Here is a 72089-nt window from a genome sequence, read left to right as displayed (position 1 = left end):
AGAAAGTTAGAATGTCAGTCCCCTTGTACTTAAGTCGGCATTGTGCCTTTGTATTAAATTCGGATGCAAATTCTGTGTTTAATTGTCAATAAGAAGGTGCAAGATATACAGTAAACCTGAAGTGAAGCATCGGAATCAAAAACTGGACTCACAGGAGAGGTTCAAATCATAGAAAGTGAGAGAGTCAGTCCTCTTGTACTTGAGTCGGCATTGTGCCTTTTGTATTAAATTCGGATGTAATTTCTGTGATTCATCGTCAATAAGAAGGTGCAAGTTATACAGTAAACCTGAAATGAAGCATCGGAATCTAAAACTCGACTCACAGGAGAGGTTCGAATCATAGAAAGTGAGAGTGTCAGTTCTCTATTACTTAAATCGGCATTGTGGCTTTTGTATTAAATTCGGATGCAATTTCTGTGTCATCGTCAATAAGAAGGTCCAAGGGATACCGTAAAGCTGAAGTGAAGCATCGGAATCTAAAACTGGACTCACAGGAGAGGTTCTAATCGTGGAGAGTGAGAGTGTCTGTCCTCTTGTACTTAAGTCGTCATTGTGCCTTTTGCATTAAATTCAGATGCAATTTCTGTATTTCATCGTCAATAAGAAGGTGCAAGGGATACAGTAAACCTGAAGTGAAGCATCGGATTCTAATACTGGACTCACAGGAGAGGTTCAAATCATAGAGAGTGAGAGTGTCAGTCCTCTTTTACTTAAGTCGGCATTGTGCCATTTGTATTAAATTCCGATGCAATTTCTATGTCTCATCGTCAACAAGAAGGTGCAAGGTATACAGTAAACATGAAGTGAAGCGTCGGAATCTAAGACTGGACTCACAGGAGATGTTCAAATCATAGAAAGTTAGAAAGTCAGTCCTCTTGTACATAAGTCGGCATTGTGGCTTTTGTATTAAATTCGGATGCAATTTCTGTGTTTCATCGTCAATAAGAAGGTCCAAGGGATACAGTAAAGCTGAAGTGAAGCATCGGAATCTAAAACTGGACTCACAGGAGAGGTTCAAATCGTAGAAAGTAAGAGTGTCTGTCCTCTTGTACTTAAGTCGGCATTGTGCCTTTTGTATTCATTTCAGATGCAATTTCTGTTATTCATCGTCAATAAGAAGGTGCAAGGTATACAGTAAACCTGAAGTGAAGCATCGGAATCTAAAACTGGACTCACAGGAGTGGTTCAAATGATACAAAGTGAGTGTTAGTCTTATTTTACTTACGTCCTCATTGTGCCTCTTGTATTAAATTCGGATGCAATTTCTGCGTTTCATCGTCAATAAGATGGGGCAAGGTATACAGTAAACCAGAAGTGAAGCATCGGAATCTAAAACTGGACTCACAGGCGAGGTTAAAATTGTAGAAATTGAGAGTGTCTATCCTCTTGTACTTATGTCGCCATTGTGCCTTTTGTATTGAATTCGGAGGCAATTTCTGTGTTTCATCGTCAATAAGGAGGTGCAAGGAATACAGTAAACCTCAAGTGAAGCATCGGAATCTAAGACTGGACTCACAGGAGAAGTTCAAATCATAGGAAGTGAGAGTGTTAGTCTTCTTGTACTTAAGTCGGCATTGTGCCTTTTGTACTAAATTCGTTTGCAATTTCTGTGTTTCATCGTCGATAATAATGTCCAAGCGATACAGTAAACCTGAAGTGAAGCATCGGAATCTAAAACTGGACTCACAGGAGATGTTCAAATCATAGAAAGTGAGAGTGTCAGTCCTCTTTTACTTAAGTCGGCATTGTGCCTTTTGTATTAAATTCAGATGCCATTTCTGTGTTTCATCGTCAATAAGAAGGTGCAAGGTATACAGTAAACCTGAAGTGAAGCATCGGAATCTAAGACTGGTGCCACAGGAGAGGTTCAAATCACAGAAAGTGAGAGTGTCAGTCCTCTTGTACTTAAGTCGGCATTGTGCCTTTTGTATTAAATTCGGATGCCATTTCTGTGTTTCATCGTCAATAAGAAGGTCCAAGGGATACAGTAAACCTGAAGTGAGCATCGGAATCTAAAACTGCAATCACAGGAGAGGTTCAAATCACAGAATGTTAGAGTGTCAGTCCTCTTGTACTTAAGACGGCATTGTGCTTTTTGAATTTAATTCCGATGCAATTTCTGTGTTTCATCGTCAATAAGAAGGTCCAAGGGATTCAGTAAACCTAAAGTGAAGCAACGGAAACTAAAACTGGACTCACAGGAGAGGTTCGAATCATAGAAAGTGAGAGTGTCAGTCCTCTTTTACTTAAGTAAGCGTTGTGCCTTTTGAATTTAATTCCGATGCAATTTCTGTGGGTCTTCATCAATAAGAAGGTCCAAGGGATACAGTAAACCTGAAGCGAAGCATCGGAAAAAAAAATTGGACTCACAGGAGAGATTCAAATCATAGATACATAGAGTGTCACTCCTCTTGTACTTATGTCGGTATTGTGCCTTTTGTATTAATTTCCGATGCAATTTTTGTGTTTCATCGTCAATAAGAAGGTCCAAGGGATACAGTAAACCTTTAGTGTAGCATCGGAATCTAAAACTGGACTCACAGGAGAGGTTCAAATCATAGAATGTTAGAGTGTCAGTCCTCTTTTACTTAAGTCGGCATTGTGCCTTTTCTATTACATTCGGATGCAATTTCTGTGTTTCATCGTCAATAAGAAGGTCCAAGGGATTTAGTAAACCTGAAGTGAAGCATCGGAATCTAAAACTGGACTCACAGGAGAGGTTCAAATAATATTAAGTTAGTGTCAGTCCTCTTGTACTTAAGTCGGCATTGTGCCATTTGTATTAAATTCCGATGCAATTTCTGTGTTTCATCGTCAATAAGAAGGTCCAAGGGATACAGTAAACCTGAAGTGATGCATCGGAATCTAAAACTGGACTCACAGGAGAGGTACCAATCTTTGAAAGTGTGTGGGTCAGTCCTCTTGTACTTAAGTCGGCATTGTGCCATTTGTATTAAATTCGGATGCAATTTCTGTGTTTCATCGTCAATAAGAAGGTCCAAGGGATACAGTAAACATTTAGGGAAGCATCGGAATCTAATACTGTACTCACAGGAGAGGTTCAAATCATAGAGAGTGAGAGTGTCAGTCCTCTTGTACTTAAGTCGGCATTGTGCCATTTGTATTAAATTCGGATGCTATTTCTGTGTTTCATCGTCAATAAGAAGGTCCAAGGGGTACAGTAAACCTGAAGTGAAGCATCGTAATCTAAAACTGGACTCACAGGAGAGGTTCAAATCATAGAAAGTGAGAGTGTCAGTCCTCTTGTAATTACGTCGGCATAATGCTATTTGTATTAAATTCGGATGCAATTTCTGTGTTTCATCGTCAATATGAAGGTCCAAGGGATACAGTAAACCTGAAGTGAAGCATCGGAATCTAAAACTGGACTCACAGGAGAAGTTCAAATCATAGAAAGTTAGAGACTCACTCCGCTTGTACTTAAGTCGGTATTGTGCCTTTTGTATTAATTTCGGATGCAATTTCTTTGTTTCATCGTCAGTATGATGGTCCAAGGGATACAGTAAACCTAAAGCGAAGCATCGGAATCTAAAAATGGACTCACAGGAGAGGTTCAAATCATAGAAAGTTAGAAAGTCAGTCCTCTTGTACTTAAGCGGCATTGTGCCATTTGTATTAAATTCGGATGCCATTTCTGTGTTTTTCGTCAATAAGAAGGTCCAAGGGATACAGTAAACCTGAAGTAAAGCATCGGAATCTAAAACTGGACTCACAGCAGCGGTTCAATTCAGAGAAAGTTAGAATGTCAGTCCCCTTGTACTTAAGTCGGCATTGTGCCTTTTGTACTAAATTCGGATGCAAATTCTGTGTTTAATTGTCAATAAGAAGGTGCAAGGTATACAGTAAACCTGAAGTGAAGCATTGGAATCAAAAACTGGACTCACAGGAGAGGTTCAAATCATAGAAACTGAGAGAGTCAGTTCTCTTGTACTTGAGTCGGCATTGTGCCTTTTGTATTAAATTCGGATGCTATTTCTGTGATTCATCGTCAATAAGAAGGTGCAAGGTATACAGTAAACCTGAAATGAAGCATCGGAATCTAAAACTGGACTCACAGGAGAGGTTCAAATCGTAGAAAGTGAGAGTGTCTGTCCTCTTGTACTTAAGTCGGCATTGTGCCTTTTGTATTCATTTCAGATGCAATTTCTGTTAATCATCGTCAATAAGAAGGTGCAAGGTATACAGTAAACCTGAAGTGAAGCATCGGAATCTAAAACTGGACTCACAGGAGTGGTTCAAATGATACAAAGTGAGTGTTAGTCTTATTTTACTTAAGTCGGCATTGTGCCTTTTGTATTAAATTCCGATGCAATTTCTATGTCTCATCGTCAATAAGAAGGTGCAAGGTATACAGTAAACCTGAAGTGAAGCGTCGGAATCCAAGACTGGACTCACAGGAGAGGTTCAAATCATAGAAAGTTAGAAAGTCAGTCCTCTTGTACATAAGTCGGCATTGTGGCTTTTGTATTAAATTCGGATGCAATTTCTGTGTTTCATCGTCAATAAGGAGGTCCAAGGGATACAGTAAAGCTGAAGTGAAGCATCGGAATCTAAAACTGGACTCACAGGAGAGGTTCAAATCGTAGAAAGTGAGAGTGTCTGTCCTATTGTACTTAAGTCGGCATTGTGCCTTTTGTATTCATTTCAGATGCAATTTCTGTTAATCATCGTCAATAAGAAGGTGCAAGGTATACAGTAAACCTGAAGTGAAGCATCGGAATCTAAAACTGGACTCACAGGAGTGGTTCAAATGATACAAAGTGAGTGTTAGTCTTATTTTACTTAAGTCGGCATTGTGCCTTTTGTATTAAATTCGGATGCATTTTCTGCGTTTCATCGTCAATAAGAAGGGGCAAGGTATACAGTAAACCAGAAGTGAAGCATCGGTATCTAAAACTGGACTCACAGGCGAGTATAAAATTGTAGAAATTGAGAGTGTCTATCCTCTTGTACTTATGTCGCCATTGTGCCTTTTGTATTGAATTCGGAGGCAATTTCTGTGATTCATCGTCAATAAGGAGGTCCAAGGGATACAGTAAACCTGAAGTGAAGGATCGGAATATAATACTGGACTCACACGAGAGGTTCAAAACATACAAAGTTAGAGAGTCAGTCCTCTTTTACTTAAGTCTGCATTGTGCCATTTGTATTAAATTCCGACGCAATTTCTATGTCTCATCGTCAATAAGAAGGTTTAAGGTATACAGTAAACCTGAAGTGAAGCATCGGAATCTAAAACTGGATTCACAGGGAGGTTCAAATCATAGAAAGTGACAGTGTCAGTCCTATTGTACTTAAGTCTGCATTGTGCCATTTGTATTAAATTCCGATGCAATTTCTATGTCTCATCGTCAATAAGAAGGTTCAAGGTATACAGTAAACCTGAAGTGAAGCATCGGAGTCTAAAACTGGACTCACAGGAGAGGTTCAAATCATAGAATGTGAGAGTGTCAGTCCTCTTGTAATTAAGTCGGCATTATGCCATTTGTATTAAATTCGGATGCAATTTCTGTGTTTCATCGTCAATAAGAAGGTCCAAGGGATACAGTAAACCTGAAGTGAAGCATCGGAATCTAATAGTGGACTCACGGGAGAGGTTCAAATCATAGAAAATTAGAGTGTCAGTCGTCTTTTACTTAAGTCGGCATTGTGCCATTTGTATTAAGTTTCGATGCAATTTCTGTGTCTCGTCGTCAATAAGAAGGTGCAAGGTATACAGTAAACCTGCAGTGAAGCATCGGAATCTAAAACTGGACTCACAGGAGAGGTTCAAATCATTGAAAGTGAGAGTGTCAGTTTTCTTTTACTTAAATCGGCATTGTGGCTTTTGTATTAAATTCGGATGCAATTTCTGTGTTTTATCGTCAATAAGAAGGTCCAAGGGATACAGTAAAGCTGAAGCGAAGCATCGGAATCTAAAACTGGACTCACAGGAGAGGTTCAAATCGTAGAGAGTGAGAGTGGATGTCCTCTTGTACTTAAGTCGTCATTGTGCCTTTTGCAATAAATTCAGACGCAATTTCTGTATTTCATCGTCAATAAGAAGGTGCAAGGTATACATTAAACCTGAAGTGAAGCATCGGAATCTAAGACTGGACTCACAGGAGAGGTTCAAATCATAGAGAGTGAGAGTGTCAGTCCTATTTTACTTAAGTCGGCATTGTGCCTTTAGTATTAAATTCGGATGCAATTTCTGTGTTTCATCGTCAATAAGAAGGGGCAAGGTATACATTAAACCTGAAGTGAAGCATCGGAATCCAAAACTGGACTCACAGGGGAGGTTAAAATTGTAGAATTTGAGAGTGTCTGTCCTCTTGTACTTAAGTCGCCATTGTGCCTTTTGTATTGAATTCGGATGCAATTTCTGTGTTTCATCGTCATTAAGGAGGTCCAAGGGATACAGTAAACCTGAAGTGAAGGATCGGAATCTAATACTGGACTCACAGGAGAGGTTCAAAACATAGAAAGGTAGAGTGTCAGTCCTCTTTTACTTAAGTCGGCATTGTGCCATTTGTATTAAATTCCGTTGCAATTTCTATGTCTCATCGTCAATAAGAAGGTGCAAGGTATACAGTAAACCTGAAGTGAAGCATCGGAATCTAAAACTGGACTCACAGGAGAGGTTCAAATCATAGAAAGTGACAGTGTCAGTCCTCTTGTACTTAAGTCGGCATTGTGCCATTTGTATTAAATTCGGATGCAATTTCTGTGTTTTTCGTCAATAAGAAGGTCCAAGGAATACAGTAAACCTGAAGAGAAGCATCGGAGTCTAAAACGGGACTCACAGGAGTGGTTCAAATCATAGAAAGTTAGAGTGTCAGTCCTTTGTACTAAGGTCGGCATTGTGCCTTTTGTTTTATATTCGGATGCAAACTCTGTGTTTCATCGTCAATAAGAAGGTCCAAGGGATACAGTAAACCTGAAGTGAAGCATCGGAATCTAAAATTGGACTCACAGTAGAGGTTCAAATCATAGAAAGTGAGAGTGTCAGTCCACTTGTACTTAAGTCGGCATTGTGCCTCTTGTATTAAATTCAGATGCCATTTCTGTGTTTCATCGTCAATAAGAAGGTGCAAGGAATACAGTAAACCTCAAGTGAAGCATCGGAATCTAAGACTGGACTCACAGGAGAGGTTCAAATCATAGGAAGTGAGAGTGTTAGTCTTCTTGTACTTAAGTCGGCATTGTACCTTTTGTACTAAATTCGGATGCCATTTCTGTGTTTCATCGTCGATAATAATGTCCAAGGGATACAGTAAACCTGAAGTGAAGCATCGGAATCTAAAACTGGACTCACAGGAGATGTTCAAATCATAGAAAGTGAGAGTGTCAGTCCTCTTTTACTTAAGTCGGCATTGTGCGTTTGGAATTTAATTCCGATGCAATTTTTGGGTTTCATTGTCAATAAGAAGGTCCAAGGGATACAGTAAATCTGAAGTGATGCATCGGAATCTAAAACTGGACTCACAGGAGAGGTACAAATCATAGAAAGTTAGAGTGTCAGTCCTTTGTACTAAGGTCGGCATTGTGCCTTTTGTTTTAAATTCGTATGCAAACTCTGTGTTTCATCGTCAATAAGAAGGTCCAAGGGATACAGTAAACCTGAAGTGAAGCATCGGAATCTAAAACTGGACTCACAGTAGAGGTTCAATTCATAGAAAGTGAGAGTGTCAGTCCACTTGTACTTAAGTCGGCATTGTGCCTTTTGTATTAAATTCAGATGCCATTTCTGTGTTTCATCGTCAATTGGAAGGTGCAAGGTATACGGTAAACCTGAAGTGAAGCATCGGAATCTAAGACTGGTGCCACAGGAGAGGTTCAAATCACAGAAAGTGAGAGTGTCAGTCCTCTTGTACTTAAGTCGGCATTGTGCCTTTTGTATTAAATTCGGATGCCATTTCTGTGTTTCATCGTCAATAAGAAGGCCAATGGGATTCAGTAAACCTAAAGTGAAGCAACGGAATCTAAAACTGGACTCACAGGAGAGGTTCGAATCATAGAAAGTGAGAGTGTCAGTCCTCTTTTACTTAAGTAAGCGTTGTGCCTTTTGAATTTAATTCCGATGCAATTTCTGTGTGTCATCGTCAATAAGAAGGTTTAAGGGATACAGTAAACCTGAAGCGAAGCATCGGAATAAAAAATTGGACTCACAGGAGGGATTCAAATCATAGATACATAGAGTGTCACTCCTCTTGTACTTATGTCGGTATTGTGCCTTTTGTATTAAATTCCAATGCAATTTTTGTGTTTCATCGTCAATAAGAAGGTCCAAGGGATACAGTAAACCTTAAGTGTAGCATCGGAATCTAAAACTGGACTCACAGGAGAGGTTCAAATCATAGAATGTTAGAGTGTCAGTCCTCTTTTACTTAAGTCGGCATTGTGCATTTTCTATTACATTCGGATGCAATTTCTGTGTTTCATCGTCAATAAGAAGGTCCAAGGGATTTAGTAAACCTGAAGTGAAGCATCGGAATCTAAAACTGGACTCACAGGAGAGGTTCAAATCATAGAAAGTTAGTGTCAGTCCTCTTGTACTTAAGTGGGCATTGTGCCATTTGTATTAAATTCCGATGCTATTTCTGTGTTTCATCGTCAATAAGAAGGTCCAGGGGATACAGTAAACCTGAAGTGATGCATCGGAATCTAAAACTGGACTCACAGGAGAGATTCAAATCATAGAATGTTAGAGTGTCAGTCCTCTTGTACTTAAGTCGGCATTGTGCCATTTGTATTAAATTCGGATGCTATTTCTGTGTTTCATCGTCAATAAGAAGGTCCAAGGGGTACAGTAAACCTGAAGTGAAGCATTGGAATCTAAAACTGGACTCACAGGAGAGGTTCAAATCATAGAAAGTGAGAGTGTCAGTCATCTTGTAATTACGTCGGCATAATGCCATTTGTATTAAATTCGGATGCAATTTCTGTGTTTCATCGACAATATGAAGGTCCAAGGGATACAGTAAACCTGAAGTGAAGCATCGGAATCTAAAACTGGACTCACAGGAGAAGTTCAAATCATAGAAAGTTAGGACTCACTCCGCTTGTACTTAAGTCGGTATTGTGCCTTTTGTATTAAATTCGGATGCAATTTCTGTGTTTCATCGTCAATAAGAAGGTCCAAGTGATACAGTAAACCTGATGTGCAGCATCGGAATGTAAAACTGTACTCACAGGACAGGTTCTAACCATAGAAAATTAGAATGTCAGTCCTCTTGTACTTAAGTCGGCATAGTGCCTTTTCTATTAAATTCGGATGCAATTTCTGTGTTTCATCGTCGATAGGATGGTGCAAGGAATACAGTAATCCTGAAGTGAAGCATCGGAATCTAAAACTGGACGCACAGGAGAGGTTCAAATCATAGAAAGTTTGAGTGTCACTCCTCTTGTACTTAAGTCGGTATTGTGCCTTTTGTATTAAATTCGGATGCTATTTCTTTGTTTCATCGTCAGTATGATGGTTCAAGGGATACAGTAAACCTAAAGTGAAGCATCGGAATCTAAAAATGGACTCACAGGAGAGGTTCAAATTATAGAAAGTTAGAAAGTCAGTCCTCTTGTACTAAAGTTGGCATTGTGCCTTTTGTATTAAATTCGGATGCAATTTCTGTGTTTCATCGTCAATAAGAAGGTGCAAGTTATACAGTAAACCTGAAGTGAAGCATCGGAATCGAAAACTGGACTCACAGGAGAGATTCAAATCATAGGAAGTGGGTGTCTGTCTTATTTTACTTAAGTCGGCATTGTGCCATTTGTATTAAATTCGGATGCAATTTCTGTGTTTCATCGTCAATAAGACGGACCAAGGGATACAGTAAACCTGAAGTGAAGCATCGAAATCTAAAACCGGACTCACAGGAGTAGTTCAAATCATAGAAAGTCAAAGACTCACTCCTCTTGTGCTTAAATCGGTATTGTGCCTTTGTATTAATTTCGGATGCAATTTCAATGTTTCATCGTCAATAAGAAGGACCAAGGGATACAGTAAACCTGAAGTGAAGCATCGGAATCTAGTACTGGACTCACAGGAGAGGTTCAAATCATAGAAAGGTAGAGTGTCTGTCGTCTTTTACTTAAGTCGGTATTGTGCCATTTGTATTAAGTTTCGATGCAATTTCTGGTTCTCATCGTCAATAAGAAGGTGCAAGGTATACAGTGATCCTGAAGTGAAGCATCGGAATCTAAAACTGGACTCACAGGAGAGGTTCAAATCATAGAGAGTGAAAGTGTCAGTCCTCTTGTACTTAAGTGGGCATTGTGCCATTTGTATTAAATTCGGATGCAATTTCTGTGTTTTTCGTCAATAAGAAGGTCCAAGGGATACAGTAAAACTGAAGTAAAGCATCGGAATCTAAAACTGGACTCACAGCAGCGGTTCAATTCAAAGAAAGTTAGAATGTCAGTCCCCTTGTACTTAAGTCGGCATTGTGCCTTTTGTATTAAATTCGGATGCAAATTCTGTGTTTAATTGTCAATAAGAAGGTGCAAGGTATACAGTAAACCTGAAGTGAAGCATTGGAATCAAAAACTGGACTCACAGGAGAGGTTCAAATCATAGAAAGTGAGAGAGTCAGTCCTCTTGCAGTTGAGTCGGCATTGTGCCTTTTGTATTAAATTCGGATGCAATTTCTGTGATTCATCGTCAATAAGAAGGTGCAAGGTATACAGTAAACCTGAAATGAAGCATCGGAATCTAAAACTCGACTCACAGGAGAGGTTCATATCATAGAAAGTGAGAGTGTCAGTTCTCTATTACTTAAATCGGCATTGTGGCTTTTGTATTAAATTCGGATGCAATTTCTGTGTCATCGTCAATAAGAAGGTCCAAGGGATACAGTAAAGCTGAAGTGAAGCATCGGAATCTAAAACTGGACTCACAGGAGAGGTTCAAATCGTGGAGAGTGAGAGTGTCTGTCCTCTTGTACTTAAGTCGTCATTGTGCCTTTTGCATTAAATTCAGATGCAATTTCTGTATTTCATCGTCAATAAGAAGGTGCAAGGTCTACAGTAAACCTGAAGTGAAGCATCGGAATCTAATACTGGACTCACAGGAGAGGTTCAAATCATAGAGAGTGAGAGTGTCAGTCCTCTTTTACTTAACTCGGCATTGTGCCATTTGTATTAAAATCCGATGCAATTTCTATGTCTCATCGTCAATAAGAAGGTGCAAGGTATACAGTAAACCTGAAGTGAAGCGTCGGAATCTAGGACTGGACTCACAGGAGAGGTTCAAATCATAGAAAGTTAGAAAGTCAGTCCTCTTGTACATAAGTCGGCATTGTGGCTTTTGTATTAAATTCGGATGCAATTTCTGTGTTTCATCGTCAATAAGAAGGTCCAAGGGATACAGTAAAGCTGAAGTGAAGCATCGGAATCTAAAACTGGACTCACAGGAGAGGTTCAAATAGTAGAAAGTGAGAGTGTCTGTCCTCTTGTACCTAAGTCGGCATTGTGCCTTTTGTATTCATTTCAGATGCAATTTCTGATACTCATCGTCAATAAGAAGGTGCAAGGTATACAGTAAACCTGAAGTGAAGCATCGGAATCTAAAACTGGACTCACAGGAGAGGTTCAAAACATAGAAAGTTAGAGAGTCAGTCCTCTTTCACTTAAGTCTGCATTGTGCCATTTGTATTAAATTCCGAAGCAATTTCTATGTCTCACCGTCAATAAGAAGGTTCAAAGTATACAGTACACCTGAAGTGAAGCATCGGAATCTAAAACTGGACTCACAGGAGAGGTTCAAATCATAGAAAGTGACAGTGTCAGTCCTCTTGTACTTAAAACGGCATTGTGCCATTTGTATTAAATTCGGATGCAATTTCTGTGTTTTTCGTCAATAAGAAGGTCCAAGGAATACAGTAAACCTGAAGAGAAGCATCGGAGTCTAAAACTGGACTCACAGGAGAGGTTCAAATCATAGAAAGTGACAGTGTCAGTCCTCTTGTAATTAAGTCGGCATTATGTCATTTGTATTAAATTCGGATGCAATTTCTGTGTTTCAACGTCAATAAGGAGGTCCAAGGGATACAGTAAAGCTGAAGTGAAGCATCGGAATGTATAACTGGACTCACAGGACAGGTTCAAATAATAGAAAGTTAGGGTGTCAGTCCTCTTGTACTTATGACGGCATTGTGCCTTTTGTTTTAAATTCGGATGAAATTTCTGTGCTTCATCGTCAATAAGAAGGTCCAAGGGATACAGTAAACCTGAAGTGAAGGATCGGAATCTAATACTGACCTCACAGGAGAGGTTCAAAACATAGAAAGATAGAGAGTCAGCCCTCTTTTACTTAAGTCGTCATTGTGCCTTTTGCATTAAATTTAGATGCAATTTCTGTATTTCATCGTCAATAAGAAGGTGCAAGGTATATAGTAAACCTGAAGTGAAGCATCGGAATCTATAACTGGACTCACAGGAGAGGTTCAAATCATAGAGAGTGAGAGTGTCAGTCCTATTTTACTTAAGTCGTCATTGTGCCTTTAGTATTAAATTCGGATGCAATTTCTGTGTTTCATCGTCAATAAGAAGGGGCAAGGTATACATTAAACCTGAAGTGAAGCATCGGAATCCAAAACTGGACTCACAGGGGAGGTTAAAATTGTAGAAACTGAGAGTGTCAGTCCTCTTGTACTTAAGTCGCCATTGTGCCTTTTGTATTGAATTCGGATGCAATTTCTGTGTTTCATCGTCATTAAGGAGGTCCAAGGGATACAGTAAACCTGAAGTGAAGGATCGGAATCTAATACTGGACTCACAGGAGAGGTTCAAAACATAGAAAATTTGAGTGTCAGTAATCTTTTACTTAGGTCGGCATTGTGCCATTTGTATTAAATTCTGATGCAATTTCTATGTCTCATCGTCAATAAGAAGGTGCAAGGTATACAGTAAACCTGAAGTGAAGCATCGGAATCTAAAACTGGACTCACAGGAGAGGTTAAAATCATAGAAAGTTAGAAAGTCAGTCCTCTTGTACTTATGACGGCATTGTGGCTTTTGTATTGAATTCGGATGCAATTTCTGTGTTTCTTCGTCAATAAGAAGGTCCAAGGGTTACAGTAAAGCTGAAGTGAAGCATCGGATTCTAAAACTGGACTCACAGGAGAGGTTCAAATCGTAGAAAGTGAGAGTGTCTGTCCTCTTGTACTTATGTCGGCATTGTGCCTTTTGTATTCATTTCAAATGCAATTTCTGTTACTCATCGTCAATACCAAGGTGCAAGGTATACAGTAAACCTGAAGTGAAGCATCGGAATCTAAAACTGGACTCACAGGAGTGGTTCAAATGATAGAAAGTGAGTGTCAGTCTTATTTTACATAAGTCGGCATTGTGCCTTTTGTATTAAATTCGGATGCAATTTCTGCGTTTCATCGTCAATAAGAAGGGGCAAGGTATACAGTAAACCAGAATCGAAGCATCGGAATCTAAAACTGGACTCACAGGAGAGGTTAAAATTGTAGAAATTGAGAGTGTCTGTCCTCTTGTACTTATGTCGGCATTGTGCCTTTTGTATTCATTTCAAATGCAATTTCTGTTACTCATCGTCAATACCAAGGTGCAAGGTATACAGTAAACCTGAAGTGAAGCATCGGAATCTAAAACTGGACTCACAGGAGTGGTTCAAATGATAGAAAGTGAGTGTCAGTCTTATTTTACTTAAGTCGGCATTGTGCCTTTTGTATTAAATTCGGATGCAATTTCTGTGTTTCATCGTCAATAAGGAGGTCCAAGGGATACAGTAAACCTGAAGTGAAGGATCGGAATCTAATACTGGACTCACAGGAGAGGTTCAAAGCATAGAAAGTTGGAGAGTCAGTCCTCTTTTACTTAAGTCTGCATTGTGCCATTTGTATTAAAATCCGATGCAATTTCTATGTCTTATCGTCAATAAGAAGGTTCAAGGTATACAGTAAACCTGAAGTGAAGCATCGGATTCTGAAACTGGACTCACAGGAGAGGTTCAAATCAGAGAAAGTGATAGTGTCAGTCCTCTTGTACTTAAGTCGGCATTGTGGCATTTGTATTAAATTCGAATGCAATTTCTATGTTTTTCGTCAATAAGAAGGTCCAAGGAATACAGTAAACCTGAAGAGAAGCATCGGAATCTAAAACTGGACTCACAGGACAGGTTCAAATAATAGAAAGTTAGGGTGTCAGTCCTCTTGTACTTATGACGGCATTGTGCCTTTTGTATTAAATTCGGATGCAATTTCTGTGCTTCATCGTCAATAAGAAGGTCCAAGGGATACAGTAAACCTGAAGTGAGGCATCGGAATCTAAAACTGGACTCACAGGAGAGGTTCAAATCATAGAAAGTGAGAGTGTCAGTTCTCTTTTACTTAAATCGGCATTGTGGCTTTAGTATTAAATTCGGATGCAATTTCTGTGCTTCATCGTCAATAAGAAGGTCCAAGGGATACAGTAAACCTGAAGTGAAGGATCGGAATCTAATACTGACCTCACAGGAGAGGTTCAAAACATAGAAAGATAGAGAGTCAGCCCTCTTTTACTTAAGTCGTCATTGTGCCTTTTGCATTAAATTTAGATGCAATTTCTGTATTTCATCGTCAATAAGAAGGTGCAAGGTATATAGTAAACCTGAAGTGAAGCATCGGAATCTATAACTGGACTCACAGGAGAGGTTCAAATCATAGGGAGTGAGAGTGTCAGTCCTATTTTACTTAAGTCGGCATTGTGCCTTTAGTATTAAATTCGGATGCAATTTCTGTGTTTCATCGTCAATAAGAAGGGGCAAGGTATACATTAAACCTGAAGTGAAGCATCGGAATCCAAAACTGGACTCACAGGGGAGGTTAAAATTGTAGAAACTGAGAGTGTCAGTCCTCTTGTACTTAAGTCGCCATTGTGCCTTTTGTATTGAATTCGGATGCAATTTCTGTGTTTCATCGTCATTAAGGAGGTCCAAGGGATACAGTAAACCTGAAGTGAAGGATCGGAATCTAATACTGGACTCACAGGAGAGGTTCAAAACATAAAAAGGTTGAGTGTCAGTCCTCTTTTACTTAGGTCGGCATTGTGCCATTTGTATTAAATTCCGATGCAATTTCTATGTCTCATCGTCAATAAGAAGGTGCAAGGTATACAGTAAAACTGAAGTGAAGCATCGGAATCTAAAACTGGACTCACAGGAGAGGTTAAAATCATAGAAAGTTAGAAAGTCAGTCCTCTTGTACTTAAGTCGGCATTGTGGCTTTTGTATTGAATTCGGATGCAATTTCTGTGTTTCATCGTCAATAAGAAGGTCCAAGGGATACAGTAAAGCTGAAGTGAGGCATCGGATTCTAAAACTGGACTCACAGGAGAGGTTCAAATCGTAGAAATTGAGAGTGTCTGTCCTCTTGTACTTATGTCGGCATTGTGCCTTTTGTATTCATTTCAAATGCAATTTCTGTTACACATCGTCAATACCAAGGTGCAAGGTATACAGTAAACCTGAAGTGAAGCATCGGAATCTAAAACTGGACTCACAGGAGTGGTTCAAATGATAGAAAGTGAGTGTCAGTCTTATTTTACTTAAGTCGGCATTGTGCCTTTGTATTAAATTCGGATGCAATTTCTGCGTTTCATCGTCAATAAGAAGGGGCAAGGTATACAGTAAACCAGAATCGAAGCATCGGAATCTAAAACTGGACTCACAGGAGAGGTTAAAATTGTAGAAATTGAGAGTGTCTGTCCTCTTGTACTTATGTCGGCATTGTGCCTTTTGTATTCATTTCAAATGCAATTTCTGTTACTCATCGTCAATACCAAGGTGCAAGGTATACAGTAAACCTGAAGTGAAGCATCGGAATCTAAAACTGGACTCACAGGAGTGGTTCAAATGATAGAAAGTGAGTGTCAGTCTTATTTTACTTAAGTCGGCATTGTGCCTTTTGTATTAAATTCGGATGCAATTTCTGTGTATCATCGTCAATAAGGAGGTCCAAGGGATACAGTAAACCTGAAGTGAAGGATCGGAATCTAATACTGGACTCACAGGAGAGGTTCAAAACATAGAAAGTTGGAGAGTCAGTCCTCTTTTACTTAAGTCAGCATTGTGCCATTTGTATTAAAATCCGATGCAATTTCTATGTCTTATCGACAATAAGAAGGTTCAAGGTATACAGTAAACCTGAAGTGAAGCATCGGAATCTAAAACTGGACTCACAGGAGAGGTTCAAATCAGAGAAAGTGACAGTGTCAGTCCTCTTGTACTTAAGTCGGCATTGTGCCATTGTATTAAATTCGAATGCAATTTCTATGTTTTTCGTCAATAAGAAGGTCCAAGGAATACAGTAAACCTGAAGAGAAGCATCGGAATCTAAAACTGGACTCACAGGACAGGTTCAAATAATAGAAAGTTAGGGTGTCAGTCCTCTTGTACTTATGACGGCATTGTGCCTTTTGTATTAAATTCGGATGCACTTTCTGTGCTTCATCGTCAATAAGAAGGTCCAAGGGATACAGTAAACCTGAAGTGAGGCAACGAAATCTAAAAGTGGGCTCACAGGAGAGGTTTAAATCATAGAAAGTTAGAGTGTGAGTCCTCTTGTACTTAAGTCGGCATTGTGCCTTTTGTATTAAATGCGGATGCTATTTCTGTGTTTCATCGTCAATACGAAGGTCGTAGGGATACAGTAAACCTGAAGTGAAGCATCGGAATCTAAATGTGGACTCACAGGAGAGGTTCAAATCATAGTAAGTTATAGTGTCAGTCCTCTTGCACTTAAGTCGGCATTGTGCCTTTTGTATTAAATTCGGATACAATTTCTGTGTTTCATCGCCAATAAGAAGGTCGAAGGGATACAGTAAACCTGAAGTAAAGCATCGGAATCTAAAAATGGATTCACAGGAGAGGTTCAAATCATAGAGAGTTAGAGTGTGACTCCTCTTGTACTTAAGTCTGTATTGTGCCCTATGTATTTAATTTGTATGCAATTTCTGTATTTCATCGTCAATAAGAAGTTCCAAGGGATATAGTAAACCTGAAGTGAAGCTTCGGGATCTATAACTCTACTCACAGGAGAGGTTCAAATCATAGAGAGTTAGAGTGTCACTCCTCTTGTACTTAAGTCGGCATTGGGCCTTACGTATTAAATTCGGATGCAATTTCTGTGTTTGATCGTCTATAAGAAGGTCCCAGGGATACAGTAAACCTGAAGTGAAGCATCGGAAGCTAAAACTGGACTCACAGGAGAGGTTTAAAACATAGAAAGTGAGAGTGTCCGTCTTCTTGTACTTAAGTCGGCATTATGCCTTTTGTATTAAATTCGGATGCAATTTCTGTGTGTCATCGTCAATAAGAAGGTCCATGGGATACAGTAATCCTGAAGTGATGCATCGGAATCTAAAACTTGGGCTCACAGGAGAGTTTCAAATCATAGTAAGTTAAGTGTCAGTCCTCTTGTACTTAAGTCGTCATTGTGCCTTTTGTATTAAATTCGGATGCAATCTCTGTGTTTCATCGTCAATAAGAAGATCCAAGGGATACAGTAAACCTGAAGTGAAGCATCGGAATCCAAAACTGGACTCACAGGAGCGGTTGAAATCATAGAAAGTGAGAGTGTCAGTCCTTTTGTACTGAACTCGGCATTGTGCCTTTTGTATTAAATTCGGATGCAATATCTGTGTTTCATCGTCAATAGGAAGGTGCAAGGTATACAGTAAACCTGAAGTGAAGCATCGGAATCTAAAACTGGACTCACAGAAGAGGTTCAAATCATAGAAAGTTAGAGTGTCAGTCCTCTTGAACTTCAGTCAGCATTGTGCTTTTTGTATTAAATTCGGATGCAAACACTGTGTTTCATCGTCAATAGGAAGGTCCAAGGGATACAGTAAACCTGAAGTGAAGCATCGGAATCTAAAACTGGACTCACAGGAGAGGTTCAAATCATAGAAAGTTAAAGTGTCAGTTCTCTTGTACTTAAGTCGGCATTGTGCCTTTTGTATTAAATTCGGATGCAATTTCTGTGTTTCATCGTCAATGAGAAGTTCCAAGGGATACAGTAAACCTGAACTGAAGCATCGGAATCTAACACTGGACTGACAGGAGAGGTTCAAATCATAGAATGTGAGAGTGTCAGTCCTCTTGTACTGAAGTCGGCATTGTGCCTTTTGTATTAAATTCGGATGGAAAGCCTGTGTTTCATCGTCAATAAGAAGTTCCATGGGATACAGTAAACCTGAAGTGAATCTTCGGAATCTAAAACTGGACTCACAATAGAGGTTCAAATCATAGAAAGTGAGAGTGTCAGTTCTCTTGTAGTTAAGTCGGCATTATGCATTTTGTATTAAATTCCGATGTAATTTCTGTATTTCATCGTCAATAAGAAGGTTCAAGGTATGCAGTAAACCTGAAGTGAAGCATCGGAATCTAAAACTCGACTCACAGGACAGGTTCAAATCATAGAAAGTGAGAGTGTCAGCCCTCTTGTACTTAAGTCGGCATTGTGCCTTTTGTATTAAATTCGGATGCAATTTCTGTGTTTCATCGTCAATAAGAAGGTCCAAGGTATACAGTAAACCTGAAGTGAAGCATCGGAATCTAAAACTGGACTCACAGGAGAGGTTCAAATAATAGAAAGTGAGAGTGTCAGTCCTCTTGTACTTAAGACGGCATTGTGCCTTTTGTATTAAATTTGGATGCAATATCTGTGTTTCATCGTCAATAAGAAGGTCCAAGGGATACAGTAAACCTGAAGTGAAGCATCAGAATCTAAAACTGCACTCACAGGAGAGGTTCAAATCATAGAAAGTTAAAGTGTCAGTCCTCTTGTACTTAAGAAACATTGTGCCTTTTGTATTAAATTCGGATGCAATTTCTGTGTTTCATCGTCAATGACAAGTTACAAGGGATACAGTAAACCTGATGTGAAGCATCGGAATCTAACACTGGACTGACAGGAGAGGTTCAAATCATAGAAAGTGGGAGTGTCAGTCCTCTTGTACTTAAGACGGCATTGTGCCATTTGTATTGAATTCGGACGCAAACTCTGTGTTTCATCGTCAATAATAAGTTCCATGGGATACAGTAAACCTGAAGTGAAGAATCGGAATCCGAAACTGAACTCACAATAGAGGTTCATATAATAGACAGTGAGAGTGTCAGTTCTCTTGTAGATAAGTCGGCATTGTGCCTTTTGTATTAAATCCCGATGCAATTTCTGTGTTTCATCGTCAATAAGAAGGTGCAAGGTATGCAGTAAACCTGAAGTGAAGCATCGGAATCTAAAACTGGACTCACAGGAGAGGTTCAAAACATAGAAAGTGAGAGTGTCAGTCCTCTTGTTCTTAAGTCGGCATTGTGCCTTTTGTATTAAATTCGGATGCAATATCTGAGTTTCATCGTCAATGAGAAATTCCAAGGGATACAGTAAACCTGTAGTAAAGCATCGGAATCTAAAACTGGACTCACAGGACAGGTTCAAATCATAGAAAGTTAGAGTGACAGTCCTCTTGTACTTAAGTCAGCATTGTGCCCTTTGTATTAAATTCGGATGCAATATCTGTGTTTCATCGTCAAAAAGAAGGTCCAAGGGATACAGTAAACCTGAAGTGAAGCATCGGAAGCTAAAACTGGACTCACAGGAGAGGTTTAAAACATAGAAAGTGAGAGTGTCCGTCTTCTTGTTCTTAAGTCGGCATTGTCCCTTTTGTATTAAATTCGGATGCAATTTCTGTGTTTCATCGTCAATAAGAAGGTCCAAGGGATACAGTAAACCTGAAGTGAAGCTTCGGAACCTAATACTGGGCTCACAGGAGAGGTTCAAATCATTGTAAGGTATAGTGTCAGTCCTCTTGTACTTAAGTCGGCATTGTGGCTTTTGTATTAAATTCGGATGCAATTTCTGTGTATCATAGTCAATGAGAAGTTCCAAGGGATACAGTAAACCTGAAGTGAAGCATCGGAATCTGAAACTGGACTCACAATAGAGGATTAAATCATAGAATGTAAGAGTGTCAGTTCTCTTGTAATTTAGTCGGCATTGTGCCTTTTGTATTAAATTCCGATGCAATTTCTGTGTTTCATCGTCAATAACAAGGTGCAAGGTATGCAGTAATCCTGAAGTGAAGCATCGGAATCTAAAACTGGACTCACAGGAGAGGTTCAAATCATAGAAATTGAGAGTGTCAGTCCTCTTGTAATTAAGTCGGCATTGTGCCTTTTGTATTATATTCGGATGCAATATCTGTGTTTCATCGTGAATAAGAAAGTCCGAGGGATACAGTAAACCTGAAGTGAAGCTCGGAATCTAAAACTGGACCCACTGGAGAGGTCCGAATCATAGAAATTTAGAGTGTCAGTCCTCTTGTTCTTAAGTCGGCAATGTGACATTTGAATTAAATTCAGATGCAAACTCAGTGTTTCATCGGCAGTAAGAAGGTCCAAGGGATGCAGTAAACCTGAAGTGAAGCATCGGAATCTGAAACTGGAGTCACAAGAGAGGTTCAAATCATAGAAAGTTAGAGTGTCAGTCCTCTTGTACTTAAGTTAACATTGTGACTTTTGTATTAAATTCAGATGCAAACTCTGTGTTTCATCGTCAATAAGAAGGTCCAAGTTATACAGTACACCTGAAGTGAAGTATCGGAATCTAAAACTGGACTCACAGCAGATGTTCGAATCATAGAAAGTGATACAATCAGTCCTCTTTTACTTAAGTCGGCATTGTGCCTTTTGTATTAAATTCGGATGCAATTTCTGTGTTTCATCGTCAACAAGAAGGTCCAAGGTATACAGTATACCTGAAGTGAAGCATCGGAATCTAAAACTGGACTCACAGGAGAGGTTCAAATCAAAGAAAGTGAGGGTGTCAGTCCTCTTGTACTTAAGTCGGCATTGTGCCTTTTGTATTAAATTCGGATGCAATATCTGTGTTTCATCGTCAATAAGAAGGTCCAAGGGATACAGCAAATCTGACGTTAAGCATAGGAATCTAAAACTGGACTCACAGGAGAGGTTCAAAACATAGAAAGTGAGAGTGTCAGTCCTCTTGTTCTTAAGTCGGCATTGTGCCTTTTGTATTAAATTCGGATACAATTTCTGTGTTTCATCGTCAATAAGAAGGTCGAAGGGATACAGTAAACCTGAAGTAAAGCATCGGAATCTAAAAATGGATTCACAGGAGAGGTTCAAATCATAGAGAGTTAGAGTGTGACTCCTCTTGTACTTAAGTCGGTATTGTGCCTTATGTATTTAATTTGGATGCAATTTCTGTATTTCATCGTCAATAAGAAGTTCCAAGGGATACAGTAAACCTGAAGTGAAGCTTCGGAATCTATAACTCTACTCACAGGAGAGGTTCAAATCATAGAGAGTTAGAGTGTCACTCCTCTTGTACTTAAGTCGGCATTGTGCCTTATGTATTAAATTCGGATGCAATTTCTGTGTTTGATCGTCTATAAGAAGGTCCAAGGGATACAGTAAACCTGAAGTGAAGCATCGGAATCTAAAACTGGACTCACAGGAGAGGATCAATTCATAGAAAGTTAGAGTGTCAGTCCTCTTGTACTTAAGTCGGCATTGCGCCTTTTGTATTAAATTCGGATTCAATATCTGTGTTTCATCGTCAATAAGAAGGTGCAACGTATACAGTAAACCTGAAGTGAAGCATCGGAATCTAAAACTGGACTCACAGGATAGGTTCAAATCATAGTAAGTTAGAGTGTCAGTCCTCTTGTACTAAAGTCGGCATTGTGCCTTTTGTATTAAATTCGGATGCAATTTCTGTGTGTCATCGTCAATAAGAAGGTCCATGGGATACAGTAAACCTGAAGTGATGCATCGGAATCTAAAACTGGACTCACAGGAGAGTTTCAAATCATAGTAAGTTAGAGTGTCAGTCCTCTTGTACTTAAGTCGTCATTGTGCCTTTTGTATTAAATTCGGATGCAATCTCTGTGTTTCATCGTCAATAAGAAGGTCCAAGGGATACAGTAAACCTGAAGTGAAGCATCGGAATCCAAAACTGGACTCACAGGAGCGGTTGAAATCATAGAAAGTGAGAGTGTCAGTCCTCTTGTACTGAACTCGGCATTGTGCCTTTTGTATTAAATTCGGATGCAATATCTGTGTTTCATCGTCAATAGGAATGTGCAAGGTATACAGTAAACCTGAAGTGAAGCATCGGAATCTAAAACTGGACTCACAGAAGAGGTTCAAATCATAGAAAGTTAGAGTGTCAGTCCTCTTGAACTTCAGTCAGCATTGTGCTTTTTGTATTAAATTCGGATGCAAACTCTGTGTTTCATCGTCAATAGGAAGGTCCAAGGGATACAGTAAACCTGAAGTGAAGCATCGGAATCTAAAACTGGACTCACAGGAGAGGTTCAAATCATAGAATGTGAGAGTGTCAGTCCTCTTGTACTGAAGTCGGCATTGTGCCTTTTGTATTAAATTCGGATGGAAAGCCTGTGTTTCATCGTCAATAAGAAGTTCCATGGGATACAGTAAACCTGAAGTGAAGCTTCGGAATCTAAAACTGGACTCACAATAGAGGTTCAAATCATAGAAAGTGAGAGTGTCAGTTCTCTTGTAGTTAAGTCGGCATAATGCCTTTTGTATTAAATTCCGATGTAATTTCTGTATTTCATCGTCAATAAGAAGGTTCAAGGTATGCAGTAAACCTGAAGTGAAGCATCGGAATCTAAAACTCGACTCACAGGACAGTTTCAAATCATAGAAAGTGAGAGTGTCAGCCCTCTTGTACTTAAGTCGGCATTGTGCCTTTTGTATTAAATTCGGATGCAATTTCTGTGTTTCATCGTCAATAAGAAGGTCCAAGGTATACAGTTAACCTGAAGTGAAGCATCAGAATCTAAAACTGGACTCACAGGAGAGGTTCAAATAATAGAAAGTGAGAGTGTCAGACCTCTTGTACTTAAGACGGCATTGTGCCTTTTGTATTAAATTTGGATGCAATTTCTGTGTGTCATCGTCAATAAGAAGGTCCAAGGGATACAGTAAACCTGAAGTGAAGCATCAGAATCTAAAACTGCACTCACAGGAGAGGTTCAAATCATAGAAAGTTAAAGTGTCAGTCCTCTTGTACTTAAGAAACATTGTCCCTTTTGTATTAAATTCGGATGCAATTTCTGTGTTTCATCGTCAATGACAAGTTACAAGGGATACAGTAAACCTGATGTGAAGCATCGGAATCTAACACTGGACTGACAGGAGAGGTTCAAATCATAGAAAGTGGGAGTGTCAGTCCTCTTGTACTTAAGACGGCATTGTGCCATTTGTATTGAATTCGGACGCAAACTCTGTGTTTCATCGTCAATAAGAAGTTCCATGGGATACAGTAAACCTGAAGTGAAGAATCGGAATCCGAAACTGAACTCACAATAGAGGTTCATATAATAGACAGTGAGAGTGTCAGTTCTCTTGTAGATAAGTCGGCATTGTGCCTTTTGTATTAAATTCCGATGCAATTTCTGTGTTTCATCGTCAATAAGAAGGTGCAAGGTATGCAGTAAACCTGAAGTGAAGCATCGGAATCTAAAACTGGACTCACAGGAGAGGTTCAAAACATAGAAAGTGAGAGTGTCAGTCCTCTTGTTCTTAAGTCGGCATTGTGCCTTTTGTATTAAATTCGGATGCAATATCTGAGTTTCATCGTCAATGAGAAGTTCCAAGGGATACAGTAAACCTGTAGTAAAGCATCCGAATCTAAAACTGGACTCACAGGACAGGTTCAAATCATAGAAAGTTAGAGTGACAGTCCTCTTGTACTTAAGTCAGCATTGTGCCCTTTGTATTAAATTCGGATGCAATATCTGTGTTTCATCGTCAAAAAGAAGGTCCAAGGGATACAGTAAACCTGAAGTGCAGCATCGGAATCTAAAACTGGACTCACAGGAGAGGTTTAAAACATAGAAAGTGAGAGTGTCCGTCTTCTTGTTCTTAAGTCGGCATTGTGCCTTTTGTATTAAATTCGGATGCAATTTCTGTGTTTCATCGTCAATAAGAAGGTCCAAGGGATACAGTAAACCTGAAGTGAAGCTTCGGAACCTAATACTGGGCTCACAGGAGAGGTTGAAATCATTGAAAGGTATAGTGTCAGTTCTCTTGTACTTAAGTCGGCATTGTGGCTTTTGTATTAAATTCGGATGCAATTTCTGTGTATCATGGTCAATGAGAAGTTCCAAGGGATACAGTAAACCTGAAGTGAAGCATCGGAATCTGAAACTGGACTCACAATAGAGGATTAAATCATAGAAAGTGAGAGTGTCAGTTCTCTTGTAATTTAGTCGGCATTGTGCCTTTTGTATTAAATTCCGATGCAATTTCTGTGTTTCATCGTCAATAACAAGGTGCAAGGTATGCAGTAAACCTGAAGTGAAGCATCGGAATCTAAAACTGGACTCACAGGAGAGGTTCAAATCATGGAAACTGAGAGTGTCAGTCCTCTTGTGATTAAGTCGGCATTGTGCCTTTTGTATTATATTCGGATGCAATATCTGTGTATCATCGTCAATAAGAAAGTCCGAGGGATACAGTAAACCAGAAGTGAAGCATCGGAATCTAAAACTGGACTCACAGGAGAGGTTCGAATCATAGAAATTTAGAGTGTCAGTCCTCTTTTACTTAACTCATCATTTTGCCTTTTAAATTTCATTCGGATGCAATTTCTGTGTTTCATCGTCAATAAGAAGTCCAAGGTACACAAAAACCTGAAGAGAAGCATCGGAATCTAAAACTAGAGTCACAGGAGAGGTTCAAATCATAGAAAGTTAGAGTGTCAGTCCTCTTGTACTTAAGTTAACATTGTGACTTTTGTATTAAATTCAGATGCAAACTCTGTGTTTCATCGTCAATAAGAAGGTCCAAGTTATACAGTAAACCTGAAGTGAAGCATCGGTATCTAACACTGGACTCACAGGAGAGGTTCAAATCATAGGAAGTTAGAGTGTCAGTCCTCTTTTACTTAACTCATCATTTTGCCTTTTAAATTTAATTCGGATGCAATTTCTGTGTTTCGTCGTCAATAAGATGTCCAAGGTACACAAAAACCTGAAGAGAAGCATCGCAATCTAAAACTAGAGTCACAGGAGAGGTTCAAATCATAGAAAGTTAGAGTGTCAGTCCTCTTGTACTTAAGTCGGCATTGTGCCTTTTGTATTATATTCGGATGCAATTTCTGCGTTTCATCATCAATAAGAAGGTCCAAGGGATACAGTACACCTGAAGTGAAGTATCGGAATCTAAAACTGGACTCACAGCAGATGTTCAAATCATAGAAAGTGATACAACCCGTCCTCTTTTACTTAAGTCGGCATTGTGCCTTTTGTATTAAATTCGGATGCAATTTCTGTGTATCATCGTCAACAAGAAGGTCCAAGGTATACAGTATACCTGAAGTGAAGCATCGGAATCTAAAACTGGACTCACAGGAGAGGTTCAAATCAAAGAAAGTGAGGGTGTCAGTCCTCTTGTACTTAAGTCGTCATTGTGCCTTTTGTATTAAATTCGGATGCAATATCTGTGTTTCATCGTCAATAAGAAGGTCCAAGGGATACAGCAAACCTGACGTTAAGCATAGGAATCTAAAACTGGACTCACAGGAGAGGTTCAAAACATAGAAAGTGAGAGTGTCAGTCCTCTTGTTCTTAAGTCGGCATTGTGCCTTTTGTATTAAATTCGGATGCATTTTCTGTGTTTCATCGTCAATAAGAAGGTCCAAGGGATACAGTAAACCTGAAGTGAAGCATCGGAATCTAAAACTGGACTCACAGGAGAGGTTCAAATCATTGTAAGTTAAAGTGTCAGTCCTCTTGTATTTAAGTCGGCATTGTGGCTTTTGTATTAAATTCGAATGCAATTTCTGTGTTTCATGGTCAATGAGAAGTTCCAAGGGATACAGTAAACCTGAAGTGAAGCATCGGAATCTAAAACTGGACTCACAGAAGAGTTTCAAATCATAGAAAGTTAAAGTGTAAGTCCTCTTGTACTTAAGTCGGCATTGTGCCTTTTGTATTAAATTCGGATGCAATTTCTGTGTTTCATCGTCAATGAGAAGTTCCAAGGGATACAGTAAACCTGAAGTGAAGCATCGGAATCTAACACTGGACTGACAGGAGAGGGTCAAATCATAGATTGTGAGAGTGTCAGTCCTCTTCTACTGAAGTCGGCATTGTGCCTTTTGTATTAAATTCGGATGAAAAGTCTGTGTTTCATCGTCAATAAGAAGTTCCATGGGATACAGTAAACCTGAAGTGAAGCATCGGAATCTAAAACTGGACTCACAATAGATGTTCAAATCATAGAAAGTGAGAGTGTCAGTTCTCTTGTAGATAAGACGGCATTATGCCTTTTGTATTAAATTCCGATGTAATTTCTGTATTTCATCGTCAACAAGAAGGTTCAAGGTATGCAGTAAACCTGAAGTGAAGCATCGGAATCAAAAACTCGACTCACAGGAGAGGTTCAAATCATAGAAAGTGAGAGTGTCAGTCATCTTATACTTAAGTCGGCATTGTGCCTTTTGTATTAAATTCGGATGCAATTTCTGTGTTTCATCGTCAATAAGAAGGTCCAAGGGATACAGTAAACCTGAAGTGAAGCATCGGAATCTAAATCTGGACTCACAGGAGAGGTTCAAATCATAGAAAGTCAAAGTTTCAGTCCTCTTGTACTTAAGTCGGCATTGTGCCTTTTGTATTAAATTCGGATGCTATTTCTGTGTTTCATCGTCAATTAGAAGGTCCAAGGTATACAGTAAACCTGAAGTGAACCATCGGAATCTAAAACTGGACTCACAGGACACGTTCAAATAATAGAAAGTGAGAGTGTCAGTCCTCTTGTACTTAAGACGGCATTGTGCCTTTTGTATTAAATTTGGATGCAATTTCTGTGTTTCATCGTCAATAAGAAGGTCCAAGGGATACAGTAAACCTGAAGTGAAGCATCAGAATCTAAAACTGGACTCACAGGAGAGTTTCAAATCATAGAAAGTTAAAGTGTCAGTCCTCTTGTACTTAAGTCAACATTGTGCCTTTTGGATTAAATTCGGATGCAATTTCTGTGTTTCATCGTCAATGAGAAGTTCCAAGGGATACAGTAAACCTGAAGTGAAGCATCGGAATCTAACACTGGACTGACAGGAGAGGTTCAAATCATAGAAAGTGAGAGTGTCAATCCTCTTGTACTTAAGTCGGCATTGTGCCTTTTGTATTAAATTCGGACGCAAACTCTGTGTTTCATCGTCAATAAGAAGTTCCATGGGATACAGTAAACCTGAAGTGAAGCATCGGAATCCGAAACTGGACTCACAATAGAGGTTCATATTATAGACAGTGAGAGTGTCAGTTCTCTTGTAGATAAGTCGGCATTGTGCCTTTTGTATTAAATTCCGATGCAATTTCTGTGTTTCATCGCCAATAAGAAGGTGCAAGGTATGCAGTAAACCTGAAGTGAAGCATCGGAATCTAAAACTGGACTCACAGGAGAGGTTCAAAACATAGAAAGTGAGAGTGTCAGTCCTCTTGTTCTTAAGTCGGCATTGTGCCTTTTGTATTAAATTCGGATGCAATTTCTGTGTTTCATCGTCAATGAGAAGTTCCAAGGGATACAGTAAACCTGAAGTAAAGCATCGGAATCTAAAACTGGACTCACAGGACAGGTTCAAATCATAGAAATTTAGAGTGTCAGTCTTCTTGTACTTAAGTCTGCATTGTGCCTTTTGTATTAAATTCGGATGCAATATCTGTGTTTCATCGTCAAAAAGAAGGTCCAAGGGATACAGTAAACCTGAAGTGAAGCATCGGAATCTCAAACTGGACTCACAGGAGAGGTTTAAAACATACAAGGTGAGAGTGTCCGTCTTCTTGTTCTTAAGTCGGCATTGTGCCTATTGTATTAAAATCGGATGCAATTTCTGTGTTTCATCGTTAATAAGAAGGTCCAAGGGATACAGTAAACCTGAAGTGAAGCATCGGAACCTAAAACTGGACTCACAGGAGAGGTTCAAATCATTGAAAGTTATAGTGTCAGTCCTCTTGTACTTAAGTCGGCATTGTGGCTTTTGTATTAAATTCGGATGCAATATCTGTGTATCATGGTCAATGAGAAGTTCAAAGGGATACAGTAAACCTGAAGTGAAGCATCGGAATCTGAAACTGGACTCACAATAGAGGATTAAATCATAGAAAGTGAAAGTGCCAGTTCTCTTGTAATTAAGTCGGCATTGTGCCTTTTGTATTAAATTCCGATGCAATTTCTGTGTTTCATCGTCAATAAGAAGGTGCAAGGTATGCCGTAAACCTGAAGTGAAGCATCGGAATCTAAAACGGGACTCACAGGAGAGGTTCAAATCATAGAAAGTGAGAGTGTCAGTCCTCTAGTAATTAAGTCGGCATTGTGCCTTTTGTATTATATTCGGATGCAATTTCTGTGTTTCATCGTCAATAAGAAAGTCCGAGGGATACAGTAAACCTGAAGTGAAGCATTGGAATCTAAAACTGGACTCACAGGTGAGGTTCGAATCATAGAAATTTAGAGTGTCAGTCCTCTTGTTCTTAAGTCGGCATTGTGACATTTGATATTAAATTCAGATGCAAACTCAGTGTTTCATCGGCAGTAAGAAGGTCCAAGGGATGCAGTAAACCTGAAGTGAAGCATCGGAATCTAAAACTGGACACACAGGAGAGGATTAAATCATAGAAAGTTAGAGTGTCAGTCCTCTTGTACTTAAGTCGGCATTGTGCCTTTTGTATTAAATTCGGATGCAATTTCTGTGTTTCATCGTCAATAAGAAGGTCCAAGGGATACAGTAAACCTGAAGTGAAGCATCGGAATCTAAAACTGGACTCACAGCAGGGATTCCAATCATAGAAATTACTGTGTCAGTACTCTTGTACTTAAGTTGGCATTGTGCCCTTTGTATTAAATTCGGAAGCAATTTCTGTTTTTCATCGTCAATAAGAAAGTCCAAGGGATACAGTAAACCTGAAGTGAAGCAACGGAATCTAAAACTGGACTCACAAGAGAGGTTCAAATCATAGAAAGTTAGAGTGTCAGTCCTCTTGTACTTAAGTTAACATTGTGACTTTTGTATTAAATTCAGATGCAAACTCTGTGTTTCATCGTCAATAAGAAGGTCCAAGGGATACAGTAAACCTGAAGTGAAGCATCGGAATCACAAACTGGACTCACAGGAGACGTTCAAATCATAGAAAGTTAGAGTGTCAGTCCTCTTGTACTTATCTCGGCATTGTGCCTTTTGTATTAAATTCGGATGCAATTTCTGTGTTTCATCGTCAATAAGAAGGTCCAAGGGATACAGTAAACCTGAAGTGAAGCATCGGAATCTATAACTGGACTCACAGGAGAGGTTCAAATCATAGAAAGTTAGAGTGTCAGTCCTCTTGTACTTAAGTTAACATTGTGACTTTTGTATTAAATTCAGATGCAAACTCTGTGTTTCATCGTCAATAAGAAGGTCCAAGTTATACAGTAATCCTGAAGAGAAGCATCGGTATCTAACACTGGACTCACAGCAGAGGTTCAAATCATAGGACGTTAGAGTGTCAGTCCTCTTTTACTTAACTCATCATTTTGCCTTTTAAATTTAATTCTGATGCAATTTTTGTGTTTCATCGTCAATAAGAAGTCCAAGGTACACAAAAACCTGAAGAGAAGCATCGGAATCTATAACTGGACTCACAGGAGAGATTCCAATCATAGAAATTACAGTGTCAGTACTCTTGTACTTAAGTCGGCATTGTGCCCTTTGTATTAAATTCGGAAGCAATTTCTGTGTTTCATCGTCAATAAGAAAGTCCAAGGGATACAGTAAACCTGAAGTGATGCAACGGAATCTAAAACTGGACTCACAAGAGAGGTTCAAATCATAGAAAGTTAGAGTGTCAGTCCTCTTGTACTTAAGTCGGCATTGTGCCCTTTGTATTAAATTCGGATGCAATTTCTGTGCTTCATTGTCAACAAGAAGGACCAAGGTATACAGTATACCTGAATTGAAGCATCGGAATCTAAAACTGGACTCACAGGAGAGGTTCAAATCAAAGAAAGTGAGGGTGTCAGTCCTCTTGTACTTAAGTCGGCATTGTGCCTTTTGTATTAAATTCGGATGCAATATCTGTGTTTCATCGTCAATAAGAAGGTCCAAGGGATACAGTAAATCTGACGTGAAGCATCGGAATCTAAAACTGGACTCACAGGAGAGGTTAAAATCATTGTAAGTTAAAGTGTCAGTCCTCTTGTACTTAAGTCGGCATTGTGGCTTTTGTATTAAACTCGGATGCAATTTCTGTGTTTCATGGTCAATGAGAAGTTCCAAGGGATACAGTAAACCTGAAGTGAAGCATCGGAATCTCAAACTGGACTCACAGGAGAGGTTCAAATCATAGAAAGTTAGAGTGTCAGTCCTCTTGTACTTAAGTCGGCATTGTGCTTTTTGTATTAAATTCGGATGCAATTTCTGTGTTTCATCGTCAATAAGAAGGTCCAAGGGATACAGTAAACCTGAAGTGAAGCATCGGAATCTGAAACTGGACTCACAGGAGAGGTTGAAATCATAGAAAGTTAGAGTGTCAGTCCTCTTGTACTGAAGTCGGCATTGTGCCTTTTGTATTAAATTCTGATGCAATTACTGTGTTTCATCGTCAGTTAGAAGGTCCAAGGGATACAGTAAACCTGAAGTGAAGCATCGGAATCTAAAACTGGATTCACAGGAGAGGTTGAAATCATAGAAAGTTATAGTGTCAGTCCTCTTGTACTTAAGTCGGCATTGTGCCTTTTGTATTAAATTCGGATGCAAACTCTGTGTTTCATCGTCAATATGGAGGTCCAAGTTATACAGTATACCTGAAGTGAAGCATCGGAATCTAAAACTGGACTCTCAGGAGAGGTTCAAATCATTGAAAGTTAGAGTGTCAGCCGTCTTGTACTTAAGTCTGCATTGTGCCTTTTGTATTAAATTCGGATGCAATTTCTGTGTTTCATCGTCAATAAGAAGGTGCGAGGTATACAGTAAACCTGAAGTGAAGCATCGGAATTCAAAACTGGACTCGCAGGACAGGTTCAAATCATAGAAGTTAGAGTGTCAGTCCTCTTGTACTTAAGTCGGCAATGTGCCTTTTGTATTAAATTGGGATGTAATTTCTATGTTTCATCGTCAAATAGAAGGTCCACGGGATACAGTAAACCTGAAGCGAAGCATTGGAATCTAAAACTGGATTCACAGGAGAGGCTCAAATAATAGAAAGTGAGAGTGTCAGTCAACTTGTACTTAAGTCGGCATTGTGCCTGTTGTATTATATTCGGATGGAATTTCTGTGTTTCATCGTCAATAAGAAGGTGCAAGGTATACAGTAATCTTCAAGTGAAGCATCGGAATCTAAAACTGGACTCACAGGAGAGGTTCAAATCGTAGAAAGTGAGAGTGTCCGTCCTCTTGTACTTAAGTCGGCATTGTAACATTTGTATTAAAGTCGGATGCAATTTCTGTGTTTCATCGTCAATAAGAAGGTCCAAGGGATACACTAAACCTGAAGTGTAGCATCGGAATCTATAACTGGACTCACAGGAGCGGTTCAAATCGTAGAAAGTGAGAGCGTCAGTCCTCTTGTACTTAAGTCAACATTGTGGCTTTTGTATTAAATTAGGATGCGAACTCTGTGTTTCATCTTTAATAAGAAGGTCCAAGGGATACAGGAAACCTGAAGTGAAACATCGGAATCTAAAACTGGACTCACAGAAGAGGTTCAAATCATAGATAGTTAGGGTGTCAGTCCTCTTGTACTTAAGTCGGCATTGTGGCTTATGTATAAAATTCGGATGCAAACTCTGTTGTTTCAACGTCAATAAGAAGGTCCAAGGGATAGAGTAAACCTGAAGTGAAGCATCGGAATCTAGAACTGGATTCACAGGAGAGGTTCAAATCATAGAAATTTAGAGTGTCAGTCCTCTTGTACTTAAGTCGGCACTGTGCCTTTTGTATTAAATTTCGATGCAAACTCTGTGTTTCATCACCAATAAGATGGTCCAAGGTATACAGTAAACCTGAAGTGAAGCATCGGAATCTAAAACTGGACTAACAGGAGAGGTTCAAATCATAGAAAGTGAGAGTGTCAATCCTCTTGTACTTAAGTCGGCGTTGTGCCTTTTGTATTAAATTCCGATGCAATTTCTGTTTTTCATCGTCAATAAGAAGGGTCACGGTATACAGTAAACCTGAAGTGAAGCATCGGGATCTAAAACTGGACTCACAGGAGAGGTTGAAAGCATAGAAGTTGAGAGTGTCAGTCCTCTTGTACTTAAGTTGGCATTGTGCTTTTTGTATTAAATTCGGATACAAACTCTGTGTTTCATCGTCAAGAAGTAGTTCCATGGGATACAGTAAACCTGAAGTGAAGCATCGGAATCTGAAACTGGACTCAGAATAGAGGTTTAAATCATAGTAAGTGAGAGTGTCAGTTCTCTTGTAATTAAGTCGTCATTGTGCCTTTTGCATTAAATTCGGATGCAATTTCTGTGTTTCATCGTCAATTAGAAGGTCCAAGGGATACAGGAAACCTGAAGTGAAGCATCGGAATCTAAAACTGGACTCACAGGAGAGGTTCAAATCATAGAAAGTGCGAGTGTCAGTCCTCTTGTAATTAAGTCTGTATTGTGCCTTTTGTATTAAATTCGGATGCAATTTCTGTGTTTCATCGTCAATAAGAAGGTCCAAGGGATACAGGAAACCTGAAGTGAAGCATCGGAATCTAAAACTGGACTCACAGGAGAGATTCCAATCATAGAAAGTAACAGTGTCAGTACTCTTGTACTTAAGTCGACATTGTGCCATTTGCATTAAATTCGAAAGCAATTTCTTTGTTTCATCGTCAATAAGAGAGACCAAGGTATACAGTAAACCTGAAGTGAAGCATCGGAATCTAAAACTGGACTCACAGGAGAGGTTCAAATCATAGAAAGTTACAGTGTCAGTACACTTGTACTTAAGTCGGCATTGTGCCTTTTGTATTAAATTCGGATGCAATTTCTGTGTTTCGTCGTCAATAAGAAGGTCCAAGTTATACAGTAAACCTGAAGGGAAGCATCGGTATCTAACACTTGACTCACAGGAGAGGTTCAAATCATAGGAAGTTAGAGTGTCAGTCCTCTTTTACTTAACTCGGCATTTTGCCTTTTAAATTTAATTCGGATGCAATTTCTGTGTTTCATCGTCAATAAGAAGTCCAAGGTACACAAAAACCTGAAGAGAAGCATCGGAATCTAAAACTGGACTCACAGGAGAGGTTCAAATCATAGAAAGTTAGAGTGTCAGTCCTCTTGTACTTAAGTTAACATTGTGCCTTTTGTATTAAATTCGGATGCAATTTCTGCGTTTCATCATCAATAAGAAGGTCCAAGGGATACAGTACACCTGAAGTGAAGTATCGGAATCTAAAACTGGACTCACAGGAGAGGTTCAAATCATAGAAAGTTACAGTGTCAGTACTCTTGTACTTAAGTCGGCATTGTGCCTTTTGTATTAAATTCGGATGCTATTTCAGTGTTTTACGTCAATAAGAAGGTGCAAGGGATACAGTAAACCTGAAGTGAAACATCGGAATCTAAAACTGGACTCACAGAAGAGGTTCAAATCATAGATAGTTAGGGTGTCAGTCCTCTTGTACTTAAGTCGGCATTGTGGCTTATGTATAAAATTCGGATGCAAACTCTGTTGTTTCAACGTCAATAAGAAGGTCCAAGGGATAGAGTAAACCTGAAGTGAAGCATCGGAATCTATAACTGGACTCACAGGAGAGGTTCAAATCATAGAAAGTTAGAGTGTCAGTCCTCTTGTACTTAAGTTAACATTGTGACTTTTGTATTAAATTCAGATGCAAACTCTGTGTTTCATCGTCAATAAGAAGGTCCAAGTTATACAGTAATCCTGAAGAGAAGCATCGGTATCTAACACTGGACTCACAGCAGAGGTTCAAATCATAGGACGTTAGAGTGTCAGTCCTCTTTTACTAAACTCATCATTTTGCCTTTTAAATTTAATTCGGATGCAATTTTTGTGTTTCATCGTCAATAAGAAGTCCAAGGTACACAAAAACCAGAAGAGAAGCATCGGAATCTATAACTGGACTCACAGGAGAGATTCCAATCATAGAAATTACAGTGTCAGTACTCTTGTACTTAAGTCGGCATTGTGCTCTTTGTATTAAATTCGGAAGCAATTTCTGTGTTTCATCGTCAATAAGAAAGTCCAAGGGATACAGTAAACCTGAAGTGATGCAACGGAATCTAAAACTGGACTCACAAGAGAGGTTCAAATCATAGAAAGTTAGAGTGTCAGTCCTCTTGTACTTAAGTCGGCATTGTGCCCTTTGTATTAAATTCGGATGCAATTTCTGTGCTTCATTGTCAACAAGAAGGTCCAAGGTATACAGTATACCTGAATTGAAGCATCGGAATCTAAAACTGGACTCACAGGAGAGGTTCAAATCAAAGAAAGTGAGGGTGTCAGTCCTCTTGTACTTAAGTCGGCATTGTGCCTTTTGTATTAAATTCGGATGCAATATCTGTGTTTCATCGTCAATAAGAAGGTCCACGGGATACAGTAAACCTGACGTGAAGCATCGGAATCTAAAACTGGACTCACAGAAGAGGTTCAAAACATAGAAAGTGAGAGTGTCAGTCCTCTTGTTCTTAAGTCGGCATTGTGCTTTTTGTATTAAATTCGGATGCAATTTCTGTGTTTCATCGTCAATAAGAAGGTCCAAGGGATACAATAAACCTGAAGTGAAGCATCGGAATCTAAAACTGGACTCACAGGAGAGGTTCAAATCATTGTAGGTTAAAGTGTCAGTCCTCTTGTACTTAAGTCGGCATTGTGGCTTTTGTATTAAACTCGGATGCAATTTCTGTGTTTCATGGTCAATGAGAAGTTCCAAGGGATACAGTAAACCTGAAGTGAAGCATCGGAATCTCAAACTGGACTCACAGGAGAGGTTCAAATCATAGAAAGTTAGAGTGTCAGTCCTCTTGTACTTAAGTCGGCATTGTGCTTTTTGTATTAAATTCGGATGCAATTTCTGTGTTTCATCGTCAATAAGAAGGTCCAAGGGATACAGTAAACCTGAAGTGAAGCATCGGAATCTGAAACTGGACTCACAGGAGAGGTTGAAATCATAGAAAGTTAGAGTGTCAGTCCTCTTGTACTGAAGTCGGCATTGTGCCTTTTGTATTAAATTCTGATGCAATTACTGTGTTACATCGTCAGTTAGAAGGTCCAAGGGATACAGTAAACCTGAAGTGAAGCATCGGAATCTAAAACTGGATTCACAGGAGAGGTTGAAATCATAGAAAGTTATAGTGTCAGTCCTCTTGTACTTAAGTCGGCATTGTGCCTTTTGTATTAAATTCGGATGCAAACTCTGTGTTTCATCGTCAAGAAGTAGTTCCATGGGATACAGTAAACCTGAAGTGAAGCATCGGAATCTGAAACTGGACTCAGAATAGAGGTTTAAATCATAGTAAGTGAGAGTGTCAGTTCTCTTGTAATTAAGTCGTCATTGTGCCTTTTGCATTAAATTCGGATGCAATTTCTGTGTTTCATCGTCAATTAGAAGGTCCAAGGGATACAGGAAACCTGAAGTGAAGCATCGGAATCTAAAACTGGACTCACAGGAGAGGTTCAAATCATAGAAAGTGAGAGTGTCAGTCCTCTTGTAATTAAGTCTGTATTGTGCCTTTTGTATTAAATTCGGATGCAATTTCTGTGTTTCATCGTCAATAAGAAGGTCCAAGGGATACAGGAAACCTGAAGTGAAGCATCGGAATCTAAAACTGGACTCACAGGAGAGATTCCAATCATAGAAAGTAACAGTGTCAGTACTCTTGTACTTAAGTCGACATTGTGCCATTTGCATTAAATTCGAAAGCAATTTCTTTGTTTCATCGTCAATAAGAGAGACCAAGGTATACAGTAAACCTGAAGTGAAGCATCGGAATCTAAAACTGGACTCACAGGAGAGGTTCAAATCATAGAAAGTTACAGTGTCAGTACTCTTGTACTTAAGTCGGCATTGTGCCTTTTGTATTAAATTCGGATGCAATTTCTGTGTTTCGTCGTCAATAAGAAGGTCCAAGTTATACAGTAAACCTGAAGGGAAGCATCGGTATCTAACACTTGACTCACAGGAGAGGTTCAAATCATAGGAAGTTAGAGTGTCAGTCCTCTTTTACTTAACTCGGCATTTTGCCTTTTAAATTTAATTCGGATGCAATTTCTGTGTTTCATCGTCAATAAGAAGTCCAAGGTACACAAAAACCTGAAGAGAAGCATCGGAATCTAAAACTGGACTCACAGGAGAGGTTCAAATCATAGAAAGTTAGAGTGTCAGTCCTCTTGTACTTAAGTTAACATTGTGCCTTTTGTATTAAATTCGGATGCAATTTCTGCGTTTCATCATCAATAAGAAGGTCCAAGGGATACAGTACACCTGAAGTGAAGTATCGGAATCTAAAACTGGACTCACAGGAGAGGTTCAAATCATAGAAAGTTACAGTGTCAGTACTCTTGTACTTAAGTCGGCATTGTGCCTTTTGTATTAAATTTGGATGCTATTTCAGTGTTTTACGTCAATAAGAAGGTGCAAGGGATACAGTAAACCTGAAGTGAAACATCGGAATCTAAAACTGGACTCACAGAAGAGGTTCAAATCATAGATAGTTAGGGTGTCAGTCCTCTTGTACTTAAGTCGGCATTGTGGCTTATGTATAAAATTCGGATGCAAACTCTGTTGTTTCAACGTCAATAAGAAGGTCCAAGGGATAGAGTAAACCTGAAGTGAAGCATCGGAATCTATAACTGGACTCACAGGAGAGGTTCAAATCATAGAAAGTTAGAGTGTCAGTCCTCTTGTACTTAAGTTAACATTGTGACTTTTGTATTAAATTCAGATGCAAACTCTGTGTTTCATCGTCAATAAGAAGGTCCAAGTTATACAGTAATCCTGAAGAGAAGCATCGGTATCTAACACTGGACTCACAGCAGAGGTTCAAATCATAGGACGTTAGAGTGTCAGTCCTCTTTTACTTAACTCATCATTTTGCCTTTTAAATTTAATTCGGATGCAATTTTTGTGTTTCATCGTCAATAAGAAGTCCAAGGTACACAAAAACCAGAAGAGAAGCATCGGAATCTATAACTGGACTCACAGGAGAGATTCCAATCATAGAAATTACAGTGTCAGTACTCTTGTACTTAAGTCGGCATTGTGCTCTTTGTATTAAATTCGGAAGCAATTTCTGTGTTTCATCGTCAATAAGAAAGTCCAAGGGATACAGTAAACCTGAAGTGATGCAACGGAATCTAAAACTGGACTCACAAGAGAGGTTCAAATCATAGAAAATTAGAGTGTCAGTCCTCTTGTACTTAAGTCGGCATTGTGCCCTTTGTATTAAATTCGGATGCAATTTCTGTGCTTCATTGTCAACAAGAAGGTCCAAGGTATACAGTATACCTGAATTGAAGCATCGGAATCTAAAACTGGACTCACAGGAGAGGTTCAAATCAAAGAAAGTGAGGGTGTCAGTCCTCTTGTACTTAAGTCGGCATTGTGCCTTTTGTATTAAATTCGGATGCAATATCTGTGTTTCATCGTCAATAAGAAGGTCCACGGGATACAGTAAACCTGACGTGAAGCATTGGAATCTAAAACTGGACTCACAGAAGAGGTTCAAAACATAGAAAGTGAGAGTGTCAGTCCTCTTGTTCTTAAGTCGGCATTGTGCTTTTTGTATTAAATTCGGATGCAATTTCTGTGTTTCATCGTCAATAAGAAGGTCCAAGGGATACAATAAACCTGAAGTGAAGCATCGGAATCTAAAACTGGACTCACAGGAGAGGTTCAAATCATTGTAGGTTAAAGTGTCAGTCCTCTTGTACTTAAGTCGGCATTGTGGCTTTTGTATTAAACTCGGATGCAATTTCTGTGTTTCATGGTCAATGAGAAGTTCCAAGGGATACAGTAAACCTGAAGTGAAGCATCGGAATCTCAAACTGGACTCACAGGAGAGGTTCAAATCATAGAAAGTTAGAGTGTCAGTCCTCTTGTACTTAAGTCGGCATTGTGCTTTTTGTATTAAATTCGGATGCAATTTCTGTGTTTCATCGTCAATAAGAAGGTCCAAGGGATACAGTAAACCTGAAGTGAAGCATCGGAATCTGAAACTGGACTCACAGGAGAGGTTGAAATCATAGAAAGTTAGAGTGTCAGTCCTCTTGTACTTAAGTCGGCAATGTGCCTTTTGTATTAAATTGGGATGTAATTTCTATGTTTCATCGTCAAATAGAAGGTCCACGCGATACAGTAAACCTGAAGCGAAGCATTGGAATCTAAAACTGGATTCACAGGAGAGGCTCAAATAATAGAAAGTGAGAGTGTCAGTCAACTTGTACTTAAGTCGGCATTGTGCCTGTTGTATTATATTCGGAAGGAATTTCTGTGTTTCATCGTCAATAAGAAGGTGCAAGGTATACAGTAATCTTCAAGTGAAGCATCGGAATCTAAAACTGGACTCACAGGAGAGGTTCAAATCGTAGAAAGTGAGAGTGTCCGTCCTCTTGTACTTAAGTCGGCATTGTAACATTTGTATTAAAGTCGGATGCAATTTCTGTGTTTCATCGTCAATAAGAAGGTCCAAGGGATACACTAAACCTGAAGTGTAGCATCGGAATCTATAACTGGACTCACAGGAGCGGTTCAAATCGTAGAAAGTGAGAGCGTCAGTCCTCTTGTACTTAAGTCGGCATTGTGGCTTTTGTATTAAATTAGGATGCGAACCCTGTGTTTCATCTTTAATAAGAAGGTCCAAGGGATACAGTAAACCTGATGTGAAGCGTTGGAATCTAAAACTGGACTCACAGGAGAGGCTCAAATCATAGAAAGTGAGAGTGTCAGTCCTCTTGTACTTAAATCGGCATTGTGCCTGTTGTATTAAATTCGGATGCAATTTCTGTGTTTCATTGTCAATAAGAAGGTGCAAGGTATACAGTAATCTTCAAGTGAAGCATCGGAATCCAAAACTGAAATCACAGGAGGGGTTCAAATCGTAGAAATTAAGAGTGTCCGTCCTCTTGTACTTAAGTCGGCATTGTGCCTTTTGTATTAAAGTCATATGCAATTTCTGTGGTTCATCGTCAATAAGAAGGTGCAAGGTATACAGTAAACCTGAAGTGAAGCATCGGAACCTAAAACTGGACTCACAGGAGTGGTACAAATCATAGAAAGTGAGAGCGTCTGTCCTCTGGTACTTAAGTCGGCATTGTGCATTTTGTATTAAATTCGGATGCAATATCTGTGTTTTTTGCGTCAATAAGAAGGTCCAAGGGATACAGTAAACCAGAAGTGAAGCATCGGAACTAAAAACTGGACTCACAGGAGAGGTTCAAATAATAGAAAGTAAGTGTGTCAGTCCTCTTGTACTTAAGTCGGCATTGTGGCTTATGTATAAAATTGGGATGCAAACTCTGTGTTTCATCGTCAATAAGAAGGTCCAAGGGATAGAGTAAACCTGAAGTGAAGCATCGGAATCTAGAACTGGATTCACAGGAGAGGTTCAAATCATAGAAATTTAGAGTGTCAGTCCTCTTGTACTTAAGTCGGCACTGTGCCTTTTGTATTAAATTTCGATGCAAACTCTGTGTTTCATCACCAATAAGATGGTCCAAGGTATACAGTAAACCTGAAGTGAAGCATCGGAATCTAAAACTGGACTAACAGGAGAGGTTCAAATCATAGAAAGTGAGAGTGTCAATCCTCTTGTACTTAAGTCGGCGTTGTGCCTTTTGTATTAAATTCCGATGCAATTTCTGTTTTTCATCGTCAATAAGAAGGGTCACGGTATACAGTAAACCTGAAGTGAAGCATCGGGATCTAAAACTGGACTCACAGGAGAGGTTGAAAGCATAGAAGTTGAGAGTGTCAGTCCTCTTGTACTTAAGTTGGCATTGTGCCTTTTGTATTAAATTCGGATACAAACTCTGTGTTTCATCGTCAAGAAGTAGTTCCATGGGATACAGTAAACCTGAAGTGAAGCATCGGAATCTGAAACTGGACTCAGAATAGAGGTTTAAATCATAGTAAGTGAGAGTGTCAGTTCTCTTGTAATTAAGTCGTCATTGTGCCTTTTGCATTAAATTCGGATGCAATTTCTGTGTTTCATCGTCAATTAGAAGGTCCAAGGGATACAGGAAACCTGAAGTGAAGCATCGGAATCTAAAACTGGACTCACAGGAGAGGTTCAAATCATAGAAAGTGAGAGTGTCAGTCCTCTTGTAATTAAGTCTGTATTGTGCCTTTTGTATTAAATTCGGATGCAATTTCTGTGTTTCGTCGTCAATAAGAAGGTCCAAGTTATACAGTAAACCTGAAGGGAAGCATCGGTATCTAACACTTGACTCACAGGAGAGGTTCAAATCATAGGAAGTTAGAGTGTCAGTCCTCTTTTACTTAACTCGGCATTTTGCCTTTTAAATTTAATTCGGATGCAATTTCTGTGTTTCATCGTCAATAAGAAGTCCAAGGTACACAAAAACCTGAAGAGAAGCATCGGAATCTAAAACTGGACTCACAGGAGAGGTTCAAATCATAGAAAGTTAGAGTGTCAGTCCTCTTGTACTTAAGTTAACATTGTGCCTTTTGTATTAAATTCGGATGCAATTTCTGCGTTTCATCATCAATAAGAAGGTCCAAGGGATACAGTACACCTGAAGTGAAGTATCGGAATCTAAAACTGGACTCACAGGAGAGGTTCAAATCATAGAAAGTTACAGTGTCAGTACTCTTGTACTTAAGTCGGCATTGTGCCTTTTGTATTAAATTCGGATGCTATTTCAGTGTTTTACGTCAATAAGAAGGTGCAAGGGATACAGTAAACCTGAAGTGAAACATACTGGACTCACAGAAGAGGTTCAAATCATAGATAGTTAGGGTGTCAGTCCTCTTGTACTTAAGTCGGCATTGTGGCTTATGTATAAAATTCGGATAAAAACTCTGTTGTTTCAACGTCAATAAGAAGGTCCAAGGGATAGAGTAAACCTGAAGTGAAGCATCGGAATCTAGAACTGGACTCACAGGAGAGGTTCAAATCATAGAAACTTAGAGTGTCAGTCCTCTTGTACTTAAGTCAACACTGTGCCTTTTGTATTACATTTCGATGCAAACTCTGTGTTTCATCACGAATAAGATGATCCAAGGTATACAGTAAACCTGAAGTGTAGCATCGGAATCTAAAACTGGACTCACAGGAGAGGTTCAAATCATAGAAAGTGAGAGTGTCAGTCCTCTTGTACTTAAGTCGGCGTTGTGCCTTTTGTATTGAATTCCGATGCAATTTCTGTGTTTCATCGTCAATAAGAAGGTGCAAGGTATACAGTAAACCTGAAGTGAAGCATCGGAATCTAAAACTGGACTCACAGGAGAGGTTCAAATCAAAGAAGTTGAGAGTGTCAGTCCTCTTGTACTTAAGTCGGCATTGTGCCTTTTCTATTAAATTCGGATGCAATTTCTGTGTTTTATCGGCAATAAGATAGAGCAAGGTATACAGTAAACCTGAAGTGATGCATCGGAATCTGAAACTGGACTCACAGGAGAGGTTCAAATCATAGAAAGTTAGAGGGTCAGTCCTCTTGTACTTAAGTCGGCATTGTGCCTTTTCTATTAAATTCGGATTCAATTTCTGTGTTTCATCGTCAATAAGAAGGTCCAAGCGATACAGTAAACCTGAAGTGAAGCATCGGAATCTAAAACTGGACTCACAGGAGAGGTTCAAATCATAGAAAGTTAGAGTGTCAGTCCTCTTGTACTTAAGTCGGCATTGTGCCTTTTGTATTAAATTCGAATGCAATTTCTGTGTTTCATCGTCAATAAGAAGGTCCAAGGGATACAGTAAACCTGAAGTGAAGCATCGGAATCTAAATCTGGACTCACAGGAGAGGTTCAAATCATAGAAAGTCAAAGTTTCAGTCCTCTTGTACTTAAGTCGGCATTGTGCCTTTTGTATTAAATTCGGATGCTATTTCTGTGTTTCATCGTCAATTAGAAAGTCCAAGGTATACAGTAAACCTGAAGTGAACCATCGGAATCTAAAACTGGACTCACAGGACACGTTCAAATAATAGAAAGTGAGAGTGTCAGTCCTCTTGTACTGAAGACGGCATTGTGCCTTTTGTATTAAATTTGGATGCAATTTCTGTGTTTCATCGTCAATAAGAAGGTCCAAGGGATACAGTAAACCTGAAGTGAAGCATCAGAATCTAAAACTGGACTCACAGGAGAGTTTCAAATCATAGAAAGTTAAAGTGTCAGTCCTCTTGTACTTAAGTCAACATTGTGCCTTTTGGATTAAATTCGGATGCAATTTCTGTGTTTCATCGTCAATGAGAAGTTCCAAGGGATACAGTAAACCTGAAGTGAAGCATCGGAATCTAACACTGGACTGACAGGAGAGGTTCAAATCATAGAAAGTGAGAGTGTCAATCCTCTTGTACTTAAGTCGGCATTGTGCCTTTTGTATTAAATTCGGACGCAAACTCTGTGTTTCATCGTCAATAAGAAGTTCCATGGGATACAGTAAACCTGAAGTGAAGCATCGGAATCCGAAACTGGACTCACAATAGAGGTTCATATTATAGACAGTGAGAGTGTCAGTTCTCTTGTAGATAAGTCGGCATTGTGCCTTTTGTATTAAATTCCGATGCAATTTCTGTGTTTCATCGCCAATAAGAAGGTGCAAGGTATGCAGTAAACCTGAAGTGAAGCATCGGAATCTAAAACTGGACTCACAGGAGAGGTTCAAAACATAGAAAGTGAGAGTGTCAGTCCTCTTGTTCTTAAGTCGGCATTGTGCCTTTTGTATTAAATTCGGATGCAATTTCTGTGTTTCATCGTCAATGAGAAGTTCCAAGGGATACAGTAAACCTGAAGTAAAGCATCGGAATCTAAAACTGGACTCACAGGACAGGTTCAAATCATAGAAATTTAGAGTGTCAGTCTTCTTGTACTTAAGTCTGCATTGTGCCTTTTGTATTAAATTCGGATGCAATATCTGTGTTTCATCGTCAAAAAGAAGGTCCAAGGGATACAGTAAACCTGAAGTGAAGCATCGGAATCTCAAACTGGACTCACAGGAGAGGTTTAAAACATACAAGGTGAGAGTGTCCGTCTTCTTGTTCTTAAGTCGGCATTGTGCCTTTTGTATTAAAATCGGATGCAATTTCTGTGTTTCATCGTTAATAAGAAGGTCCAAGGGATACAGTAAACCTGAAGTGAAGCATCGGAACCTAAAACTGGACTCACAGGAGAGGTTCAAATCATTGAAAGTTATAGTGTCAGTCCTCTTGTACTTAAGTCGGCATTGTGGCTTTTGTATTAAATTCGGATGCAATATCTGTGTATCATGGTCAATGAGAAGTTCAAAGGGATACAGTAAACCTGAAGTGAAGCATCGGAATCTGAAACTGGACTCACAATAGAGGATTAAATCATAGAAAGTGAGAGTGCCAGTTCTCTTGTAATTAAGTCGGCATTGTGCCTTTTGTATTAAATTCCGATGCAATTTCTGTGTTTCATCGTCAATAAGAAGGTGCAAGGTATGCCGTAAACCTGAAGTGAAGCATCGGAATCTAAAACGGGACTCACAGGAGAGGTTCAAATCATAGAAAGTGAGAGTGTCAGTCCTCTAGTAATTAAGTCGGCATTGTGCCTTTTGTATTATATTCGGATGCAATTTCTGTGTTTCATCGTCAATAAGAAAGTCCGACGGATACAGTAAACCTGAAGTGAAGCATTGGATTCTAAAACTGGACTCACAGGTGAGGTTCGAATCATAGAAATTTAGAGTGTCAGTCCTCTTGTTCTTAAGTCGGCATTGTGACATTTGAATTAAATTCAGATGCAAACTCAGTGTTTCATCGGCAGTAAGAAGGTCCAAGGGATGCAGTAAACCTGAAGTGAAGCATCGGAATCTAAAACTGGACACACAGGAGAGGATTAAATCATAGAAAGTTAGAGTGTCAGTCCTCTTGTACTTAAGTCGGCATTGTGCTTTTTGTATTAAATTCGGATGCAATTTCTGTGTTTCATCGTCAATAAGAAGGTCCAAGGGATACAGTAAACCTGAAGTGAAGCATCGGAATCTAAAACTGGACTCACAGCAGAGATTCCAATCATAGAAATTACTGTGTCAGTACTCTTGTACTTAAGTTGGCATTGTGCCCTTTGTATTAAATTCGGAAGCAATTTCTGTGTTTCATCGTCAGTAAGAAAGTCCAAGGGATACAGTAAACCTGAAGTGAAGCAACGGAATCTAAAACTGGACTCACAAGAGAGGTTCAAATCATAGAAAGTTAGAGTGTCAGTCCTCTTGTACTTAAGTTAACATTGTGACTTTTGTATTAAATTCAGATGCAAACTCTGTGTTTCATCGTCAATAAGAAGGTCCAAGGGATACAGTAAACCTGAAGTGAAGCATCGGAATCACAAACTGGACTCACAGGAGACGTTCAAATCATAGAAAGTTAGAGTGTCAGTCCTCTTGTACTTATCTCGGCATTGTGCCTTTTGTATTAAATTCGGATGCAATTTCTGTGTTTCATCGTCAATAAGAAGGTCCAAGGGATACAGTAAACCTGAAGTGAAGCATCGGAATCTATAACTGGACTCACAGGAGAGGTTCAAATCATAGAAAGTTAGAGTGTCAGTCCTCTTGTACTTAAGTTAACATTGTGACTTTTGTATTAAATTCAGATGCAAACTCTGTGTTTCATCGTCAATAAGAAGGTCCAAGTTATACAGTAATCCTGAAGAGAAGCATCGGTATCTAACACTGGACTCACAGCAGAGGTTCAAATCATAGGACGTTAGAGATTCAGTCCTCTTTTACTTAACTCATCATTTTGCCTTTTAAATTTAATTCGGATGCAATTTTTGTGTTTCATCGTCAATAAGAAGTCCAAGGTACACAAAAACCTGAAGAGAAGCATCGGAATCTATAACTGGACTCACAGGAGAGATTCCAATCATAGAAATTACAGTGTCAGTACTCTTGTACTTAAGTCGGCATTGTGCTCTTTGTATTAAATTCGGAAGCAATTTCTGTGTTTCATCGTCAATAAGAAAGTCCAAGGGATACAGTAAACCTGAAGTGATGCAACGGAATCTAAAACTGGACTCACAAGAGAGGTTCAAATCATAGAAAGTTAGAGTGTCAGTCCTCTTGTACTTAAGTCGGCATTGTGCCCTTTGTATTAAATTCGGATGCAATTTCTGTGCTTCATTGTCAACAAGAAGGTCCAAGGTATACAGTATACCTGAATTGAAGCATCGGAATCTAAAACTGGACTCACAGGAGAGGTTCAAATCAAAGAAAGTGAGGGTGTCAGTCCTCTTGTACTTAAGTCGGCATTGTGCCTTTTGTATTAAATTCGGATGCAATATCTGTGTTTCATCGTCAATAAGAAGGTCCACGGGATACAGTAAACCTGACGTGAAGCATCGGAATCTAAAACTGGACTCACAGGAGAGGTTCAAAACATAGAAAGTGAGAGTGTCAGTCCTCTTGTTCTTAAGTCGGCATTGTGCTTTTTGTATTAAATTCGGATGCAATTTCTGTGTTTCATCGTCAATAAGAAGGTCCAAGGGATACAATAAACCTGAAGTGAAGCATCGGAATCTAAAACTGGACTCACAGGAGAGGTTCAAATCATTGTAAGTTAAAGTGTCAGTCCTCTTGTACTTAAGTCGGCATTGTGGCTTTTGTATTAAACTCGGATGCAATTTCTGTGTTTCATGGTCAATGAGAAGTTCCAAGGGATACAGTAAACCTGAAGTGAAGCATCGGAATCTCAAACTGGACTCACAGGAGAGGTTCAAATCATAGAAAGTTAGAGTGTCAGTCCTCTTGTACTTAAGTCGGCATTGTGCTTTTTGTATTAAATTCGGATGCAATTTCTGTGTTTCATCGTCAATAAGAAGGTCCAAGGGATACAGTAAACCTGAAGTGAAGCATCGGAATCTGAAACTGGACTCACAGGAGAGGTTGAAATCATAGAAAGTTAGAGTGTCAGTCCTCTTGTACTGAAGTCGGCATTGTGCCTTTTGTATTAAATTCTGATGCAATTACTGTGTTTCATCGTCAGTTAGAAGGTCCAAGGGATACAGTAAACCTGAAGTGAAGCATCGGAATCTAAAACTGGATTCACAGGAGAGGTTGAAATCATAGAAAGTTATAGTGTCAGTCCTCTTGTACTTAAGTCGGCATTGTGCCTTTTGTATTAAATTCGGATGCAAACTCTGTGTTTCATCGTCAATAAGGAGGTCCAAGTTATACAGTATACCTGAAGTGAAGCATCAGAATCTAAAACTGGACTCTCAGGAGAGGTTCAAATCATTGAAAGTTAGAGTGTCAGCCGTCTTGTACTTAAGTCTGCATTGTGCCTTTTGTATTAAATTCGGATGCAATTTCTGTGTTTCATCGTCAATAAGAAGGTGCGAGGTATACAGTAAACCTGAAGTGAAGCATCGGAATTCAAAACTGGACTCGCAGGACAGGTTCAAATCATAGAAGTTAGAGTGTCAGTCCTCTTGTACTTAAGTCGGCAATGTGCCTTTTGTATTAAATTGGGATGTAATTTCTATGTTTCATCGTCAAATAGAAAGTCCACGGGATACAGTAAACCTGAAGCGAAGCATTGGAATCTAAAACTGGATTCACAGGAGAGGCTCAAATAATAGAAAGTGAGAGTGTCAGTCAACTTGTACTTAAGTCGGCATTGTGCCTGTTGTATTATATTTGGATGGAATTTCTGTGTTTCATCGTCAATAAGAAGGTGCAAGGTATACAGTAATCTTCAAGTGAAGCATCGGAATCTAAAACTGGGTTCACAGGAGAGGTTCAAATCGTAGAAAGTGAGAGTGTCCGTCCTCTTGTACTTAAGTCGGCATTGTAAAATTTGTATTAAAGTCGGATGCAATTTCTGTGTTTCATCGTCAATAAGAAGGTCCAAGGGATACACTAAACCTGAAGTGTAGCATCGGAATCTATAACTGGACTCACAGGAGCGGTTCAAATCGTAGAAAGTGAGAGCGTCAGTCCTCTTGTACTTAAGTCGGCATTGTGGCTTTTGTATTAAATTAGGATGCGAACTCTGTGTTTCATCTTTAATAAGAAGGTCCAAGGGATACAGTAAACCTGATGTGAAGCGTTGGAATCTAAAACTGGACTCACAGGAGAGGCTCAAATCATAGAAAGTGAGAGTGTCAGTCATCTTGCACATAAATCGGCATTGTGCCTGTTGTATTAAATTCGGATGCAATTTCTGTGTTTCATTGTCAATAAGAAGGTGCAAGGTATACAGTAATCTTCAAGTGAAGCATCGGAATCCAAAACTGAAATCACAGGAGGGGTTCAAATCGTAGAAATTAAGAGTGTCCCTCCTCTTGTACTTAAGTCGGCATTGTGCCTTTTGTATTAAAGTCATATGCAATTTCTGTGGTTCATCGTCAATGAGAAGGTGCAAGGTATACAGTAAACCTGAAGTGAAGCATCGGAACCTAAAACTGGACTCACAGGAGTGGTACAAATCATAGAAAGTCAGAGTGTCTGTCCTCTGGTACTTAAGTCGGCATTGTGCATTTTGTATTAAATTCGGATGCAATATCTGTGTTTCAGCGTCAATAAGAAGGTCCAAGGGATACAGTAAACCAGAAGTGAAGCATCGGAACTAAAAACTGGACTCACAGGAGAGGTTCAAATAATAGAAAGTAAGTGTGTCAGTCCTCTTGTACTTAAGTCGGCATTGTGGCTTATGTATAAAATTGGGATGCAAACTCTGTGTTTCATCGTCAATAAGAAGGTCCAAGGGATAGAGTAAACCTGCAGTGAAGCATCGGAATCTAGAACTGGATTCACAGGAGAGGTTCAAATCATAGAAATTTAGAGTGTCAGTCCTCTTGTACTTAAGTCGGCACTGTGCCTTTTGTATTAAATTTCGATGCAAACTCTGTGTTTCATCACCAATAAGATGGTCCAAGGTATACAGTAAACCTGAAGTGAAGCATCGGAATCTAAAACTGGACTAACAGGAGAGGTTCAAATCATAGAAAGTGAGAGTGTCAATCCTCTTGTACTTAAGTCGGCGTTGTGCCTTTTGTATTAAATTCCGATGCAATTTCTGTTTTTCATCGTCAATAAGAAGGGTCAAGGTATACAGTAAACCTGAAGTGAAGCATCGGGATCTAAAACTGGACTCACAGGAGAGGTTGAAAGCATAGAAGTTGAGAGTGTCAGTCCTCTTGTACTTAAGTTGGCATTGTGCCTTTTGTATTAAATTCGGATACAAACTCTGTGTTTCATCGTCAATAAGTAGTTCCATGGGATACAGTAAACCTGAAGTGAAGCATCGGAATCTGAAACTGGACTCAGAATAGAGGTTTAAATCATAGTAAGTGAGAGTGTCAGTTCTCTTGTAATTAAGTCGTCATTGTGCCTTTTGCATTAAATTCGGATGCAATTTCTGTGTTTCATCGTCAATTAGAAGGTCCAAGGGATACAGGAAACCTGAAGTGAAGCATCGGAATCTAAAACTGGACTCACAGGAGAGGTTCAAATCATAGAAAGTGAGAGTGTCAGTCCTCTTGTAATTAAGTCTGTATTGTGCCTTTTGTATTAAATTCGGATGCAATTTCTGTGTTTCATCGTCAATAAGAAGGTCCAAGGGATACAGGAAACCTGAAGTGAAGCATCGGAATCTAAAACTGGACTCACAGGAGAGATTCCAATCATAGAAAGTAACAGTGTCAGTACTCTTGTACTTAAGTCGACATTGTGCCATTTGCATTAAATTCGAAAGCAATTTCTTTGTTTCATCGTCAATAAGAGAGTCCAAGGTATACAGTAAACCTGAAGTGAAGCATCGGAATCTAAAACTGGACTCACAGGAGAGGTTCAAATCATAGAAAGTTACAGTGTCAGTACTCTTGTACTTAAGTCGGCATTGTGCCTTTTGTATTAAATTCGGATGCAATTTCTGTGTTTCGTCGTCAATAAGAAGGTCCAAGTTATACAGTAAACCTGAAGGGAAGCATCGGTATCTAACACTTGACTCACAGGAGAGGTTCAAATCATAGGAAGTTAGAGTGTCAGTCCTCTTTTACTTAACTCGGCATTTTGCCTTTTAAATTTAATTCGGATGCAATTTCTGTGTTTCATCGTCAATAAGAAGTCCAAGGTACACAAAAACCTGAAGAGAAGCATCGGAATCTAAAACTGGACTCACAGGAGAGGTTCAAATCATAGAAAGTTAGAGTGTCAGTCCTCTTGTACTTAAGTTAACATTGTGCCTTTTGTATTAAATTCGGATGCAATTTCTGCGTTTCATCATCAATAAGAAGGTCCAAGGGATACAGTACACCTGAAGTGAAGTATCGGAATCTAAAACTGGACTCACAGGAGAGGTTCAAATCATAGAAAGTTACAGTGTCAGTACTCTTGTACTTAAGTCGGCATTGTGCCTTTTGTATTAAATTCGGATGCTATTTCAGTGTTTCATCGTCAATAAGAAGGTGCAAGGGATACAGTAAACCTGAAGTGAAACATCGGAATCTAAAACTGGACTCACAGAAGAGGTTCAAATCATAGATAGTTAGGGTGTCAGTCCTCTTGTACTTAAGTCGGCATTGTGGCTTATGTATAAAATTCGGATGCAAACTCTGTGTTTCATCGTCAATAAGAAGGTCCAAGGGATAGAGTAAACCTGAAGTGATGCATCGGAATCTAGAACTGGACTCACAGGAGAGGTTCAAATCATAGAAACTTAGAGTGTCAGTCCTCTTGTACTTAAGTCAACACTGTGCCTTTTGTATTACATTTCGATGCAAACTCTGTGTTTCATCACGAATAAGATGGTCCAAGGTATACAGTAAACCTGAAGTGTAGCATCGGAATCTAAAACTGGACTCACAGGAGAGGTTCAAATCATAGAAAGTGAGAGTGTCAGTCCTCTTGTACTTAAGTCGGCGTTGTGCCTTTTGTATTGAATTCCGATGCAATTTCTGTGTTTCATCGTCAATAAGAAGGTGCAAGGTATACAGTAAACCTGAAGTGAAGCATCGGAATCTAAAACTGGACTCAGAATAGAGGTTTAAATCATAGTAAGTGAGAGTGTCAGTTCTCTTGTACTTAAGTCGGCATTGTGCCTTTTCTATTAAATTCGGATGCAATTTCTGTGTTTTATCGGCAATAAGATAGAGCAAGGTATACAGTAAACCTGAAGTGAAGCATCGGAATCTGAAACTGGACTCACAGGAGAGGTTCAAATCATAGAAAGTTAGAGGGTCAGTCCTCTTGTACTTAAGTCGGCATTGTGCCTTTTGTATTAAATTCGGATTCAATTTCTGTGTTTCATCGTCAATAAGAAGGTCCAAGCGATACAGTAAACCTGAAGTGAAGCATCGGAATCTAAAACTGGACTCACAGGAGAGGTTCAAATCATAGAAAGTTAGAGTGTCAGTCCTCTTGTACTTAAGTCGGCATTGTGCCTTTTGTATTAAATTCGAATGCAATTTCTGCGTTTCATCATCAATAAGAAGGTCCAAGGGATCCAGTACACCTGAAGTGAAGAATCGGAATCTATAACTGGACTCACAGGAGAGGTTCAAATCATAGAAAGTTACAGTGTCAGTACTCTTGTACTTAAGTCGGCATTGTGCCTTTTGTGTTGAATTCAGATGCTATTTCCGTGTTTCATCGTCAATAAGAAGGTGCAAGGGATACAGTTAACCTGACGTGAAGCATTGGAATCTAAAACAGGACTCACAGGAGAGGTTCAAATCATAGAAAGTGATACTATCAGTCCTCTTGTACTTAAGTCGGCATTGTGCCTTTTGTATTGAATTCGGATGCTATTTCAGTGTTTCATCTTTAATAAGAAGGTCAAGGGATACAGTAAACCTGATGTGAAGCGTTGGAATCTAAAACTGGACTCACAGGAGAGGCTCGAATCATAGAAAGTGAGAGTGTCAGTCATCTTGTACTTAAATCGGCATTGTGCCTGTCGTATTAAATTCGGATGCAATTTCTGTGTTTCATTGTCAATAAGAAGGTGCAAGGTATACAGTAATCTTCAAGTGAAGCATCGGAATCCAAAACTGAACTCACAGGAGAGGTTCAAATCGTAGAAAGTGAGAGTGTCCGTCCACTTGTACTTAAGTCGGCATTGTGCCTTTTGTATTAAAGTCATATGCAATTTCTGTGTTTCATCGTCAATAAGAAGGTGCAAGGTATACAGTAAACCTGAAGTGAAGCATCGGAACCTAAAACTGGACTCACAGGAGTGGTACAACTCATAGAAAGTGAGAGTGTCAGTCCTCTGGTACTTAAGTCGGCATTGTGGCTTATGTATAAAATCCGGATGCAAACTCTGTGTTTCATCGTCAATAAGAAGGTCCAAGGGATAGAGTAAACCTGAAGTGAAGCATCGGAATCTAGAACTGGATTCACAGGAGAGGTTCAAATCATAGAAATTTAGAGTGTCAGTCCTCTTGTACTTAAGTCGGCACTGTGCCTTTTGTATTAAATTTCGATGCAAACTCTGTGTGTCATCACCAATAAGATGGTCCAAGGTATACAGTAAACCTGAAGTGAAGCATCGGAATCTAAAACTGGACTAACAGGAGAGGTTCAAATCATAGAAAGTGAGAGTGTCAATCCTCTTGTACTTAAGTCGGCGTTGTGCCTTTTGTATTAAATTCCGATGCAATTTCTGTGTTTCATTGTCAATAAGAAGGGTCAAGGTATACAGTAAACCTGAAGTGAAGCATCGGAATCTAAAACTGGACTCACAGGAGAGGTTCAAAGCAAAGAAGTTGAGAGTGTCAGTCCTCTTGTACTTAAGTCGGCATTGTGCCTTTTGTATTAAATTCGGATGCAAACTCTGTGTTTCATCGTCAATAAGAAGTTCCATGGGATAGAGTAAACCTGATGTGAAGCATCGGATTCTGAAACTGGACTCAGAATAGAGGTTTAAATCATAGTAAGTGAGAGTGTCAGTTCTCTTGTAATTAAGTCGGCATTGTGCCTTTTGAATTAAATTCGGATGCAATTTCTGTGTTTCATCGTCAATAAGAAGGTCCAAGGGATACAGTACACCTGAAGTGAAGTATCGGAATCTAAAACTGGACTCACCGGAGAGGTTCAAATCATAGAAAGTTACAGTGTCAGTACTCTTGTACTTAAGTCGGCATTGTGCCTTTTGTATTAAATTCGGATGGTATTTCAGTGTTTCATCGTCAATAAGAAGGTGCAAGGGATACAGTAAACCTGAAGTGAAACATCGGAATCTAAAACTGGACTCACAGGAGAGGTTCAAATTATAGAAAGTGATACTATCAGTCCTCTTCTACTTATGTCGGCATTGTGCCTTTTGTATTAAATTCGGATGCAATTTCTGTGTTTCATCGTCAACAAGAAGGTCCAAGGTATACAGTATACCTGAAGTGAAGCATCGGAATCTAAAACTGGACCCACAGGAGAGGTTCAAATCAAAGAACGTGAGGGTGTCAGTCCTCTTGTACTTAAGTCGGAATTGTTCCTTTTGTATTAAAGTCGGGTGCAATTTCTGTGTTTCATCGTCAATAAGATGGTGCAAGGTTTACAGTAAACCTGAAGTGAAGCATCGGAATCTAAAACTGGACTCACAGGAGAGGTTCAAATCATAGAATGTGAGAGTGTCAGTCCTCTTGTACTTAAGTCGGCGTTGTGCCGTTTGTATTGAATTCCGATGCAATTTCTGTGTTTCATCGTCAATAAGAAGGTGCAAGGTATACAGTAAACCTGAAGTGAAGCATCGGAATCTAAAACTGGACTCACAGGAGAGGTTCAAATCAAAGAAGTTGTGAGTGTCAGTCCTCTTGTACTTAAGTCGGCATTGTGCCTTTTCTATTAAATTCGGATGCAATTTCTGTGTTTTATCGGCAATAAGATAGAGCAAGGTATACAGTAAACCTGAAGTGAAGCATCGGAATCTGAAACTGGACTCACAGGAGAGGTTCAAATCATAGAAAGTTAGAGTGTCAGTCCTCTTGTACTTAAGTCGGCATTGTGCCTTTTGTATTAAATTCGGATTCAATTTCTGTGTTTCATCGTCAATAAGAAGGTCCAAGCGATACAGTAAACCTGAAGTGAAGCATCGGAATCTAAAACTGGACTTACAGGAGAGGTTCAAATCATAGAAAGTTAGAGTGTCAGTCCTCTTGTACTTAAGTCGGCATTGTGCCTTTTGTATTAAATTCGAATGCAATTTCTGCGTTTCATCATCAATAAGAAGGTCCAAGGGATCCAGTACACCTGAAGTGAAGAATCGGAATCTATAACTGGACTCACAGGAGTGGTTCAAATCATAGAAAGTGAGAGTGTCAGTCCTCTTGTACTTAAGTCGGCATTGTGCCTTTTGTATTAAATTCCGATGCATACTCTGTGTTTCATCGTCAATAAGATGGTCCAAGGTATACAGTAAACCTGAAGTGAAGCATCGGAATCTAAAACTGGACTCACAGGAGAGGTTCAAATCATAGAAAGTGAGAGTGTCAGTCCTCTTGTACTTAAGTCGGCGTTGTGCCTTTTGTATTAAATTCCAATGCAATTTCAGTGTTTCATCGTCAATAAGAAGGTGCAAGGTATACAGTAATCCTGAAGTGAAGCATCGGAATCAAAAACTGGACTCACAGGAGAGGTTCAAATCAAAGAAAGTGAGAGTGTCAGTCCCCTTGTACTTAAGTCGGCATTGTGCCTTTTGTGTTAAATTCGGATGCAATTTCTGTGTTTCATCGTCAATAAGAAGTTCCAATGGATACAGTAAACCTGAAGTGAAGCATTGGAATCCAACACTATACTGACAGGAGAGGTCAAATCATAGAATGTGAGAGTGTCAGTCCTCTTGTATTTAAGTCGGCATTGTGCGTTTTGTATTAAATTCCGATGCAAACTCTGACTTTCATTGTCAATAAGAAGATCGAAGGGATACAGTAAATCTGAAGTGAAGCTTCGGAATCTAAAGCTGGACTCACAGGAGAAGTTCAAATCATAGAAAGTGAGAGTGTCAGTCCTCTTGTACTTATGTCGGCATTGTGCCTTTTGTATTAAATTCCGATGCAATTTCTGTGTTTCAATGTCAATAAGAAGGTGCAAGGTTTACAGTAAACCTGAAGTGAAGCATCGGAATCTAAAACTGGACTCACAGGAGAGGCTCAAATCATTGAAAGTGAGAGTGTCAGTCCTCTTGTACTTAAGTCGGCATTGTGCCTTTTGTATTAAATTCGGATGCAATTACTGTGTTTCATCGTCAGTTAGAAGGTCCAAGGGATACAGTAAACATGAAGTGAAGCATCGGAATCTGAAACTGGACTCACAGGTGATGTTGAAATCATAGAATGTTATAGTGTCAGTCCTCTTGTACTTAAGTCGGCATTGTGCCTTTTGTATTAAATTCGGATGCAAACTCTGTGTTTCATCGTCAATAAGGAGGTCCAAGTTATACAGTATACCTGAAGTGAAGCATCGGAATCTAAAACTGGACTCTCAGGAGAGGTTCAAATCATTGAAAGTTAGAGTGTCAGCCCTCTTGTACTTAAGTCTGCATTGTGCCTTTTGTATTAAATTCGGATGCAATTTCTGTATTTCATCGTCAATAAAATGGTGCAAGGTATACAGTAAACCTGAAGTGAAACATCGGAATCTAAAACTGGACTCACAGGAGAGGTACAAATTATAGAAAGTGATACTACCAGTCCTCTTTTACTTATGTCGGCATTGTGCCTTTTGTATTAAATTCGGATGCAATTTCTGTGTTTCATCGTCAACAAGAAGGTCCAAGGTATACAGTATAGCTGAAGTGAAGCATCGGAATCTAAAACTGGACCCACAGAAGAGGTTCAAATCAAAGAACGTGAGGGTGTCAGTCCTCTTGTACTTAAGTCGGAATTGTTCCTTTTGTATTAAACTCGGGTGCAATTTCTGTGTTTCATCGTCACTAAGATGGTGCAAGGTATACAGTAAACCTGAAGTGAAGCATGGGAATCTAAAACTGGACTCACAGGAGAGGTTCAAATCATAGATAGTTAGGGTGTCGGTCCTCCTGTACTTAAGTCGGCATTGTGGCTTATGTATAAAATTCGGATGCAAACTCTGTGTTTCATCGTCAATAAGAAGGTCCAAGGGATAGAGTAAACCTGAAGTGAAGCATCGGAATCTACAACTGGACTCACAGGAAAGGTTCAAATCATAGAAATTTAGAGTGTCAGTCCTCTTGTACTTAAGTCAACACTGTGCTATTTGTATTAAATTTCGATGCAAACTCTGTGTTTCATCACCAATAAGATGGTCCAAGGTATACAGTAAACCTGAAGTGAAGCATCGGAATCTAAAACTGGACTCACAGGAGAGGTTCAAATCATAGAAAGTGAGAGTGTCAGTCCTCTTGTACTTAAGTCGGCGTTGTGCCTTTGGATTGAATTCCGATGCAATTTCTGTGTTTCATCGTCAATAAGAAGGTGCAAGGTATACAGTTAACCTGAAGTGAAGCATCAGAATCTAAAACTGGACTCACAGGAGAGGTTCAAATCAAAGAAGTTGAGAGTGTCAGTCCTCTTGTACTTAAGTCGGCATTGTGCCTTTTCTATTAAATTCGGATGCAATTTCTGTGTTTTATCGGCAATAAGATAGAGCAAGGTATACAGTAAACCTGAAGTGAAGCATCGGAATCTGAAACTGGACTCACAGGAGAGGTTCAAATCATAGAAAGTTAGAGTGTCAGTTCTCTTGTACTTAAGTCGGCATTGTGCCTTTTGTATTAAATTCGGATTCAATTTCTGTGTTTCATCGTCAATAAGTAGGTCCAAGCGATACAGTAAACCTGAAGTGAAGCATCGGAATCTAAAACTGGACTCACAGGAGAGGTTCAAATCATAGAAAGTTAGAGTGTCAGTCCTCTTGTACTTCAGTCGGCATTGTGCCTTTTGTATTAAATTCGAATGCAATTTCTGCGTTTCATCATCAATAAGAAGGTCCAAGGGATCCAGTACACCTGAAGTGAAGAATCGGAATCTATAACTGGACTCACAGGAGAGGTTCAAATCATAGAAAGTTACAGTGTCAGTACTCTTGTACTTAAGTCGGCATTGTGCCTTTTGTATTGAATTCGGATGCTATTTCAGTGTTTCATCGTCAATAAGAAGGTGCAAGGGATACAGTTAACCTGACGTGAAGCATTGTAATCTAAAACTGGACTCACAGGAGAGGTTCAAATCATAGAAAGTGATACTATCAGTCCTCTTGTACTTAAGTCGGCATTGTGCCTTTTGTATTAAATTCGGATGCTATTTCGGTGTTTCATCGTCAACAAGAAGGCCCAAGGTATACAGTATACCTGAAGTGAAGCATCGGAATCTAAAACTGGATTCACAGGAGAGGTTCAAATCAAAGAAAGTGAGAGTGTCAGTCCTCTTGTACTTAAGTCGGCATTGTGCCTTTTGTATTAGATTCGGATGCAATTTCTGTATTTCATCGTCAATAAGATGGTGCAAGGTATACAGTAAACCTGAAGTGAAGAATCGGAATCTAAAACTGGACTCACAGGAGAGGTTCAAATCATAGAAAGTTAGGGTGTCAGTCCTCTTGTACTTAAGTCGCCATTGTGGCTTATGTATAAAATTCGGATGCGAACTCTGTGTTTCATCGTCAATGAGAAGGTCCAAGGGATAGAGTAAACCTGAAGTGAAGCATCGGAATCTAGAACTGGACTCACAGGAGAGGTTCAAATCATAGAAAGTGAGAGTGTCAGTCCTCTTGTACTTAAGTCGGCATTGTGCCTTTTGTATTAAATTCCGATGCATACTCTGTGTTTCATCGTCAATAAGATGGTCCAAGGTATACAGTAAACCTGAAGTGAAGCATCGGAATCTAAAACTGGACTCACAGGAGAGGTTCAAATCATAGAAAGTGAGAGTGTCAGTCCTCTTGTACTTAAGTCGGCGTTGTGCCTTTTGTATTAAATTCCAATGCAATTTCAGTGTTTCATCGTCAATAAGAAGGTGCAAGGTATACAGTAATCCTGAAGTGAAGCATCGGAATCTAAAACTGGACTCACAGGAGAGGTTCAAATCAAAGAAAGTGAGAGTGTCAGTCCCCTTGTACTTAAGTCGGCATTGTGCCTTTTGTGTTAAATTCGGATGCAATTTCTGTGTTTCATCGTCAATAAGATGGAGCAAGGTATACAGTAAACCTGAAGTGAAGCCTCGGAATCTGAAACTGGACTCACAGGAGAGGTTCAAATCATAGAAAGTTAGAGTGTCAGTCCTCTTGTACTTAAGTCGGCATTGTTAATTTTGGATTTAATTCGGATGCAATTTCTGTGTTTCATCGTCAATAAGAAGTTCCAATGGATACAGTAAACCTGAAGTGAAACATTGGAATCCAACACTATACTGACAGGAGAGGTCAAATCATAGAATGTGAGAGTGTCAGTCCTCTTGTATTTAAGTCGGCATTGTGCATTTTGTATTAAATTCCGATGCAAACTCTGTTATTCATTGTCAATAAGAAGATCGAAGGGATACAGTAAATCAGAAGTGAAGCTTCGGAATCTAAAGCTGGACTCACAGGAGAAGTTCAAATCATAGAAAGTGAGAGTGTCAGTCCTCCTGTACTTATGTCGGCATTGTGCCTTTTGTATTAAATTGCGATGCAATTTCTGTGTTTCAATGTCAATAAGAAGTGCAAGGTTTACAGAAAACCTGAAGTGAAGCATCGGAATCTAAAACTGGACTCACAGGAGAGGCTCAAATCATTGAAAGTGAGAGTGTCAGTCCTCTTGTACTTAAGTCGGCATTGTGCCTTTTGTATTAAATTCGGATGCAATTACTGTGTTTCATCGTCAGTTAGAAGGTCCAAGGGATACAGTAAACCTGAAGTGAAGCATCGGAATCTAAAACTGGACTCACAGGAGAGGATCAAATCATAGAATGTTATAGTGTCAGTCCTCTTGTACTTAAGTCGGCATTGTGCCTTTTGTATAAAATTCGGATGCAAACTCTGTGTTTCATCGTCAATAAGGAGGTCCAAGTTATACAGTATACCTGAAGTGAAGCATCGGAATCTAAAACTGGACTCTCAGGAGAGGTTCAAATCATTGGAAGTTAGAGTGTCAGCCCTCTTGTACTTAAGTCTGCATTGTGCCTTTTGTATTAAATTCGGATGCAATTTCTGTGTTTCATCGTCAATAAGAAGGTGCGAGGTATACAGTAAACCTAAAGTGAAGCATCGGAATCTAAAACTGGACTCGCAGGACAGGTTCAAATCATAGAAGTTAGAGTGTCAGTCCTCTTGTACTTAAGTCGGCAATGTGCCTTTTGTATTAATTTGGGATGTAATTTCTATGTTTCATCGTCAAAAAGAAGGTCCACGGGATACAGTAAACCTGAAGCGAAGCATTGGAATCCAAAACTGGATTCACAGGATAGGCTCAAATAATTGAAAGTGAGAGTGTCAGTCAACTTGTACTTAAGTCGGCATTGTGCCTGTTGTATTAAATTCGGATGCAATTTCTGTGTTTCATCGTCAATAAGAAGGTGCAAGGTATACAGTAATCTTCAAGTGAAGCATCGGAATCTAAAACTGGACTCACAGGAGAGGTTCAAATCGTAGAAAGTGAGAGTGTCCGTCCTCTTGTACTTAAGTCGGCATTGTGCCTTTTGTATTAAAGTCGGATGCAATTTCTGTGTTTCATCGTCAATAAAAAGGTGCAAGGTATACAGTAAACCTGAAGTGAAGCATCGGAACCTAAAACTGGACTCACAGGAGTGGTACAAATCATAGAAAGTGAGAGTGTCAGTCCTCTGGTACTTAAGTCGGCATTGTGCATTTTGTATTAAATTCGGATGCAATATCTGTGTTTCAGCGTCAATAAGAAGGTCCAAGGGATACAGTAAACCTGAAGTGAAGCATCGGAACAAAAAAGTGGACTCACAAGAGAGGTTCAAATAATAGAAAGTAAGTGTGTCAGTCCTCTTGTACTTAAGTCTGCATTGTGCCTTTTGTATTAAATTCGGATGCAATTTCTGTGTTTCATCGTCAATAAGAAAGTGCGAGGTATACAGTAAACCTGAAGTGAAGCATCGGAATCTAAAACTGGACTCGCAGGACAGGTTCAAAACATAGAAGTTAGAGTGTCAGTCCTCTAGTACTTAAGTCGGCAATGTGCCTTTTGTATTAATTTGGGATGTAATTTCTATGTTTCATCGTCAATAAGAAGGTCCAAGGGATACAGTAAACCTGAAGTGAAGCATCGGAACAAAAAAGTGGACTCACAAGAGAGGTTCAAATAATAGAAAGTAAGTGTGTCAGTCCTCTTGTACTTAAGTCGGCATTGTGCATTTTGAGTTTAATTCCGATGCAATTTCTGTGTTTAAACGTCAATATGAAGGTCCAAGGGATACAGTAAATCTGAAGTGAAGCATCGGAATCTAAAACTGGACTCACAGGAGAGGATCAAATCATAGATAGTGAGAGTGTCAGTCCTCTTTTACTTAAGTCGGCATTGTGCTTTTTGAATGTAATTACGATGCAATTTCTGTGTTTCATCACCAATTAGAAGGTGCAAGGTATACAGTAAACCTGAACTGAAGCATCGGAATCTAAACCTGGACTCACAGGAGAGGTTCAAATCATAGAAAGTGAGAGTGTCAGTCCTCTTGTACTTAAGTCGCCATTGTGCCTTTTGTATAAAATTCGGATGCAATTTCTGTGTTTGATAGTCAATAAGAATGTCCAAGGAATACAGTAAACATGAAGTGAAGCATCGGAATTTAAAACTGGACTCACAGGAGGGTTCAAATCGTAGAAAGTGAGAGTGTCAGTCCTCTTGTACTTAAGTCGGCATTGTGCCTTTTGTATTAAATTCGGATGTAATTTCTGTGTTTCATCGTCAATAAGTAGGTCCACGGATACAGTAAACCTGAAGTGAAGCATCGGAATCTCAAACTGGACTCACAGGAGAGGTTCAAATCGTAGAAAGTGAGAGTGTCAGTCCTCTTGTACTTCAGTCGGCGTTGTGCCTTTTGTATTCAATTCGGATGCAATTTCTGTGTTTCATCGTCAATAAGAAGGTCCAAGGGATACAGTAAACCTGAAGTGAAGCATCGGAATCTAAAACTGGACTCACAGGAGAGGATCAAATCATAGAAAGTTAGAGTGTCAGTCCTCTTGTACTTAAGTCGGCATTGCGCCTTTTGTATTAAATTCGGATTCAATATCTGTGTTTCATCGTCAATAAGAAGGTGCAAGGTATACAGTAAACCTGAAGTAAAGCATAGGAATCTAAAACTGGATTCAAAGGAGAGGTTCAAATCATAGAAAGTGAGAGTGTCTGTCCTCTTGCACTTATGTCGGCATTGTGCCTTTTGTAATAAATTCGAGTGCAATTTCTGTGTTTCATCGTCAATAAGAAGGTCCAAGGGATACACTAAACCTGAAGTGTAGCATCGGAATCTAAAACTCGACTCACAGGAGAGGTTCAAATCATTGAAAGTGAGAGTGTCAGCCCTCTTGTACTTAAGTCGGCATTGTGCCTATTGTATCAAATTCGGATGCAATTTCTTCATTTCATTGTCAATAAGAAGGTCCAAGGGATACAGTAAACCTGAAGTGAAGCATCGGAATCTAAAACTTGTCTCACTGGAGAGGTTCAATTCAAAGAAAGTTAGAGTGTCAGACCACTTGTACTTCAGTCGGCATTGCGGCTTTTGTATTAAATTCGGATGCGAACTCTGTGTTTCATCTTTAATAAGAAGGTCCAAGGAATACAGTAAACCTGATGTGAAGCGTTGGAATCAAAAACTGGACTCACAGGAGAAGCTCAAATCATAGAAAGTGAGAGTGTCAGTTATCTTGAACTTAAGTCGGCATTGTGCCTGTTGTATTAAATTCGAATGCAATTTCTGTGTTTCATCGTCAATAAGAAGGTGCAAGGTATACAGTAATCTTCAAGTGAAGCATCGGAATCTGAAACTGAACTCACAGGAGAGGTTCAAATCGTAGACAGTGAGAGTGTCCGTCCTCTTGTACTTAAGTCGGCATTGTGCCTTTTGTATTAAAGTCATATGCAATTTCTGTGTTTCATCGTCAATAAGAAGGTGCAAGGTATACAGTAAATCTGAAGTGAAGCATCGGAATTTATAACTGGACTCACAGGAGAGGTTCAAATCATAGAATGTTAGAGTGTCAGTCCTCTTGTACTTAAGTAGGCTTTGTGCCTTTTGAATTAAATTCAGTTGCAAACTCTGTGTTCAATTGAAATAGGAAGGTCCAAGGGATACAGTAAAGCTGAAGTGAAGCATCGGAATCTAAAACTGGACTCACAGGAGAGGTTCAAATCATAGAAAGTTAGAGTGTCAGTAAACTTGTACTTAAGTCGGCATTGTGCCTTTTGAATTTAATTCCGATGCAATTTCAGTGTTTCATCGTCAATAAGAAGGTCCAAGGGATACAGTAAATCTGAAGTGAAGCATCGGAATCTAAAACTGGACTCACAGGAGAGGTTCAAATCATAGGGAGTGAAAGTTTCAGTCCTCTTTTACTTAAGTCGGCATTGTGCCTTATGTATTAAATTCGGATGCAATTTCTGTGGTTCATCGTCAATAAGAAGGTGCAAGGTATACAGTAAACCTGTAGTGAAGCATCGGAATCGAAAACTGGACTCACAGGAGAGGTTAAAATCGAAGAAAGTGAGAGTGTCATTGCTCTTGTACTTGAGTCGGCATTGTGCCTTTTGTATTAAATTCGGATGCAATTTCCTTGTTTCATCGTCAATAAGAAGGTCCAAGGGATACAGTAAACCTGAAGGGAAGCATCGGAATCTAAATCTGGACTCACAGGAGATTTTCAAATCGTAGAAAGTGAGAGTGTCAGTCCTCTTGTACTCAAGTAGGCATTTTGCCTTTTGTATTAAATTCGGATGCAATTTCTGTGCTTCATCGTCAATAAGAAGGTGCAAGGTAAACAGTAAACCTGAAGTGAAGCATCGGAATCTAAAACTGGACTCGCAGGACATGTTCAAATCATAAAAAGTTAGAGTGTCAGTCCTCTTGTACTTAAGTCGGCATTGTGCCTTTTGTATTAAATTCAGATGTAATTTCAGTGTTTCATCAGCAATAAGAAGGTCCACGGGATACAGTAAACCTGAAGTGAAGCATCGGAATCTAAAACAGGGCTCACAGGAGAGGTTCAAATCGTAGAAAGTGAGAGTGTCAGTCCTCTTTTACTTAAGTCGGCATTGTGCCTTTTTGTTTTTAATTCAGATGCAATTTCTGTGTTTCATCGGCAATAAGAAGGTCCAAGGGATACAGTAAACCTGAAGTGAAGCATCGGAATCTAAAACTGGACTCACAGGAGAGGTTCAAATCATAGAAAGTAAGAGTGACAGTCATCTGGTACTTTAGTCGGCATTGTGCCTTTTGTATTAAAGTCGGATGCAATTTCTGTATTTCATTGTCAATAAGAAGGTCCAAGGGATGCAGTAAACCTGAAGTGAAGCATCGGAATCTAAAACTTGACTCACAGGAGTGGTTCAATTCTAAAAAATTTAGAGTGTCAGAACACTTGTACTTAAGTCAGCATTGTGCCTTTTGTATTAAATTCGAATGCGATTTCTGTGCTTCATCGACAATAAGAAGGTGCAAGGTATACAGTAAACCTGTAGTGAAGCATCGGAATCTAAAACTGGACTTACAGGAGAGGTTCAATTCAAAGACAGTTAGAGTGTCAGTCCTCTTGTACTTAAATCGGCATTGTGCCTTTTGTCTTAAATTCGGATGCTAACTCTGTGTTCAATTGTCAATACGAAGGTCCAAGGGATACAGTAAACCTGAAGTGAAGCATCAGAATCTAAAACTGGACTCACAGGAGAGGTTCAAATCATAGAAAGTGAGAGTGACAGTCATCTGGTACTTAAGTCGGCATTGTGCCTTTTGTATTAAATTCGGATGCAATTTCTGTATTTCATTGTCATAAGAAGGTCCGAGGGATGCAGTAAACCTGAAGTGAAGCATCGGAATCTAAAACTGGACTCACAGGAGAGGTTCAAATCATAGAAAGTGTGAGTGTCAGTCATCTTGTACTTAAGTCGGCATTGTGCCTGTTGTATTAAATTCGGATGCAATTTCTGTGTTTCATCGTCAATAAGAAGGTGCAAGGTATACAGTAATCTTCAAGTGAAGCATCGGAATTTTAAGCTGGACTCACGGGAGATGTTCAAATCGTAGAGAGTGAGAGTGTCAGTCCTCTTGTACTTAAGTAGGCTTTGTGCCTTTTGAATTAAATTCAGATGCAAACTCTGTGTTCAATTGAAATAGGAAGGTCCAAGGGATACAGTAAAGCTGAAGTGAAGCATCGGAATCTAAAACTGGACTCACAGGAGAGGTTCAAATCATAGAAAGTTAGAGTGTCAGTAAACTTGTACTTAAGTCGGCATTGTGCCTTTTGAATTTAATTCCGATGCAATTTCAGTGTTTCATCGTCAATAAGAAGGTCCAAGGGATACAGTAAATCTGAAGTGAAGCATCGGAATCTAAAACTGGACTCACAGGAGAGGTTCAAATCATAGGGAGTGAAAGTTTCAGTCCTCTTTTACTTAAGTCGGCATTGTGCCTTATGTATTAAATTCGGATGCAATTTCTGTGGTTCATCGTCAATAAGAAGGTGCAAGGTATACAGTAAACTTGTAGTGAAGCATCGGAATCGAAAACTGGACTCACAGGAGAGGTTAAAATCGAAGAAAGTGAGAGTGTCATTGCTCTTGTACTTGAGTCGGCATTGTGCCTTTTGTATTAAATTCGGATGCAATTTCCTTGTTTCATCGTCAATAAGAAGGTCCAAGGGATACAGTAAACCTGAAGGGAAGCATCGGAATCTAAATCTGGACTCACAGGAGATTTTCAAATCGTAGAAAGTGAGAGTGTCAGTCCTCTTGTACTCAAGTAGGCATTTTGCCTTTTGTATTAAATTCGGATGCAATTTCTGTGCTTCATCGTCAATAAGAAGGTGCAAGGTAAACAGTAAACCTGAAGTGAAGCATCGGAATCTAAAACTGGACTCGCAGGACATGTTCAAATCATAAAAAGTTAGAGTGTCAGTCCTCTTGTACTTAAGTCGGCATTGTGCCTTTTGTATTAAATTCAGATGTAATTTCAGTGTTTCATCAGCAATAAGAAGGTCCACGGGATACAGTAAACCTGAAGTGAAGCATCGGAATCTAAAACAGGGCTCACAGGAGAGGTTCAAATCGTAGAAAGTAAGAGTGTCAGTCCTCTTTTACTTAAGTCGGCATTGTGCCTTTTTGTTTTTAATTCGGATGCAATTTCTGTGTTTCATCGGCAATAAGAAGGTCCAAGGGATACAGTAAACCTGAAGTGAAGCATCGGAATCTAAATCTGGACTCACAGGAGAGGTTCAAATCATAGAAAGTAAGAGTGACAGTCATCTGGTACTTTAGTCGGCATTGTGCCTTTTGTATTAAAGTCGGATGCAATTTCTGTATTTCATTGTCAATAAGAAGGTCCAAGGGATGCAGTAAACCTGAAGTGAAGCATCGGAATCTAAAACTTGACTCACAGGAGTGGTTCAATTCTAAAAAATTTAGAGTGTCAGAACACTTGTACTTAAGTCAGCATTGTGCCTTTTGTATTAAATTCGAATGCGATTTCTGTGCTTCATCGACAATAAGAAGGTGCAATGTATACAGTAAACCTGTAGTGAAGCATCGGAATCTAAAACTGGACTTACAGGAGAGGTTCAATTCAAAGACAGTTAGAGTGTCAGTCCTCTTGTACTTAAATTGGCATTGTGCCTTTTGTCTTAAATTCGGATGCTAACTCTGTGTTCAATTGTCAATACGAAGGTCCAAGGGATACAGTAAACCTGAAGTGAAGCATCAGAATCTAAAACTGGACTCACAGGAGAGGTTCAAATCATAGAAAGTGAGAGTGACAGTCATCTGGTACTTAAGTCGGCATTGTGCCTTTTGTATTAAATTCGGATGCAATTTCTGTATTTCATTGTCATAAGAAGGTCCGAGGGATGCAGTAAACCTGAAGTGAAGCATCGGAATCTAAAACTGGACTCACAGGAGAGGTTCAAATCATAGAAAGTGTGAGTGTCAGTCCTCTTGTACTTAAATCGGCATTGTGCCTTTTGTATTAAATTCGGATGCAAATTCTGTGTTTCATCGTCAATAAGAAGGTGCAAAGTATACAGTAATCCTGATGTGAAGCATCGGAATCCAAAACTGGACTCACAGGAGAGGTACAAATCATAGAAAGTGAGAGCGTCAGTCCTCTTGTACTTAAGTCGGCATTGTGCCTTTTGTAATAAATTCGAATGCGATTTCTGTGTTTCATCGACAATAAGAAGGTGCAAGTTATACAGTAAACCTAAAGTGAAGCATCGGAATCTAAAACTGGTCTCACAGGATGGGTTCAATTCAAAGAAACTTAGAGTGTCAGGCAACTTGTACTTAGGTCGGCATTGTGCCTTTTGTATTAAATTCGGATGCAAGCTCTGTGTTTCATCGTCAATAAGAAGGTCCAAGGGTTGCAGTAAACCTGAAGTGAAGCATCGGAATTGAAAACTGGACTCACAGGAGAGGTTCAAATCATAGAAAGTTAGAGTGTCAGTCCTCTTGTACTTAAGTCGGCATTGTGCCTTTTGTATTGAATTCGGATGCAAACTCTGTGTTCACTTGTCAATAGGAAGGTCCAAGGGATACAGTAAACCTGAAGTGAAGCATCGGAATCTAAAACTGGACTCACAGTAGAGGTTCAAATCATAGAAAGTTATAGTGTCAGTAAACTTGTACTTAAGTCGGCATTGTGCCTTTTGAATTTAATTCCGATGCAATTTCTGTGTTTCATCGTCAATAAGAAGGTCCGAGGGATACAGTAAACCTGAAGTGAAGCATCGGAATCTAAAACTGGATTCACAGGAGAGGTTCAAATCATAGAGAGTGAAAGTGTCAGTCCTCTTTTACTAAAGTCGGCATTGTGCCTTTTGTATTAAATTCGGATGCAATTTCTGTAATTCATCGTCAATAAGAAGGTGCAAGGTATACAGTAAACCTGTAGTGAAGCATCGGAATCGAAAACTGGAGTCACAGGAGAGGTTAAAATCGAAGAAAGTGAGAGTGTCATTGCGCTTGTACTTGAGTCGGCATTGTGCCTTTTGTATTAAATTCGGATGCAATTTCCTTGTTTCATCGTCAATAAGAAGGTCCAAGGGATACAGTAAACCTGAAGTGAAGCATCGGAATCTAAATCTGGACTCACAGGAGAGGTTCAAAACGTAGAAATGAGATGTCAGTCCTCTTGTACTCAAGTTGGCGTTTCCTTTTGTATTAAATTCGGATGCAATTTCTGTGTTTCATCGTCAATAAGAAGGTGCAAGGTATACAGTAATCTTCAAGTGAAGCATCGGAATCTAAAACTGGACTCACAGGAGAGGTTCAAATCGTAGAGAGTGAGAGTGTCAGTCCTCTTGTACTTAAGTCGGCATTGTGCCTTTTGTATTAAATTCGGATGCAATTTCTGTGTTTCATCGTCAATAAGAAGGTGCAAAGTATACAGTAAATCTGAAGTGAAGCATCGGAATCTAAAACTGGACTCACAGGAGAGGTACAAATCATAGACAGTGAGAGCGTCAGTCCTCTTGTACTTAGGGCGGCATTGTGCCTTTTGTAATAAATTCGAATGCGATTTCTGTGCTTCATCGACAATAAGAAGGTGCAAGGTATACGGTAAACCTGAAGTGACGCATCGGAATCTAAAACTGGACTCACAGGAGAGGTTCAAATCATAGAAAGTTAGAGTGTCAGGCCTCTTGTACTTAAGTCGGCATTTTGCCTTTTGTATTAAATTCGGATGCAAGCTCTGTGTTTCATCGCAATAAGAAGGTCCAAGGGTTGCAGTAAACGTGAAGTGAAGCATCGGAATCTGAAACTGGACTCACAGGAGAGGCTCAAATCATAGAAAGTGAGAGTGGCAATCCTCTTGTACTTAAGTCGGCATTGTGCCTGTTGTATTAAATTCGGATGCAATTTCTGTGTTTCATCGTCAATAAGAAGGTGCAAGGAATACAGTAGTCTTCAAGTGAAGCATCGGAATCTGAAACTGGATTCACTGGAGAGGTTCAAATCGTAGAAAGTGAGAGTGCCAGTCCATTTGTACTTAAGTCGGCATAGTGCCTCTTGTATTAAACTCGGATGCAAACTCTGTGTTTCATCTTTAATAAGAAGGTCCAAGGGATACAGTAAACCTGATGTGAAGCATCGGAATGTAAAACTGGACTCACAGGAGAGGCTCAAATAATAGAAAATGAGAGTGTCAGTCATCTTGTACTTAAGTCGGCATTGTGCCTGTTGTATTAAATTCGGATGCAATTTCTGTGTTTCATCGTCAATAGGAAGGTGCAAGGTATACAGTAAACCTGAAGTGAAGCATCGGAATCTAAAACTGGACTCGCAGGACATGTTCAAATCGTAGAAAGTGAAAGTGACAGTCATCTGGTACTTAAGTCGGCATTGTGCCTTTTGTATTACATTCTGATGCAATTTCTGTATTTCATTCTCAATAAGAATTTCCAAGGGATGCAGCAAACCTGAAGTGAAGCATTGGAATCTAAAACTGAACTCACAGGACTGGTTCAATTCAAAGAAAGTTAGAGTGTCAGACCACTTGTACTTAAGTCTTCATTGTGCCTTTTGTATTAACTCGGATGCAAACTCTGTGTTTCTTCTTTAATAAGAAGGTCCAAGGAATACAGTATACCTGATGTGAAGCATCGGAATGTAAAACTGGACTCACAGGAGAGGCTCAAATCATAGAAAGTGAAAGTGTCAGTCATCTTGTACTTAAGTCGGCATTGTGCCTGTTGTATTAAATTCGGATGCAATTTCTGTGTTTCATCGCAATAAGAAGGTCCAAGGGTTGCAGTAAACCTGAAGTGAAGCATCGGAATCTGAAACTGGACTCACAGGAGAGGCTCAAATCATAGAAAGTGAGAGTGGCAATCCTCTTGTACTTAAGTCGGCATTGTGCCTGTTGTATTAAATTCGGATGCAATTTCTGTGTTTCATCGTCAATAAGAAGGTGCAAGGTATACAGTAGTCTTCAAGTGAAGCATCGGAATCTGAAACTGGATTCACAGGAGTTGTTCAAATCGTAGAAAGTGAGAGTGCCAGTCCTCTTGTACTTAAGTCGGCATAGTGCCTCTTGTATTAAACTCGGATGCAAACTCTGTGTTTCATCTTTAATAAGAAGGTCGAAGGGATACAGTAAACCTGATGTGAAGCATCGGAATGTAAAACTGGACTCACAGGAGAGGCTCAAATAATAGAAAATGAGAGTGTCAGTCATCTTGTACTTAAGTCGGCATTGTGCCTGTTGTATTAAATTCGGATGCAATTTCTGTGTTTCATCGTCAATAGGAAGGTGCAAGGTATACAGTAATCTTCAAGTGAAGCATCGGAATCTAAAACTGGACTCAAAGGAGAGGTTCAAATCGTAGAGAGTGAGAGTGTCAGTCCTCTTGTACTTAAGTCGGCATTGTGCCTTTTGTATTAAATTCGGATGCAATTTCTGTGTTTCAGCGTCAATAAGAAGGTCCAAGGGATACAGTAAACCTGAGGCGAAGCATCGGAACTAAAAACTGGACTCACAGGAGTGGTTCAAATAATAGAAAATGAGAGAGTCAGACCTCTTGTACTTAAGTCGGCATTGTGCCTTATGAAATTAATTCCGACGCAATTTCTGTATTTCATCGTCAATAAGAAGGTCCAGGGGATACAGTAAATCTGAAGTGAGGCATCAGAATCTAAATCTGGACTCACAGGATAGGTTCAAATCATAGAAAGTTAGACTGTCAGTCCTCTTGTACTTAAGTCGGCATTGCGCCTTTCGAATTTAATTCCGATGCAATTTCTGTGTTTCATCGTCAATAAGAAGGTCCAAGGGATGCAGTAAATCTGAAGTGAAGCATCAGAATCTAAAACTGGACTCACAGGAGAGGTTAAAATCGTAGAAAGTGAGAGTGTCAGTCCTCTTGTACTTCAGTTGGCATCGTGCCTTTTGTATTTAATTCGGATGCAATTTCCTTGTTTCACCGTCAATAAGAATGTCCAAGGGATACAGTAAACCTGAAGTGAAGCATCGGAATCTAAACCTGGACTCACAGGAGAGGTTCAAATCGTAGAAAGTGAGAGTGTCAGTCCTCTTGTACTCAAGTAGGCATTTTGCCTATTGTATTAAATTCGGATGCAATTTCTGTGTTTCATCGTCAATAAGAAGGTGCAAGGTATACAGTAAACCTGAAGTGAAGCATCGGAATCTAAAACTGGACTCGCAGGACATGTTCAAATCATAGAAAGTTAGAGTGTCAGTCCTCTTGTTCTTATGTCGGTATTGTGCCTGTTGTATTAAATTCAGATGTAATTTCTGTGTTTCATCATCAATAAGAAGGTCCACGGGAGACAGTAAACCTGAAGTGAAGCATCGGAATCTAAAACTGGAATCACAGGAGAGGTTCAAATCGTAGAAAGTGAGAGTGTCAGTCCTCTTGTACTTAAGTCGGCATTGTGCCTTTTGTATTTCATTCGGATGCAATTTCTGTGTTTCAGCGTCAATAAGAAGGTCCAAGGGATACAGTAAACCTGAAGTGAAGCATCGGAATCTATAACTGGACTAACAGGAGAAGTTCAAATCGTAGAATGTTAGAGTGTCAGTCCTCTTGTTCTTATGTCGGTATTGTGCCTGTTGTATTAAATTCAGATGTAATTTCTGTGTTTCATCATCAATAAGAAGGTCCACGGGAGACAGTAAACCTGAAGTGAAGCATCGGAATCTAAATCTGGAATCACAGGAGAGGTTCAAAACGTAGAAATGAGATGTCAGTCCTCTTGTACTCAAGTTGGCGTTTCCTTTTGTATTAAATTCGGATGCAATTTCTGTGTTTCATCGTCAATAAGAAGGTGCAAGGTATACAGTAATCTTCAAGTGAAGCATCGGAATCTAAAACTGGACTCACAGGAGAGGTTCAAATCGTAGAGAGTGAGAGTGTCAGTCCTCTTGTACTTAAGTCGGCATTGTGCCTTTTGTATTAAATTCGGATGCAATTTCTGTGTTTCATCGTCAATAAGAAGGTGCAAAGTATACAGTAAATATGAAGTGAAGCATCGGAATCTAAAACTGGACTCACAGGAGAGGTACAAATCATAGACAGTGAGAGCGTCAGTCCTCTTGTACTTAGGGCGGCATTGTGCCTTTTGTAATAAATTCGAATGCGATTTCTGTGCATCATCGACAATAAGAAGGTGCAAGGTATACGGTAAACCTGAAGTGACGCATCGGAATCTAAAACTGGACTCACAGGAGAGGTTCAAATCATAGAAAGTTAGAGTGTCAGGCCTCTTGTACTTAAGTCGGCATTTTGCCTTTTGTATTAAATTCGGATGCAAGCTCTGTGTTTCATCGCAATAAGAAGGTCCAAGGGTTGCAGTAAACCTGAAGTGAAGCATCGGAATCTGAAACTGGACTCACAGGAGAGGCTCAAATCATAGAAAGTGAGAGTGGCAATCCTCTTGTACTTAAGTCGGCATTGTGCCTGTTGTATTAAATTCGGATGCAATTTCTGTGTTTCATCGTCAATAAGAAGGTGCAAGGAATACAGTAGTCTTCAAGTGAAGCATCGGAATCTGAAACTGGATTCACTGGAGAGGTTCAAATCGTAGAAAGTGAGAGTGCCAGTCCATTTGTACTTAAGTCGGCATAGTGCCTCTTGTATTAAACTCGGATGCAAACTCTGTGTTTCATCTTTAATAAGAAGGTCCAAGGGATACAGTAAACCTGATGTGAAGCATCGGAATGTAAAACTGGACTCACAGGAGAGGCTCAAATAATAGAAAATGAGAGTGTCAGTCATCTTGTACTTAAGTCGGCATTGTGCCTGTTGTATTAAATTCGGATGCAATTTCTGTGTTTCATCGTCAATAGGAAGGTGCAAGGTATACAGTAAACCTGAAGTGAAGCATCGGAATCTAAAACTGGACTCGCAGGACATGTTCAAATCGTAGAAAGTGAAAGTGACAGTCATCTGGTACTTAAGTCGGCATTGTGCCTTTTGTATTAAATTCTGATGCAATTTCTGTATTTCATTCTCAATAAGAAGGTCCAAGGGATGCAGCAAACCTGAAGTGAAGCATTGGAATCTAAAACTGAACTCACAGGACTGGTTCAATTCAAAGAAAGTTAGAGTGTCAGACCACTTGTACTTAAGTCTTCATTGTGCCTTTTGTATTAACTCGGATGCAAACTCTGTGTTTCATCTTTAATAAGAAGGTCCAAGGAATACAGTATACCTGATGTGAAGCATCGGAATGTAAAACTGGACTCACAGGAGAGGCTCAAATCATAGAAAGTGAAAGTGTCAGTCATCTTGTACTTAAGTCGGCATTGTGCCTGTTGTATTAAATTCGGATGCAATTTCTGTGTTTCATCGCAATAAGAAGGTCCAAGGGTTGCAGTAAACCTGAAGTGAAGCATCGGAATGTAAAACTGGACTCACAGGAGAGGCTCAAATAATAGAAAATGAGAGTGTCAGTCATCTTGTACTTAAGTCGGCATTGTGCCTGTTGTATTAAATTCGGATGCAATTTCTGTGTTTCATCGTCAATAGGAAGGTGCAAGGTATACAGTAAACCTGAAGTGAAGCATCGGAATGTAAAACTGGACTCACAGGAGAGGCTCAAATCATAGAAAGTGAAAGTGTCAGTCATCTTGTACTTAAGTCGGCATTGTGCCTGTTGTATTAAATTCGGATGCAAACTCTGTGTTTCATCTTTAATAAGAAGGTCGAAGGGATACAGTAAACCTGATGTGAAGCATCGGAATGTAAAACTGGACTCACAGGAGAGGCTCAAATAATTGAAAATGAGAGTGTCAGTCATCTTGTACTT

This window comes from Schistocerca serialis, chromosome 1 (assembly GCF_023864345.2).
Source record: "Schistocerca serialis cubense isolate TAMUIC-IGC-003099 chromosome 1, iqSchSeri2.2, whole genome shotgun sequence".
NCBI classification, from domain to species: Eukaryota; Metazoa; Arthropoda; class Insecta; order Orthoptera; family Acrididae; genus Schistocerca; species Schistocerca serialis.
The sequence above is the reverse complement of the archived record's forward strand: the minus strand, read 5'-3'. Positions refer to the sequence as shown.